The sequence below is a fragment of the Gymnodraco acuticeps genome, unplaced genomic scaffold (genome assembly GCF_902827175.1).
Source record: "Gymnodraco acuticeps unplaced genomic scaffold, fGymAcu1.1, whole genome shotgun sequence".
NCBI classification, from domain to species: domain Eukaryota; kingdom Metazoa; phylum Chordata; class Actinopteri; order Perciformes; family Bathydraconidae; genus Gymnodraco; species Gymnodraco acuticeps.
In genome coordinates, this window is record NW_022990567.1 from 479,209 (window position 1) to 551,297 (window position 72,089).

At 41.8% G+C, this 72,089-nt stretch overlaps 2 protein-coding genes and 2 pseudogenes across 2 annotated transcripts; all 4 read right to left on the reverse strand.

Annotated features, from left to right (window-relative positions):
* Positions 1-14,227: 14,227 nt before the first annotated feature.
* On the reverse strand, positions 14,228-23,442 carry LOC117553777 (extracellular calcium-sensing receptor-like). The gene is made up of 8 exons (XM_034227848.1): positions 23,399-23,442; positions 22,641-22,935; positions 22,264-22,553; positions 21,719-22,014; positions 20,209-20,414; positions 19,855-20,076; positions 15,206-15,329; positions 14,228-15,129 (listed from the first exon to the last, which is right to left on the reverse strand). Exons 1-8 carry the CDS (start codon positions 23,425-23,427, stop codon positions 14,228-14,230), a joined length of 2,364 nt encoding a protein of 787 aa, XP_034083739.1. The 5' UTR covers positions 23,428-23,442.
* Positions 23,443-31,532: 8,090 nt separating this feature from the next.
* Positions 31,533-36,476, reverse strand: LOC117553778 (extracellular calcium-sensing receptor-like). Its single transcript, XM_034227849.1, has 8 exons — positions 36,355-36,476; positions 35,604-35,898; positions 35,228-35,517; positions 34,683-34,978; positions 33,288-33,493; positions 32,949-33,170; positions 32,512-32,635; positions 31,533-32,434 (listed from the first exon to the last, which is right to left on the reverse strand). Exons 1-8 carry the CDS (start codon positions 36,459-36,461, stop codon positions 31,533-31,535), a joined length of 2,442 nt encoding a protein of 813 aa, XP_034083740.1. The 5' UTR covers positions 36,462-36,476.
* Positions 36,477-50,985: 14,509 nt separating this feature from the next.
* Positions 50,986-59,629, reverse strand: LOC117553779 (annotated as a pseudogene).
* An 8,649-nt stretch (positions 59,630-68,278) lies between these two features.
* The window catches only part of LOC117553780, a 5,005-nt pseudogene continuing 1,194 nt past the window's right edge, over positions 68,279-72,089 (reverse strand).

Here is a 72,089-nt window from a genome sequence, read left to right on the forward strand (position 1 = left end):
ATCAACTGTCGCCAAGTGGGCAAACTGTACTATGTGTTCTCACTGGTTTATAATGTTTTTCAGATGCTTCCCTCCTTCTACCATACGTCACTTTGCTATTAGAGAGAGAGCATGCCCATGCCCAGCGCTGACAAGATGTATTTATATTATTCTATATTTTATATGTAACTTTCCTTCAAATAATCATCATTGACAAAGTCATGCTGTTTGGATGGATGCCCAAATACCCTAATCTAAAGCCATCACAGCAGAACTTGCCCTGAAAAGCCAGACATGTCCTTAAATTGCCAATATACTGTACATGTTTTATGTTTTTCTAGGATCAGATTTTCAGAAAAGGAGGTGGGTGGATGATTAGAAATAATCTTGTTTTGGGGGTTATTTGCTCATTGTTCCCCATCTTTTGAAGCTTTATGGTTTTGTTTTTTTAAAGCTAAAATATTGGCTGTGATTCTTGTGACTATTGCTTAGTGGTTTCAGAAAAATGCTGTTTGTTGTGCTCTGCAGATCCTCTGAACCAGTGAAGGCTTTTCATTAGCACATTTATAGTTTTCATAACTTGCCCCTTTAACAGAGGTTGTCTTACCTAAAACAGGCCTGAACAAGGACAAATAATTGTTTTTAGAGTCTGATTTGTAACCAAAAGCATCAACAGATGCCTGTATAAGATATCATCAGTATCCTCAAACTTACCCCCTAGGTGTGAGCTGGGGTTTGCTGTGGTACCTGTTCTGCGGCTTAGAAGCCACAAAATGCAGAGGGAACAGCCCTCCAATCACAACATCCCCTCCCGACTGCAGGGCCAAAGGCTCACTGTCCGCCAGTTTCACACACTGAGGTAAGATAGATGCAACACCTCTCACTTGATCTACAGTATTCCCAAACTCCTTTGTTTCTTCGCTATAGTCTCTCCTTAATTCGACACACCTCTCTCTTAATATAGTTCTTTACTTCCTATCACACTTTTGGGAACATTAACAATAACTGGAAAATCCAGGCTAAATAAGGAACAAATAAGCAGCCAGGCAGGAGGCAAGGACAAATTGTAGTGTACATACTGACCCCAAGGCCAATACATTACATTACATTACATTACATACTGCAGCATTTTGCTTTTATCCAAAGCGACTTACAATAAGTGCGTTCGACCAACAAAATACAAAATTGAAGAAAACAGAAATCAGGTTTCATAGAGCAAAAACATTTCAAGTGCTACTCAACTGGCTTTAGGTAAGTCCTTTATTAGTATATAAGTGCTTTGTTAATAGTTATATCGCTCGAAGTGGAGTCAAAAGAGATGAGTTTTCAGTCTACGCCGGAAGGTGTGTAAGCTATCTGCTGTCCTGATGTCAATGGGGAGCTCATTCCACCATTTTGGAGCCGGGACAGCAAACCCACGTGTTTTTGCTGATGGGAACTTGGGTCCCCTTCGCAGCGAGGGTGCAGCGAGTCGTTTGGTTGATGCAGAACGGAGTGCACGTGCTGGGGTGTACGGTTTAACCATGTCCTGGATGTAGGAAGGGCCAGATCCATTCGCAGCATGGTACGCAAGTACAATTGTCTTGAAGTGGATTCTAGCAGTTACCGGAAGCCAGTGGAGGGAGCGGAGGAGCGGCGTGTTGTGGGAGAATTTAGGAAGGTTGAAGACCAGACGAGCCGCTGCATTCTAGATGAGCTGCAGAGGTCGGATGGCACATGCAGGTAGACCATCCAGGAGGGAGTTGCAGTAGTCTAGGCGTGTGATGACGAGAGTCTGGACCACAACTTGCGTCGCTTTCTGGGTCAGCTGGGGACGTATCCTCCTGATGTTGTAAAGCGCGTATCTGCAGCAGCGGGTTGTAGCAGCTATGTTTGCAGTGAAGGACAGGTTGTTATCTAGGATCACACCCAGATTCCTTGCAGTCTGAGTCGGGGAAACAACAGAGGTGCCGATGTTGATTGTTAGGTCAAGAGTGGGACAATCTTTTCCCGGAAGTAAAAGCAGTTCAGTCTTGTCAAGGTTGAGCTTGAGGTGGTGAGCAGACATCCACTGAGAGATGTCAGCTAGACAAGCAGACATGCGTGCGACGACCTGGGTCTCTGAGCAGGGAAAGGACAGAATTAATTGGGTGTCGTCAGCGTAGCAGTGGTATGAAAAACCATGCGGACTAATGACAGATCCGAGCGAGTTTGTGTACAAGGAGAAGACCAAGACCAAGAACAGAGCCCTGAGGGACCCCTGTAGTTAATTGACAAGGGTCGGACTCCGACCCTCTCCAAGTAACCCTGTAGGTGCGGTCTTTGAGGTATGAGGTGATGAGGGAAAGTGCAGAGCCTGAAACTCCAAGTTCTTGGAGAGTGCGAAGGAGGATCTGATGATTCACCGTGTCGAATAGGGGTGTTGAAAATAATCGTTTCTACGATGCATTGCGATGCGGACGTGGACGATTCGGTCTTGATGCAGTGACGGAAGATAATCGGTTATAGCGTAGTACCGTTGCTTCCTGATTTTCCGGCCGCGGCTTTACTATAACGTTTTTTTTTCTGTCACTTTAATATCAAATCGGTCGGTGACGCAGAGATCAGGGAACAGACGTGACAGCGGCACAGCAACACCAAACACGGAGTAGTCTGCTTTATCCACCAACACAAGAACACCAGTCCAGAACCAACAGCAGCAGGACCCGCTCTGAATCACTCCGTGTCGCTGCGGCACAGGGATTTATGTTTTTCAAAAATAATCGCGTTACAATCATGTCAGGTTTTTGGTGGATTTAATTAAGTCTTGGATTGCAAAGTATGAATGTCCTCTAGCAATTTTCAGACGATATACGTGTGTAAAGTTTGTGAAGGCAGGAGGAAAAAAGCTCCCGCGATCACCGTCTCCTCTGTTCCTCCAAACCCCGCCTCCCCCCTGAAAATAATGAGTGACAGGCTGATAGTGACCCGATAGAAACTTTATTATTCACTTAATCACTGAGATATAATGAAGCTAATTTAATCTCATACATTCATGGGATTTATGTAACAGTAAGACAGAGAATGTAAGTGTGCACCCACATGCAGTATTTTAGTTTGTATATGCTATTGTCAGTGCTGGAATTGGGCCGGTACTCACCGGTACGCAGTACCGGCACTTCTGGTTCTGACCCATGGAGTACCGGCACTTCTTGCTTAGTACCGGCATGCTGGCGGTACTCCGGTACTCATGCACCGTGCCAGTACTCAACACTCTCCCGCCGTTCTTATTATACATCCATATATATATATACAGCCGCCCGGTACTCAGTAGATGCGTCATGAGGTGCCGAACGGACATTCTCATCGCTCTAACCGCTGGAGTTTCACAGCGGCTGTCAGCTGTTTACTCCTGTCATTCAAACAGAACGTGCTGGAGAGGGGGCGGGGCTTATCTTCTCCATGTAAATACTGTGGTGGAAACGACTATGTCAAAATTAACCTATTTGACCGTGATTTAATAGTAATACACGTTTCAAAATAATAATAATAATAATGCCGAAGTAACAACATACTGAAAACTGTTAGTAAAACCATGTTTTAATGCTTTACAATTTACATACCTAGATGCACGTGTGTTGTGTTTATGCAGTGCAACTCCCACCCAGTGGGTGGCTATGTAGAGTGATAGAACAGAGCAGGCACGCCCCCGAGAGAAGGAAAGCAAGTCACGTCACAAATTAGCATTTCTAAAATGTTAGCGTGGATTAATAAAAGTGCAAAAAGACAGCGGTTGTCGCCGGAAGAAACTTCAAATACAGAGAATGCTGTGCCTGTGTTGGAAATTGTGTCTGATGGGGAGCTTTCTTTGGTTGATCCTCCTGCTCCAAGTTCTAGTGCATTAGCACTAGCTCCGCCGCCTCCTCCAGAGCCTCTAAAGTTAGCTGCTGCTGGCGCAACTGCCACCACCAACACCGGGCAAAGCGATGCACCTGACTGCTGGACAACGGACCAGGTGCAATATTTTTGCAAGACCAATGCATGGCTCCTTCTTAAAGATAAGAAGCTAGGATGTCGGATATGCAGAGATCATGTCAAATCTTTGGGAATACACACTGGACAAGGACTGAAACTGTCAACTGAATGGGGTGAGTGTGCAGTGTCTCATTTCGGTGTTGACAAGGGAAAACAACAAGCTAGCCTGAGAAAAAAAATCAAAGAACATAAAGAATCACAAGCCCATGTAAAAGCTGCTGACATCCTTACATCTGCTTCACGTGAAACTATTCAACATCAAGTGCAGGCTATGCATAAATCTGAATTAGACACCACTATCAGAGTTTTTCGAACGGCATATAAAATTGGCAAACATAGCCGGCCATTCACAGACATGCCAATTGATTTGAATGTACAGAAACTGAATGGGCTGAACGTGGGCAGGGTTTTGCACTCCAATAAAACCTGTGGCGAAATCATCGACCACATAGCTCATGAGCTGAAGAAAAAAATGGCAAAAGACATTACAGAAAACCAAAGAAAACTCTGTGTTTTGGTCGATGAATCTACCACTATTAGTGGTAAAACGGTGCTTGTTGTGTGTCTACGCTCAGCATTAGCTGATGCTGAGCCCGAAACGTTTTTTTGGGAGCTGATCGAGTTGGATGGAACAACGGCTGATGACATCACAAAGGCGTTAATGGAGTGTCTTGGAAGAGATTTTAACGAGGACTTTTTAGGTCAGTGTTTCGTTTCTTTTGCATGTGATGGGGCTTCAGTCATGCTAGGGAAGAGAACAGGCGTTGCTACCCAGTTGTGTAGTAAATTCCCAAGCCTGTTTGTGTGGCACTGCTCCAATCATCGTCTAGAGCTGGCAGTTGGGGATGTGGTCAAGGAGGTCTCAGGGCTCAATCATTTCCAGATCTTTTTTGACAAACTCTATTCCTTGTTCCATGCCTTCCCCAAAAATCAGAGGCAGTTAGCGCAGTGTGCGCAAGCAGTCGGACAGCGTCTCCTGGTGATAGGGCGTGTTTTGTCCATCCGCTGGGTGGCTTCAAGTGAAAGGAGCGTCAGAGCAGTCTGGGAAAACTACCGAGTGCTTCATGATCACTTCACAAATGCTGCAAACGACACGAGCAGGGATTCCAGAGACAGAGCAAAGTACAAGGGCCTGGATGATGTGCTCACATCTGCAACGTTTGTCAGCAATCTGGGACTGATGTACGATGCGCTCACAGAGCTCAGCGACCTCTCTCGGCAACTCCAAAAAAGAGAGATGACACTGCCTACAGCAGATAGGCTCTTAACTCGAGAAATACGAGTTTTTGAATCCATGGTCACCATGCCTGGCCCACACATGACTACAGTTCATACAGCTCTAGCTGAGAAGTCCTTCAAGGGTGTTGCCCTGCGTGAGAATTGCAGGCTTGTACAGATTCATGCAGGTCAGTTTTTCCGCAGTATGGTAGAGAATCTGAGACACAGAATGACTTCCACAACCTCCTCTCATGTCAGCACAAGAGAAATCCCATTACATGGCCGGGAGGCCCGGGACAATCAGCTAATCCAGGACATGAAAGTTATCCATCCTGGAAGTTGGCCTGAAGAGGAGTTAGACGTACAGTATAGGGACGTAGAGGTGCTACGTTTGTGCGAAGTGCTGAAAGTGGACAGAAGAGAGACTGTTCAGGGCTTTCGCGAATACAAGGAAACCAGGGCATCCCGTACACCTGCTGCCATGGAGCCTCTACTGAAAGCAGTCCGAACCATCGCTGTCTCCACTAGTGAGTGTGAGCGGGCATTCAGCTGCATGAACGATATCCTTACTGCAAAAAGGAATGCTCTCTCTGTCAGCCGACTGTCCAGCCTGGTTTTCATTCAATGTAATGGACCATCACTAGGACAGTTCAATCCGGAACAGTATGTGAGGTCCTGGCTGGCAAAGGGAAGGAGAAGTGCTGATGAAAGAGCCTGTCCAGCTCCAGCCCCTGATACTGATGTCCCCAAGGCCTTCTGGAGCCTTTTCTAACAATGTGAAGTATATTGCAAAGCAGCTCACCCAGTGAGAAGACTTTTGGCATAATGTGCCGATTTGTACAGATCCTGGAGATAGAAGGACTTCAGACCAACCAGGGAGTTATCTGATCAGCTTGGTGTTCAATGTAACTCTTTACCATGGCTCAGACTTTGTTACTTGCAGTTACAGTTTCTCATTTTAGATTGTGCAAATTTTGCATTTGTTTTTACATGTTCTTTGTTAATGCTCTTTATCATTTTTCTGAGTTGGAAAGTTAGATTGCATCATAGTTTACTTTATACATATTTGTATTCTTCAGTGGTGAAGTATATTGCAAAGCAGCTCAGCCATGTGAGAAGACTTTTGGCACTTTTTCGTTTTTCGTTTTCTGAGTTGGAAAGTTAGATTGCATTCAAAATGTACAGAAATACTTAATTTTGTTAAAGCTTTTTATAAAAAATGCTTCTGACCAGAGCTTTGTTTCCTTGTCATTAATGTTGAACACCACCAGAGGGGCTCTCACCTGAAAGGTCTCTGCTTCATGTGTCTTCAGCAGAAGATCTAGACTTTGATTGCTATATTTTCAGTTAATATTGACCTTACTGAGCTTTAGCCATATCCGCTGCCTATCATAAAAAATGTTAAGTACAGTGAACCTTTCTAAAATATACAGTAGTAAAGAGACAAACCCACCAGCATTATAGTAGCCAAATTCTTGTTTGTGGGCTGTATATATAAAATTGACTTGAAAAAGTTGCTGATTTTAGAGTACTGGCACCTTTTTCATTCCAATTCAAGCACTGGCTATTGTAAATACTCCTGTTGTCTGCTGTGTTCAGACTCAAGTCCTGTGTGTGATCAGTGGCGTTTTCTCCCGGAGGCCAAGGGAAGCCAGGCTTCCCCTGTTTTTTCGGATTGTAGTTAAAATTTAAATAAATACATAAAAACACTTTGTTTTGTTTCTGTAATTCTACTTTCCTGTGTGTTCCTGCCGGACCGTCTCTCCGTCTCTCCCCCATTCTCATTGAGTATTTTACAAAGAGTGAAACAGCGCCCCTCTAGATGTCATGGTGAAACAGTAGATTGCATTCACTGTTGCGAGAGGAGGCCAGCAGAATCTAGTTTCCCTTGGTGAAAAACAATTGAGGGATTAACCAATCAGATGAGGCCCACGTGATGCCCCTGCCAACCTGTGATTGGTCAGGGCCATGCCAGGGGAAGCCAGCCGCCTCTAGCTTCCCTTCAGGGGCGGCTGACGATTTGATTGGACACTGCTATCCAATCACATCAACATCAATTTTAATACTGTAACTGTCATCACCGCCGTTAGAAATTATCAAACAAATGAAGCATTATGGAGGGTGGAGATTTGGCGTACTTAATTAAGCATAACTTCACTAAACTTCTGCTACAGCAGCAACTAAAAATTAAAGCAGATGGCAGGACAACGCCCACACTCGAGCTGTGTACACAGAGGAATAAGGGATCTAATCGGACGTTCAATGAGGACAATTATGTCCGCACGGAGTGGCTAACTGGAAGCGCTAAACTTCAGCGTCTATTTTGCTGGCCATGTCTTCTTTTTGACAAGGGTTCGTGCTCCCTGAACAATCCTTGGGCAACTTCAGGATTCATCGACCTTGCCAACCTGTCACAGGCAATTGAGAGGCACGGTAAATCTAAAAATCATATAGATTGTGCTGTGAAATTAAAGCTTTTTGGACGCGTCAGGATTGACGAGGCTCTGGATGTAGCAAGAACCATTAGCACAAAGAAGCACAACGAACAAGTAAAAAAGAACCGGGATATTCTGAGGAAACTCATCATTGCTGTCCTGTACCTTGCACGCAGTGGTGTAGTGGGGATTTTTGTACTAGGGGGACGCTATTTTAATGAGGTAATCCCAAACAATGCCACACAAGTGCGCACGTGCGAAGTGCACTCACAACACGGGCAGACAGGCCCAAAGAAACTACCGGCATGCTTACGGCCCGTCCACACAGCAGCTTTTGGCGATTTGTCCACCGCTTCCAGCGCGTCTCCGCCCATTGACTTTGAATGGGGATGACGTCACTTTCCCTCGCTTGTCGCCGAATTGCATTGTGGGGGGGGGCGAGGCGAAGATTTCCAGGATTTCCAGGATGTTCAGGATTCCAAAGTTGAACAATGTTCAACTTTTGAGGCTGAGCTGGAAGCGACAGCCAATCAGATCCGTTTATGCAAATCTGACAGTTCAAGCGCTAGCCAATCAAACCGCGTGCAAGCTGGGAGAACGAGACCCGCAGTTCATTTCTATATTCCACAAAAATGGAGGAGAACTTAGTTATTGCGGTAGCAAATCACCCGGTTCTTTATGACCAGTCCCTATTTACTTACCGGGATACAAACCGGAGGAACCAGGCATGGGGGGAGGTGGCAGAGGCAGTGGGTGAAACTGGTAGGTTTTCGCTTGTTTGGGGATTTTATATCCAGTTTACTTAGTTGCTAGTTTACTTCGTTGCTAGCAAGCATAGACAGTATCATTAGCCAGCATGGAATGTAGCATAAAATAGCACCATAAACATTAATCTCATAAATGTTCAAAATGTTAAAAAAATAAATGTTCATCATAGCCCTTCCTATTTGACAATAGTGTAGAAGAACCGGGTTTTTTTGCTTTGTATGTCGGGGGCGGGATATTCATGTGATATTCATGTGATTGGTTGTTGGTCGCGAAATCCCCAAGCTGTCAGACACGCCCAGCTCCAGGATTTTCAAGATTTGGTCAAAGCTGCTGTGTGGACACACCGTTAGTCCTATAGTTGCTGTACTGCAAAAAGTAGACGGCGCTGCGCTCAACACACACACAGACTCAAAATCATGGACACACTGGCATATAAATTACATAAACAATTTATAGGCCTAAATTGCATAAACTACAGTATTGCAACTAAGCAGACGATGATCTGGACTTGAAATTATTCTGATTAGGTCTAGCCTACATTGCAAATAAGCAGACAGCGCTGCTTTTCTCACACACACACACACACACCTTGCGTTTTGAAGACTGATAAATCCGAAATGGATGAACAAACTTTGCAGCCCAGTTTCCCAGCTTTGCAGTGTATCCACGGGTAGCCTCTTGTTTCCTCCGCCACATCTCCTCCGTCCATACCTCTGGGAAAGGTGAGCTTGAGCTAGCCAGCGGAACGTTGCTAGCGCAGCTAACGTTGACGTTAGTGCTAGCATTATCCACGTCTTTAGGCGGCTCTTCTGGTGAATTAGGCCTATACTAGTAGCAACTTCACTTGTAGCTTCGGTGCTCTAGCCTCTTTCTTCTTGTGAATTATATTCTTTTTAGAAAAGAAGTCAAGTAAAAAATGTTAGCCTGCCATTATAGAGCTTTTTCGTTAGCATTCTTGAGGGAAAGAGCTACCGCAAAATCGGCGGGCAGTGAGCTGGCTCGCCGTGGGTGTGTCAGTGACACACCCCCAGCTCGCCGCGGAGTCATGAGCGTGATGATGAATCATAATTCTTTAAGGAAATCGTTTTTATTTTGTATTATAATTACTGTGAAATGTATTATGTTTTTGTCATTATTACAACAAATACACACTTGCAACTGATAACACTGGCAATGATTTTATATTTATTAGACTATTAAAAAAAAGATTGTGCTCCAAATAAGTGGGGGTACGGCGTACCCCCGCGTCCAACGCCCACTACACCACTGCTTGCACGTCAAGAGCAAGCATTCAGGGGACACAATGAGGCCGCTGGCAGCTCTAACAGGGGCAATTTTGTAGAGATGGTACGTGCATTTGCAGAGTTTGACACTGCACTCGCGGAGCACTTGGGATCGTCAACAGTCTTCAGCGGTATGTCAAACACCATACAAAATGACATAATTGAGAGCATAGCTCGTTGTATCCAGGATGAGACTGATAAAGAAATACACATTTCTCCTTTCATTGCTGTACAAGTGGATGACACATCAGACATCTCCAATAAGTGCCAACTCACTATCATAATCAGATATGTGAATGAAAAAGGCAGTGTGTGTGAACGTTTCCTCTGCTTTTTTGATGTCAGCTTAGAAAGAGATGCAAAAGCTGTAACATCAGTTGTCATGAGAGCCATCGGGAACTACAGCCCAACAAACAAACTGATTTGTCAGATGTATGACGGAGCAAGCTGCATGAGTGGACAGCACGGTGGCATTCAGGCTTTAGTGAAAGCACACTACCCCAATGCGCTATTCATCCACTGCTATGCTCACAAATTAAATTTGGTTTTAGCACAAGGCACAAACAACATCCAAGCAGCCAAACTGTTTTTTGCCAATCTCGATGCCTTCCACAATTTTTTCTCACGTTCATGTAAGAGATCAGCACTACTGTCTGAAGTTGATCGAGCTGTGCGTGTACCAGGGGGTTCTGCTGTGAGGTGGAATTTTAAAAGCCACGCAGTACACGCCATCCATGAAGGACGCGGGTCGCTCTGTATCGCTTTTGACAGGATAATGACAGAGCCGGGATGGGACATTTGAGAGACCATTGCACAGAGTGCTTCCTTGAAGCAAAAACTTGAGGATTTTGACTTCACCTTCCTGCTCGGGGTCTTTCAGTCCATTTTCGGCCTCACAGAACCACTCTTCCAGGTTCTGCAAAGCAAGACGGCGGACATCAAAAAATGCCAGGATCGGATCATGAGCACTCTCAGCGCTCTCAAAGCCACAAGAACAGATGAGACATTCAGTCGCATTTACGATGACACGGTCAAAGCAGTCGGCGATCCTGTGCCCCGACGTAAACGACGTCGCCGCGGCTGGGACGACCTGGAGCAAGGGTTTAACCAGCACCAAGAAGGAGACGAGGAAACGGTTGTGTCTTTCCGGCGTCTTTACTTCCAGATTGTTGACGGCATAGTGTTGCACATGACCCAAAGATTTGCAGATATGGAGCACCTGCACACATCATTCACATTGTTCTGCAACCCTGATGCATTTCCCAGCAGTGAGCTAGCTCAGCTGATCAACACGTATCCATTCTTTGATGAGCAGAAGTTAAGGAATGAGCTGCACACGCTGTACAACAACAGGTTGTTTCACAAGCCACCAGGAGAGCTGATACAGCTTCTTATTGAGGATGACCTACAGGGCACACTCTCCGAGGTCTACAAGCTGCTCCAGCTCATGCTCACGATACCAGCCACCAGCACATCAGCAGAGCGCTCCTTTTCCTGTCTAAAAAGGATCAAAACATATCTGAGAAACACGTGTGGACAGGACAGACTTGTCAACCTAGCCACAATATCCATTGACTCTGTTGTTGTGGAGGACCTAAAGGCCGCTGGGAAGTTCTATGACATTGTTATTGACCACTTCGCTACCATGAAAGACAGGAGAATGGCCTTCCTCTTCAAATAGGGTGAGTGAAATGCACACCCCTTTCTCTTTGTGCATACCTGTTGCCTGAACTGCCCGTGTAGCTATGTGTGCAATTTCTGATGTGGTTCTGTTGGTTATTGTGCATTGCTTGCCTGGATTTAGCTGCAGGTGTTCAGTCTGAAGTAGTTGTTTATTGCAGTTGTTTAATTAGCACAGGGTGCTGCTATCCGAAAATCAGCACCGCAGATAGCATGCCATATAGGGCCCGATCACCTGAATAGATGAGATTGTTTATATTTTGTGTTACTTTTGGACTACGGACTGAACTAATTACAGAGACGAGGACTGTTGCTGCACTTGCCGTGTGTGTTAGTGTAACAGATGTAAATATGCAGTGGGGTTTATTTAATTTAATTTTGTATAATCACACACATTCTGTGTTTTATATTATTTTATTCTGTGTTCTTCATTTTATTGAATGTTAAATACCTGGCAAGGTCGGAGAGCTGTGCTCAGGAGTTTATTGTTGTGAGGACTTTCATTTCCTTTCTTTGTGATTTTACTTTTTGTATATATTGTGTCCCTCACGTTTCCTCTTCCCTTTTTGTAAACGTTCCAAGCAATGAGAGGAGTCACTGAGGGAAATGTATGTAAAACTGATCATTTTATCTGTTATCAGATTCAGACATTAAACAGAGATCGTCTCAACTTTACGCTGACTCTGCGGGTCTCGTCCATTATCAACACAACGCATACTGATACTTTGATGTGAACGTAAAACTTTAAAGGTCTCCTGATTTAGTTTGTGAATGAATGCTTCTTATTTATTAATTACCGAATCTGCACTGCGCATTGAGCGGCTGGTATTGCATTGGTGGGGGGAGGTTGGCATAAATTAATAAGAAAATGCTTAAATTAATAAGACGAGAGAGTTTCAGCTGGAGAGTGCGTGCGGACCTGTCGCTTAGATAACAGGCGTGTACAAGTCCTGCATCTGTATGATACAAATGTGTGTAAAATGTTACCGGGCGCTGTAATCACTCATCTGGTTACGTTATTGACCACCCCCCCCCCTCCGACCCAAAAACATTGGCTTCCCCTACATTTTTCCCCACCCCACGCTACTGTGTGTGATGCCACCTTCAGGACATTCAGTGTCCTTTTTTTAACAGAAGACCGTTGCTAGAAGCTGCAGCTAGACTGCAGAAGCATTATTTTTTTGTTTTTGAGGATGGAACAATTTCACACACAGATATAGGGAGGCTAGACCTATACAATTCATTTATTTTAGTTTATAAATGAATGTCAAGACATTTATGTTATTGATTTCTGAAGCACTTTCTAAATAATAAAAATAGTTCATATGTATTTACTGCATGTATGCATTGATGAAAAATAAGCCATGTGCAGTAATATAGAAAATTGAGGATGCAACGCATTGGTATGAATCGTGATGCATCGGGATGCATCGGGATATCGAATTGAATCGAATCGTTGACAGGATAATCGTAATCGAATCGAATCGTGAGATCAGTGAAGATGCACAGCCCAGTGTCGAATGCAGCAGACAGGTCCAAAAGAATGATGACAGAGGAGAGGGAGGCTGCTTTAGCCGTGTGCAGTTCCTCAGTGACAGCAAGGAGGGCAGTTTCTGTGGAGTGACCTGCCTTGAAACCAGACTGGTGCGGATCGAGAAGGTTGTTCTGATGGAGATAACAGGAGAGTTGTTTAAAGACAGCGCGTTCTAGAGTGTTTTAGACAGGAACGGGAGGAGAGAGACAGGCCTTTATAACATCAGACGGGTTGAGAGTGGGTTTCTTTAGGAGAGGGTTTACTCTTGCCTTCTTGAGACTGTTTGGAAAGTGACCAGAAGTTAGAGAAGTGTTGATGAAATGGGTGAGAAATGGTAGAATATCAGGAGCGATAGTCTGAAGGAGGTTTGAAGGGATAGGGTCCAGAGGACAGGTGGTAGGGCGGGCAGAGGTAATGAGGGTAAGATCCTCACTTGGAGAGAGAGGGGAAAAGGTGGTCAGTGTGTGGGTGAAAGGAGGGTCTGGTGACCCAGCGATGAACATATTTAGTTTAATCAATCACAACGAAAAACAATTGCATAGGTGAAAACTACGGACGGCTCGTGTGAAATGTGTTTGGAGATTGACTAATAAAGTGATTAATTATTTAATTAATTTCAAACTATAGTATTAAAAGGTTGTTAAGTGTCTATTACTAAGACTGGAACAATTCCAGGTTACTTTTGAGAATATACATTAAAGGATGATACAAAATGTACTTAATGAAATTCCATTTGAACAATTGCATTTTATTTTGAATAGTTGCCTTTTAAGTCTCAGATGATTCAGTAACATCAGATTTATTTTAGACCAAACAAACCCAGATCTACCACCTACGGGTGGCTACATCATATTGTAAAGGTAATGTGCATTTTTATAAGCATACGCATGGTGCGTATGCTTATGTGTCCAAAAATATGCAATCTATGAAAATTGTTATATTTGAAATATAATAATAAGAATATTCAAAACACATTTTAAGAACTTGTTGAAGGATTTGTGGACTATGGGATGTTGTATTTTCCTCTTTGGCAATAATGTTATAGCAATTCAGCCAGCTTTTCTTACGATTATGCAGTATTTCATATTTTTTTTGGAAATGTTTATCAAGAACCACACACGGTCTGAATGTTGACTTTATTTATTCACTTTATTTAATTTTTTCAGTAACTGATCAAAATGTATTGTAAAATAGGGTATTATTATTAAATTCACAAAATGACATTACAATTAGTAAAATATTGAGCATAAAATAAACTCCAATATGAATATTTAAATCAACAATGAAAGCATATTTCAATGTATACAGTATAAGCTTTATAAAGCCATCTACATTTTTTACAAACCCCTGCTCATTAAATGTTTCTTGGTGTTTTTCTCTGGCTTAAATAAAATAATAAAACATTTTGGAGCGAATATACACGTAATTAGTCCAAAACTGGAGGCCAGAATGGCAAATATCTCCACAGCCACAGTATATTTCCCAGGAGAGCTGACATATGCTGGGATAAATGTGATCCAGACTGCACAGAATATCAACATGCTGAATGTGATAAGCTTGGCTTCATTAAAGTTATTAGGTAGTTTCCGAGCTAGGACAGCTAACACAAAGCAAAAGACAGCCAGTAAGCCTATATACCCAAGTACAGCCCAGAACCCCAAAGCTGATCCTAATGCACACTCCAGGATGATTCTCTCCTTGTATGTCGTGAGGTTTTTCATTGGAAAGGGGGGACTAAGAACTAACCAAATAGTACATATCAAAACTTGAATAAATGTGAAAGACACTACAGTCAATCTTTGCTGTGAAGGCCCAAACCATTTCATCAAATTACTACCTGGTAATGTAGCTCTGAAGGCCGTCAGAACTACTATAGTTTTTCCAAGAACACAAGACATGCAGAGGACGAATGTGATCCCAAACGCTGTGTGGCGCAGCATGCAGGACCACTCCGAGGGTGCTCCAATGAACGTTAATGAACATAAGAAACATAGAGTCAGGGAGAAGAGCAGCAAGAAGCTCAGCTCAGAGTTGTTGGCCCTGACAATTGGTGAGCTCCTGTGACGATAGAACACAGCCGCTGTTATAATGGTGAGACAGGCACCACCGATTGAAAAAGCAGCCAAGACGATTCCAAGGGCCTCGTTGAAGGAAAAAAACTCTACAGGTTTGGGAAGACATGTATCTCTCTCTGCATTAGGCCAGAATTCCTTGGGGCAAGGGAAACAATCAAAGGAATCTGAAAAAAAGAAAAGAGCTTTAAGCAGTTGGAATTTATATTTTATGTTGTAGACATACATTAGAAAAACAAATACCTGTAGCATTGCTAATCTCTCCCTCGGGACACGGTGTACAGTCATAACAGCAGATGGGTTTTCCTTTCTGAAGCACTTTACGAGTTCCTGAAGGACAGCTGTCAGTGCACACTGACACAGGCACCTGTCACATACAAATTAACTCACATGTAGACAGGTGTGCTCTGAAGCTAAAATTATAAAAGGATAGATTCATGTTTTTTTCTTCACAATGTTTTTCTTTGTATCTTTTACATGTTTGTATTGTCAACTGCACTGCCAAGGCGATACAATCCAGTTTTTGTGTAAAAATAATCAGCTAAAGTAAGTTTCAGCAGTCTGAAAGTGATTATCTTTAATTGTGTCACTTTTCTCCACTCCATAAAAAGTAAGTAAACGTGTATTTGAAATAATAAACGTAACTTTCATACTAAAAATACTCTCTTATTATTTGTAACATTGGAATTTGTATGAGGTACCCTCGTAATATTTATCAGAATAAACAATTTCAGAGACCTTAAACTCTTTATAAAAATTAAAGACTCTATACCCTTTAAAATGATATTGTGATGCCCCTGTGGGTTCATCAGTAGAGAGGAGATGGCTGTCCTGTCTGTGCTGTGGTGATTGCAGTGATTGCAGTAACTCAGGGCACCTGGGTCTGGTGCCCTGCAGCTATTTAAAGCCTCTCTGCTTCTACCTGCAGGCACCCCAGTTTTGTTGAGTATATTATGAGTTTCTTCAGTTGTTTTACTTTGTGCACTTCAACACTCTCACACACATACATGTCCATACAATCCTCACCCTGCATTTACATTACTGATACCACTGACATCCACACGTCATACTTTACTGTTTTTGATTTGATTTGTTTGTCCTAAATAAACATATTTAGTTAACCATCGACATGGTGTGTCTCCTCTTTGTTGTGGCCTTTTGAGCCGGGTCATAAAAAATGGGGTCTCGTCCGACGGGTTATTTCTAGAAATGTTGTGTAGTGCTCAGAGCCCATGGCATCATTTGAGCAGCTGATTAGTTGATGTGGTCCAGCTGTGTGCTGGCTTGGCACTGCTATTTGGGGGACACATCATGTTTTTTGGGTTTCAGGAAGCTTTAGTGTCGTCAGGTTTTGTGTGCCAATCAGAAGGTAAGATGTTGCTGCTTGTTACGCTTTTGTAAAGAGTTTTCCCCACTAGGCTTAAGTGGCGTTTCCCCTTGGGTTGCATCTGTTTGTTTTTTTCATAGTGTTGTGGCGACATCGTTAGTGTCAGCTGTTTTCGGACAGCTGTCTCGGGGGAACATCAGCGTGATTTCTTGGTGTTACCTGCGTGCAGGTCGCTCCATAACTCCGACGGGTTCCAGTGCGTAATTACCTGCCGCAAACCACATGAAGACTAGAGATTAGTACGATTTTGGTTAGGCAGTTAGGGGGGAAATTCTCTGTTGGGTTTTGTTTTTTGCCCATGCGTGTTGACAGTTTAATACTTTGCTTTCTGATTGGGTATAGACAATATATTATGGCTTCTTTGTCGGCGTCTGTGGATGCGCCCTCAGTGTCTTTCTTAGATGATTGCCAGAAGGCGCAGTTGGTCGAAATAGCAGAGCATTATGAAATTGCTAGTGAGCAAGCAGAAACATGAGATTAAAGCTGTCATCTTTGTTTGAGCAGGGGGTGTTGCAGAAGAGTGAGTCTGGTGCGGCAGGGGTCGTGCCGGTAGTGGTTCAGACAGCTGGTTTGACGCTCGAGCAGCAAAAGTAGCTTTTGGCCATGCAGTTTAATCAGAAGGGGTTGCAGTTGGAGTTGAGGTTGGAGCAGGAGAAGTTGAGGGGTCAGCAGCAGGAGGTAGATAAGCGTTTAGAGGTGGAGAAGGTGGAGAAGGTTCTGGAGGTGGAAAAGATGAAATGTGAGATGGAATATGCTAGATTACGGCTGATTGGAGAGGGCAAGATTGCTCCGGTGGAGGATGGTTCTGATAGGTCGGCATCAGGTAATGGCGATATTATTTCTTACTTGCGGTTAGTGCCAAAGTTTAATGAGCGTGACCCTGCATTTTTTTTTACTCTATTTGAACGCATAGCAGAGGCAAGGAACTGGTCAGATTCGGACAGAGTGCTGTTACTTCAGTGTGTACTCACAGAAGGCCTATTCAGCTGTTTGTGGCGAAAATGCTTTGGACTATGCTAGAGTAAAATCAGCAGTGTTAAAATCATACAAACTGGTTCCTGAAGCGTATCGTCAAAAGTTCAGAAGTTGGGTCAAGGGGGATAAGCAGACACATGTGGAGTTTATCCGTGATTTGACTTCTCATTTTCAGCGGTGGTGCGCGGCAGCAAAGGTTGCCAGTTTTTACGGTCTTTGTGAACTCATTGTATTGGAACAATTTAAAGATGTTATCCCTCAGCGTGTGGCCACTTATGTAAATGAGCAGAAACCTTCCACCGCGCTTAGAGCTGCTGAACTAGCGGACGATTTTGTGTTGACACATAAGGGCAGTTTTCAGTTTTACAGAGAAGTGGTCGAGGGGTGATTGGAGACGTGGAGAAGATGGTGGCTATTTCCGCGGTGGTGCAAAGTGTTCACCAGGCTCCTCCCGTAGATTTGCAGGTCCGGGGCGATCCGAGGGCGCCAGAGTGGGCCAATGTCATTATTGCCGAGCAGAGGGTCATTGGAAGGAGCAGTCCGTTGCTGGAACCTGAGGGGAAGCCTCGTTCTTCATCGCATGCTCCAGCCATGTGTTGTTCGGCCGTTTTGGTTAAAAAGCCGCAGGGTGTAGGATCGGGCATGGTGCCTGATAAGAAGCTGGTTTGTGCCGACTTGGATGTGAGTTCTGTTTTTGAGCCGTTCATAACGGAAGCCGTTGTATCAATGGTCGGTAGCAGCGACGTGCAGTCAGGGGAGGCAGGGGAGGCAGAGCCTCAACTGTCATACTCCAATGTAACGGAAAAACAACTAAAGAAAAACTAAATAATAATAAAATGTCTCCACTGATCTGTGTTGTAAATGTGATTTATGTATGATTCCAATCGCTTTTTATAGTCAAAATCAGCAAATTTGCCGAGCTCCGCTACAACTACGGGTAGCGATGAGAAGTGAGGCAGGGACGAGCTCTGCCTCTCGTAAGCCCACAGTAACTGGCTGGAGCGCGGGCACTAATTTAACGCGGGCACTGTGAGCGCGCTCAAGCCAGTTACTGTGGGGTAAGGTGAGGCACAGATGAGCTCTGCCTCATCTCAGAATTCGTCACCCCACATAAACTGGCTGGAAAGCGGGCCCTAAGCGCATGCCTGCACCATCTCACTTTATGTCACCAATGAAATGTTTGTAGATCCCTTTATTACATGTATCCTCGCCATCGCCAGTGTCTCTAAATAACTTATTTCATATATATATATTATATTTAGGCTCGCTGGTCTCATCATACAACGGCAATGAACAAAGCACCAGGGGAGGCAGCCATAACCTCTGGGCGCAAGTGAGCCCACAGGTTCTTGTTGCTACTGTTATTCTACGCAGAGACAGTAGCAACAAACTAGACTTTTGAAACTAGAGGAAGATAAGGAGGACTTTTACAAAGAAGTAATAGAGATTGTTGTCCAGAAGGATAGGATGGACTTCATCTTCAAGTCAAGGTAAGACCACAATTGTAATGAAAATGGGATCTTACTAAGAAAGAACAATCCAATATTTAGATTTTGGGTATCCTTTTGTTGAACGGTCTGTTTAAAATGAATCGAAGCATCAGACTAAAAAAGCTTTTGAAAATAACCGAATATTTCGATTAAGGTCAACATATAATATTTGTAAATCTGACTCTGAAAGAGTCAGTGCCTCACCAGCCATGAACCTCACCGCACGTCACTGGTTCGTAGTGACAAGTATGTTCCGATTAAGGTGTTGCGTGACACAGCACCTAGATACTCATTTATTGTTGAGTCAGTGTTGCCTTTTTCGTCAGACAGAGACTGGGGATTTTGTGCTGATGAGGGGCATGGAGATGGGCTTGATTCCTGTGTGACGTCATACAGTAGTGCTGGAATGTGAGCCGGTACAGGGAGTTGTGTCCTTCGGCGTGCGTCCCGTGTTGCCACTTGATGGGGTATAGATGGTTTTGGGCAACGATCTTGCTGATAGTGCTGTGTAGGCGGGTGTGCCACCGCCTGTGGTGGTTTCCAGGCCGTTGGCATCTGTAGAGCCAGATCCCTTTGGGGCCCCGTCTTAAGGGGGGGGCTGTGATGCCCCTGTGGGTTCATCAGTAGAGAGGAGGTGGCTGTCCTTTCTGTGCTGTGGTTATTGCACTGATTGCAGTAACTCAGGGCACCTGGGTCCGGTGCCCTATAGCTATGTAAATCCTCTATGCTCCTCTCTGTGCTCTCTCTGCTTCTCCCTGCAGGCATCCCGTTTTTGTTGAGTGTATATTATGAGTTTCTTCAGTTGTTTTACTTTGTGCACTTCAACACTCTCACACACATATATGTCCATACAATCCTCACCCTGCATTTACATTACTGATACCACTGACATCCACACGTCATACTTTACTGTTTTTGATTTGATTTGTTTGTCCTAAATAAACATATTTTGCTAACCATCGACATGGTGTGTCTCCTCTTTGTTTGTCATAACAATATGAAAATGTAATATGTTAAACTATTGCTTTGGGGCTCCTCACCTTTGTGCCACCCTCCACCCAGGTGAGGTTCCTGTTGATAAGGAACTCCTGGCCCACCGGCAGTGATGAATCGTATTGCCCCACAGTCACCAACTCAATGCTGCCACTCTCATTTCTTTGCCAGTTTACCAGCTCATATGTGGCCACAGGATCCCCGTTGGCATCAAATGACACATCATAACCATTTTGGGAAAAATTTACTTTTTTCAGCTGATTAAGAACCTAGGGATGAAGTAAAGGAAGACAGTGAAGGGGATAAAGAGATAATTTAAAATAAAAGGAGCATTAAAATGTATAAAAGAGATGTGCAGCTGAAAAAAACATTGGGGAGTTCAAAACATTATTTGTATTGACCTCTTTGGCCTCTAGCTTAGTGAACTTATCACACTGTGTAGTAGAATCAGTTTTCTGACACACTGCGTTATGAATGGCATGCGCTATTGCATAGACAGCCTTGTACGCCATGTTAGTGACTCGAAGTTGAGATGTGTCAGTGTATGAGTTCTGGAGCATCTTTATATCTTCAGTTCCATCACACACACTCCTGTCTGTGGCTTCACCTAAAAACACAGAGACAGAGGGAGGTGTTTTTAGCCATGACGATTACATTCATTCATTGTTATCTTTGTATTGTGTTATTTAACCTGCCAAACAAGCATTGCATAAAAACAAATCTTTAGTGTTGAGATTTATTCTTACTTTACATCAAATTTCATGCAAGCCGACATGTCTATCTGTTTTTTACGTTATTTATTTATTTTCAAATGTCAGCAGCTCACATTTACACAAATGAGTCATCGGACAAATACTTACAATTGAATTAGGCAAAACATGTATTCCTTGTATTTAATACTGACTTGCCCTGTTATAATGATGCATGATGGACACTAGAACCAGCAGTACAGGATCATCAGAAACCCTTATCACACTAGAAATAAACTTTCTGCCCTCTGCTGTCTGGTAGACGGTAACACACTAATAGGCCGACACAGCTTGATTCAACTCGCAATAAGACTGCTGAACTCTTGAAGTCAGGACTTTTATACTGTCACTTTATATTTAAATTATTGTACTTACTTTTTAACTCATCTACATTATGTATGTACATATACCGTGTATATATTACTTCTCATAAAGCATACATTTACTACATTCCTGTTTACAGTTCATCTTCTTTATTTTACAATTACTGAAAACCTGTCAACAAATATATTGCACATTTTATATGTGTTTTATTTTACATATATTTTAACTCTGCACTATATGTTTTAGATAAGCAGGATTAGCAAACAGGGTTTTGTCTTTAAGAGGCTGATCATTTTGGGCAACACAATCAAGACAGTACTCTCAGTGTCATGAATGTTTCAAATTGGCACAACTTTCTCACTTTCTACCAGCCTGCAGTTGAATGCTTCCTCCCAGAACATGGTGAGCAATGGGGAGTCAGCCACTATTTTTTTTAGCATTTATTTTATGACCATTTTTAAAGGGAGACTTTCCCTAAATTGTTGTGCATAGAGGAATAAATAGCTTTCAACTAAACAAATAAACAGTCTGGAATCACTGCATAATAGCCTAAGTAGAATAATGTACATGTATGTTGTTTACAATATATTAGACAGCATTGTTAATAAACATGACCTGAACATCACAATGTAAGATCATTCACCGAGATGCACCTTATGTCCGCCTCATGTATGTCATTACAAATATTAGATTTCCCTTTCAGTCCAAATCTGGGGTTTGGTCTTTAACAGGCTGATAAATTCAGGGAGATACACTTTGACAGAAAATAAAAAACCGAACACAATCAAGACACTACCGTGAGTGTCATGTATGTTTAAAATTGGCACAACTTTCTCACTTTTTACCAGCCTGCAGTTGAATGCTTCCTCCCAGAACATGGTAAGCAATGGGGATTCAGCCACTTTAGACGGAGAGAGATCCAGCAGGAAGTCCCTCAGACCTGGGATGACAGATTTTTCAATGCCAAATCCGATGGCTCCAGCAAGGAAGCTGAACCTCAGCAAGTCTGGGTCGGTCACCCAGGACTCACTACCTATCCACTGGCGAGGTGGAGAAGGCTTGCGTGACAGCTCCTCCAGCAGAATTCTCATATCTCCGATGGAAGTAAATGCCACAACAACCTTAGCCGTTGACCTGGAGGGACGTTCAATGACATATAAAAACAATAGTTATAATATATGAGTATAATTGTATTTTATACATTACAAGTCATACTGTAAGTATGAAGAAAAACAAAACATAAGAGATGAGCAACAGATATATTGACACATTTCCTGTTGTAATAAAAACATGTTCCATCACTTTTAGAACTTGTTTTGTTTTGTCTGTGCAGAAGGTCAGTATCAGCACAGGGAACTAAAGGAGAATTAGTGATATAGAAACCTGCGGATAACGTCAGCTACTCTCTGGATCCGGCTACGTGGGTGGGTCCGATAGAAAGACTCTGAGTATTCCACACAGATCCCCTCTTTACGTGCTGCATGCAGGAAAGACGCCATGCCATTGTTGCCATAGTCAGAATCCGACCGGACAGCACCTATCCAAGTCCAGCCAAAGTGTTTTACCAGCTTGGCCAGCGCGTCAGCCTGGAATTGATCACTCGGGATTGTTCTGAAGAAACTTGGGTACTGCTGCTTATCAGACAGGCATGCACACGTGGCAAAGTGGCTCACCTAAAGAAAACAACAGTTATTTAACGGGACAGAGGCAAAACAAGTAATCGACTCAAACACAGTTTGCAATAAATTCTAAATATTTACTTGAGGTATGTTGAAGGGCCCGATGATGCGCGACATACTGATGGAAGACGTGGACGCAGACGCACCAACAACGGCCATCACCATACCAGACTCTGAGCATTTGTCGCCGGTGTTGAACACCGGGTCCAGTCCTCCAGAAAGCTGAAATGCAACATGCACCGCCACGGACACAGAGGCACATGAGTCATAGATCTCATAACCAAGCTTGATCCCCGGAAGCAGCTCCGTGCTGTTGTTAATCTGCTCGATGGCGAAGACCATTGCACGTGAGAAGCGCAGTCCACGGGAGTTGATGCTGCACACAGACATCGTTGTTAATGTTAAAACTTTAAGATTTAAAAATAATTTGTGATAGGCTACAAGATGACTGAAATTCAAATATATGGTCTAGATAATAACGAATAGCATCTCTGTAGGCAAATGGGAATGTCATCCGTCAAAAACCCAAACACATGATTAGATATTAATATGTCCAATTTTCACAATAACTTTGCTGAATTGATTCAATGGTCCAATAAATCCTAACTTTAACTTCTGTCCATTCAACGAATGGTTAAGTATGTATACCAGTTAAACTATTAACTTTTATGAAATAGAAAAAATAAATCCACATTATGTAAAAAACTGAAAGATTTATAAATGATTATTATTTTTAAAAGTTTGTACATACAACACAGTACATTGCAACACACATTTACAATATACACATCAATATACTGTATATTCCCACATTCTAGCCAAAATCTCCCTGTACTAACCTCCCTGCGCAGCTTAGTGGCTCGGGCATGGTGGTGTAGTTATGCTTCACTGTGTGCAAGTTGGAGTGTATGGAGAAAACACCCCCAATAACATAGTCACCGTCCAGAGAGAATGCAGGTTGACGAGTGGTACCTTGTAGCTTACATGTCACATATGAAGCATTAGTGCTAAGCACAGCAGCAGTCCTATCCCCTGTAAGCCCAGCTGCTTGTTTCACACCATCCCCAAAACTATTCAGAACAAGAACTGACTTCAGCTCACACAAAGCTATAGACAGTATCAGACCAATAAGAGACATCTCCATCATCAACTGTCACCAAGTGGGCAAACTGTACTGTGTGTTCTCACTGGTTTATAACGTTTTTCAGATGCTTCCCTCCTTCTACCATACGTCACTTTACTATTAGAGAGAGCCCATGCCCAGCGCTGACAAGATGTATTTATTTTATTCTGTATTTTATATGTAACTTTTATTCAAATAATCATCATTGACAAAGTCATGCTGTTTGGATGGATGCCCAAATACCCTAATCTAAACCCAACACAGCAGAACTTGCCCTGACAAGCCAGACATGTCCTTAAATGGCCAATATGCTTTACCTGTTTTATGTTTTTCTAGGATCAGTATATGATTTTCAGAGAAGGAGGTGGGTGGATGATTTAGTGGGAATGCTGTTAACAGCATTCCAACTATCTGTTCTTCTACGAACAAAATTATTTATTATTCCGCCTGTTACGCTTTGAAATTTCACCGATATCCGATATCAGCTCTATGTCAATTATGGGTGTCATCATATGCCGTTTCCATGGAAACGCACGCATCCTTCGCAATAAAAGACGATGTCGCTTTACATGAACTCCTATGAAAATGTTCAAAAAGTGCTCAAACTTCACATGTGTGCTAACAGTCCAGCCGTGAAGACATCTACGGGACAGTTTTGAGATTTCTACAAATGCCGTTGCCATGGCAACACAATGCTCACCATGAAACACGGTTTTCTCATAACTTTAGTGAAAATGCTCCAAACGGCCCAAAACTTCACAGGTTTGGTAACGATGCAGCCATCAACGCATCTAAGCGTATTATGGGATGTCATCAAATGCTGTTGTCATGGCGACAGATCATTCGCCATCAACTTAATTCAAAAGTTTGCAGTCAAATATTCTGCTGCTTTTCCAAACCTTTTTACTTTATTTTCTTCTCTCATCACACATTCAAGCCCCCAGTGTTCATCAATCATTTCAATCTAAATTCTTCACTTTCTTCTTACACATTACATTTCAGCATAGCAATTCAGTGTCAGCTTTTCAGCATAAAGCATTCCCACTAGCAATTTCTTCAGGAATTGCATTCTCTAGTTAGAAATAATCTTGTTTTGCTCATTGTTCCCCATCTTTTTAAGCTTTATGGTTTTTTTTTTTTTTTAAAGCAAACATCTTGACTGAGATTCTTGTGACTATTGCTTAGTCGTTTCAGAACAACGCTGTTTGTTGTGCTGTGCAGATCCTCTGAACCAGTGAAGGCTTTTCAGCAGCACCTTTATAGTTTTCATATGTTGCCCCTTTAACAGAGGTTGTTTTACCTAAAACAGGCCTGAACAAGGACAAATACAGTTGCAAGAAAAAGTATGTGAACCCTTTGGAATTACCTGGATTTCTGCATAAGTTGGTCATAAAATGTGTTCTGATCTTCATCTAAGTCACAACAATAGACAAACACAGTCTGCTTAAACTAATACCACTCAAACAATTATATGTTTTCATGTTTTTATTGAACACACCATGTAAACATTCACAGTGCAGGGTGGAAAAAGTATGTGAACCCCTAGGCTAAAGACTTATTCAAGAGCTAATTGGAGTCAGGAGTCAGCCAACCTGGAGTCCAATCAATGAGACGAGATTGGAGGTGTTGGTTAAAGCTGCCCTGCCCTATAAAAAATACACACCAGTTTTGAATTTGCTATTCTTAAGAAGCATTGCCAGATGTGAACCATGCCTCGCACAAAAGAGCTCTCAGAAGACCTACGATTAAGAATTGTTGACTTGCATAAAGCTGGAAAGGGTTACAAAAGTATCTCTAAAAGCCTTGATGTTCATCAGTCCACGGTAAGACAAAGTGTCTATAAATGGAGAAAGTTCAGCACTGTTACTACTCTCCCTAGGAGTGGCCGTCCTGTAAAGATGACTACAAGAGCACAGCGCAGAATGCTCAATGAGGTGAAGAAGCATCCTAGAGTGTCAGCTAGAGACTTAAAGAAATCTCTGGCACATGCTAACATCTCTGTTGACGAATCTACGATATGTAAAACACTGAACAAGAATGGAGTTCATGGGAGGACACCACGGAGGAAGCCACTGCTGTCCAGAAAAAACATTGCTGCACGTTTGAAGTTTGCAAAAGAGCACCTGGATGTTCCACAGCACTACTGGCAAAATATTCTGTGTGTTAGGGAAATAATTGTCCTAGACTCCTAGATATGACGTACAGGACCAACCCTGACGTCTGTTTATCTCCTTTAAGGACATAGGCTGCTTGAGCCATAATGTTATTGTTCCCATTCTGTGACCGGTCAACACTAGGTCACAGATGGTCTGTTGTTGTGGGTGCACTGGGACACTTCCTTCTTTGTTGCTTATGGACTCCAAGGTATGACATCTTCGAGGCCATAAGTGACGGACGCAAGTAACTCAGTGTGCCCAACTGTCTAAAGCTATCTTATCAAAATATGTTGATTACTCTCTGTGAAACCAGTTAAATGGGCTAACAAGAGAGAGGCGCTCCAGAATATACGTGGCAAACCACCCGTGCAGTCAGACCGTGGCTGCTGTGACTTGTGATGTGAATCTCTCCGGCCGTAACTCCAAATAAACATCCAGTGTTTGACATCAAAGCTCCTGCTCTACCGTGTCTCCTTCCTGAGTCGGTGACTCCCAATGCATTGCTACACAGAAGTTTCCCTTACAATTTGGCGTTGTCGGCAGGATACCAACAAATCTTCAGAGCTGGTAAATGTGATTTTCAAATCTACATTTGGACATTGCCTTACCAGAATCTGTGATTGACGGTATCCTAAAAATTACCTGTGAAACTGAGTGGCTGCGTTTCGTTTTTGGTTAATGAACATTTGGGGATAATAAACCCAGGGGATCAGTGTCTGGGGACTCAGTCCTGGCTGATTTCCTCTGTGTGTGCTGCTCGGGACGGAAGTGCCATACAAGCATACACAGTTACTTTGGAACCCTCAGAATGCAAACCTGTTTTCAAATGTAAGGTTTTGAATTTGTTTGACATTTCTCAGTAGTGACACCCTCAGGCACCCAATATCATTCATGCTATGCCTTCAGTGGTAACACAGATGTTAAGGGGATGAAGTTTTTACTCCCAAATCAGATATGCTTTGTTCTTCAACAAAAGTATACATTTCCGGCATAATATATGTTTCTCACAATAGTTTTTGTAAGCTGCACACAGGTGATACTGAGTCTTCTCGAGTAATAGATTATACCATGCTTAAATAGACTCCTAAGTTATTATTTCATATGTGACATATGTAAGAAAAGGGAGGGAAGAGTCAATTATATTGAGTAATTGATTTTATATTGGAACATTTATTTCTCAAACCTGTTTTATGGAAGAGGAAAATATTTCTGATAAACTAATATGTTATCAAACGGTAAATGGTGAATTAATATAACATTTAGAATCATTGAGAAGGGGTGATATCCACAGGGACTAGCTCACCTTTAAATTACAATAACATTTCTCTGCTTTGGACTGATGAGTATATGATTCTTGCATGTTAAATGACTAACACAAACCTTACATTTATGCATGTGCATGTGTCAGGAAGGCTCCCAAATAATTCTGAGTGGCCTATCCTATTTTTGTAATTAAATTATAATGTGCTAATCCATTACTTTGAGTTGTCTGCACTCAGGAAAACATCCCTATCAAGTGTTAACCCAATAACTAGGACAGCTCTGAAGGCCAAGGGTCAGAGAGAGAGGGTCACACTCTCCGGCTGCAGAGGGCACCCCCAGCCACGGGCAAGGAGGCACGAGGTCGTTCGAGATGAGAGGATTCTAATCTTCAACTATCTGAGGAGATGGGATGCTTCTTCACCATTCTGCTCGGTGGGCTCAGGCAGACAACCCTGCGGGACGAGCGAGGACTTCAGAGGCTTCATACAAGGTTCCTTGTTTCTTGGAGGAGCAGATGTCTTCCTAACCTCTCCCATCACGGGGGGAGACCTGGATGCGCCACTTGGAATACGCAGGGGCACTGCTCTCAAGCAGATAGCAGAAGGAATGCAGGCAGATGAGCCTCCATTTCACTGGGGGGGATCAACTACAGTGCTCACTGAATGAGCCACACAAAAGCAGAGCAATTGGGGAGTTGAAATATGGCGCTCTGATGAAGAAGAGTTTTGAGCCAATCAGCACCTCAGTGCTAATCTACAGTATCAGGATGCCTTTACACACACCAGACACTCGTCATAAAGAAAGGAGGAGAACGAGTCAGAAAGACTGAAGGACATGTTCTTCCAGCTCTCGTACAAAGATGAACTTTTAATTGATTTTATATCTTTGATGTTTACAGATGTACAATTAATGACTGTCTTTATATTTCCAATGACCAGACATGTGTTGAATAGTGGTGATTCATATATTTTTGCCAGATCAGATTACACTTTCGCACTAAACAAAAGTAATTAATTAATATGTTCAGATTATAAAGTATTGAATAATAAGATATTTCTACTATTATCACAGATAATGTTAATATCCTTAATCGTCCAGCAATCAGGCTTAACAACACTACTCTTTAATGTATTATCCATGCACAGAAATACCTACAATGATGTTTCAAGTACTGGATTCATTTCAGTTTTGGCCCAAAACAAATATTTATAATATTTCATATAACAATTATGTAGCATATTTGATCCTCAAATTAGAGAAGTATAATTTAAAGAAATTGATATTATACATTCAACATTAGATAAATACAGAATAATCCTTTCCAAGTACCATAAGTAGATGCTCAGGTAATTATGGCTAATAGGAATAATTGATAGACTTAATTTGGTACAGATCAGTGGTAGCATTCACAAATGTAATAATTCAAGTTTTAAGAATGTTTAATCCTTCCTTTCCAGGTTTTTACAAAAGTCTTTGAATATTTGCCTAACTTTTCCTTTTCAGATTTTGAACAATGTACTTGACTAAAATGAATGTATTGATTTGACCAAGTGCCTTACTCTTGACTAAAGCATATTTAAGTAAACGTAAAAGTAATCCTAAAATTGAGGACACTGCACTTTTGCAGATTACAGATTGATAAAATCACAACTGTGAATTGTATACCTTAGCTGGATCTCTTAGGATCCTACGTTTTAAAATGCTTTTTGACTAGTGATTGCCTTGAAGTAAATCTTTAAAGCGGCAAGCTGGTTTTGATTTTATAGTTTGATAAGTGAAATTGACTAATGGTAAATGATAAAAGATATTAGTTTAAAACAAATATTTAGCTATTTATGCATCTGTGTTTTATGTGTGTTCATTATTGTGCTTTTGACGAAAGATGATCAAACACTGATGAGAGATGATTTTTCCTATTATGATTGGCTGTATCAATCATTGTGAATAAATGTTTCAATCTTATTCTACTTTGTGATGTAATTAATGTAAGGTGAGACCACACTCAAATCTAGAGACGCCTATTGAGTTAAGTATTGACCAAATTATTATTAGACTAATATTTTTAGGTTATCATAAATGATAAAAAGAGAAGACTGTTAGGGAAATAATTGTCCTAGACTCCTAGATATGACGTACAGGACCAACCCTGACGTCTGTTTATCTCCTTTAAGGACATAGGCTGCTTGAGCCATAATGTTATTGTTCCCATTCTGTGACCGGTCAACACTAGGTCACAGATGGTCTGTTGTTGTGGGTGCACTGGGACACTTCCTTCTTTGTTGCTTATGGACTCCAAGGTATGACATCTTCGAGGCCATAAGTGACGGATGCAAGTAACTCAGTGTGCCCAACTGTCTAAAGCTATCTTATCAAAATATGTTGATTACTCTCTGTGAAACCAGTTAAATGGGCTAACAAGAGAGAGGCGCTCCAGAATTGACGTGGCAAACCACCCGTGCAGTCAGATCGTGGCTGCTGTGACTTGTGATGTGAATCTCTCCGGCCGTAACTCCAAATAAACCTCCAGTGTTTGACATCAAAGCTCCTGCTCTACCGTGTCTCCTTCCTGAGTCTGTGATTCCCAATGCATTGCTACACAGAAGTTTCCCTTACACTGTGGACAGATGAAACCAAAGTGCAGTTGTTTGGAAGGAACACACAACGCTATGTGTGGAGAATCCAAAGGGTTCACATACTTTTTCTTGCAACTGTAATTGTTTTTAGAGTCTGATTTGTAACCAAAAGCATCAACAGGGGCCTGTATGAGATATCATCAGTATCCTCACACTTACCCACTAGGTGTGAGCTGGGGTTTGCCGTGGTAGCTGTTCTGCTGCTTAGGAGCTACAAAATGCAGAGGGAACAGCCCTCCATTCACAACATCCCCCCCCCCCCCCCCCCGACAGCAGGGCCAAAGAATCACTGACCGCCAGTTTCACACACTGAGGTAAGCTAGATGCAACACCTCTCACTTGATCTAAGTATTCCCAAACTCCTTTGTTTCTCCGCTACAGTCTCTTCTTAATTCAACACACCTCTCTCTTAATATAGTTCTTTGCTTCCCATCACACTTTTGGGAACATTCAAAACAACTGGAAAAACCAGGCTAAATATGGAACAAATAAGCAGCCAGGCAGGACCTCCGGCAAGGACAAATTGTAGTCTACATACTGACCCCATAAAGGCCAATAAATATTTGGTTTAATCAATCACAACGAAAAACAATTGCATAGGTGAAGACTACAGACGGCTCGTGTGAAATGTGTTTGGATATTGACTAATAATGTGATTCATTATTAAATTCATTTCAAACAATAGTATTAAAAGGTTTTTAAGTGTCTATTACTAAGACTGGAACAATTCCAGGTTACTTTTGAGAATATACATTAAAGGATGATACAAAATGTACTTAATGAAATTCCATTTGAACAATTGCATTTTATTTTAATTGTTGCCTTTTAAGACTCAGATGATTCAGAAATATCAGATGTATTTTAGACCAAACAAACCCAGTGTCAGGGTTGGGGAAAAATAGGACCCAAATGCAGATTGAGGAGGGAAGCGGGTTTCAAAATGAAAAAAAAGGCAAGCTTTATTTACAAAAGCTGAAAAACACGAATCCATGAACAGGTACTGTAGCACGAGGTAGCATCCAAACAAAAGGTGACTGTGACCAACATGAAAGACAAACAATGAACCAACACCGAACACAGGAAGAGACAACACTAAATACAGGGAGGGGTAATCACGAGACGATAAACAGCCGGGCAGGGAAGGAGAAACACAAGGGCAACAGGTGAACACAATCAGACAATCAGACACAATAGGGAAACTAACTACAGGGAGGAATGAACAGCAAAACAAAACCCATTACCAGAAACACAAAACTAAAACCGTGACATGACATAAGAATTGTGACACCCAGACCTACCACCTATGGGTGGCTACATCATATTGTAAAGCTAATGTGTATTTTATAATGGTGCGTATGCTTATGTGTCCCAAAAGATGCAATCTATGAAAATTGTTATATTTTAAATATAATAATAAGAATATCCAAAACACATTTTAAGAACTTGTTGAAGGATTTGTGGACTATGGGATGTTGTATTTTCCTCTTTGGCAATAATGTTATAGCAATTCAGCCAGCTTTTCTTATGATTATGCAGTATTTAATATTTTTTTGGAAATGTTAATCAAGTACCAAACACGGTCTGAATGTTGACTTTATTTATTCACTTTATTTTATATTTTCAGTAATTGATCAAAATGTATTGTAAAATAGGGTATTATTATTAAATTCACAAAATGACATTACAATTAGTAAAATATTGAGCATAAAAGAAACTCCAATCTGAATATTTAAATCAACAAGGAAAGCATATTTGAATGTGCACAGTATATAAGCTTTATAAAGCCATCTACAGTTTTCTACAAACCCCTGCTCATTAAATGTTTCTTGGTGTTTTTCTCTGGCTTAAATAAAATAATAAAACATTTTGGAGCGAATATACACGTAATTAGTCCAAAACTGGAGGCCAGAATGGCAAATATCTCCACAGCCACAGTAAATTTCCCAGGAGAGCTGACATATGCTGGGATAAATGTGATCCAGACTGCACAGAATATCAACATGCTGAATGTGATAAGCTTGGCTTCATTAAAGTTATTAGGTAGTTTCCGAGCTAGGACAGCTAACACAAAGCAAAAGACAGCCAGTAAGCCTATATACCCAAGTACAGCCCAGAACCCCAAAGCTGATCCTAATGCACACTCAAGGATGATTCTCTCCTTGTATGTCGTGAGGTTTTTCATCGGAAAGGGGGGACTAAGAACTAACCAAATAGTACATATCAAAACTTGAATAAACGTGAAAGACACTGCAGTCAATCTTTGCTGTGAAGGCCCAAACCATTTCATCAAATTACTACCTGGTAGTGTAGCTTTGAAGGCCGTCAAAACTACTATAGTTTTTCCAAGAACACAAGACATACAGAGGACGAATGTGATCCCAAACGCTGTGTGGCGCAGCATGCAGGACCATTCCGAGGGTGCTCCAATGAACGTTAATGAACATAAGAAACATAGAGTCAGGGAGAAGAGAAGCAAGAAGCTCAGCTCAGAGTTGTTGGCCCTGACAATTGGTGAGCTCCTGTGACGATAGAACACAGCCGCTGTTATAATGGTGAGACAGGCACCACCGATTGAAAAAGCAGCCAAGACGATTCCAAGGGGCTCGTTGAAGGAAAGAAACTCTACAGGTTTGGGAAGACATGTATCTCTCTCTGCATTAGGCCAGAATTCCTTGGGGCAAGGGAAACAATCAAAGGAATCTGAAAAAAAGGAAAAGAGCTTTAAGCAGTTAGAATTTATACTTTCTGTTGTAAACATACATTAGAAAAACAACTACCTGTAGCATTGCTAATCTCTCCCTCGGGACACGATGTACAGTCATAACAGCAGATGGGTTTTCCTTTCTGAAGCACTTTACGAGTTCCTGAAGGACAGCTGTCAGTGCACACTGACACAGGCACCTGTCACATATATACAAATTAACTCACATGTCGACAGGTGTGCTCTGAAACTAAAATTATAAAAGGATAGATTCATGTTTTTTTCTTCACAATGTTTTTCTTTGTGTCTTTTACATTTCTCTTTAGTTAAATAAAAAAAAAAAAAGTAAGTAAACATGTATTTTAAACAATAAAACGTAAATGTCATGTTAAAAATACTCTCTCATTATTCGTAACTTTGGAATTCTAATGAGGTACCGAGGTATGAGACATCATACCCTTTGAGATGATATGAAAATGTAGCATGTTAAACTATTGCTTTGGGGCTCCTCACCTGTGTGCCACCCTCCACCCAGGTGAGGTTCCTGTTGATAAGGAACTCCTGGCCCACCGGCAGTGATGAATCGTATTTCCCCACAGTCACCAACTCAATGCTGCCACTCTCATTTCTTTGCCAGTTTACCAGCTCATATGTGGCCACAGGATCCCCGTTGGCATCAAATGACACATCATAACCATTTTGGGAAAAATTTACTTTTTTCAGCTGATTAAGAACCTAGGGATGAAGTAAAGGAAGACAGTGAAGGGGAAAAAGAGATCATTTAAAATAAAATGAGCATTCATTTGATAACATAGACGTGGAGCTTAAAATAACTTCATTATTTGTACTGACCTCTTTGGCCTCTAGCTTAGTGAACCTAACACACTGTGTAGTAGAATCAGTTTTCTGACACACTGCGTTATGAATGGCATGCGCTATTGCATAGACAGCCTTGTACGCCATATTAGTGATTCGAAGTTGAGATGTGTCAGTGTATGAGCTCTGGAGCGTCTTTATATCTTCAGTTCCATCACACACACTCCTGTCTGTGGCTTCACCTAAAAACACAGAGACAGAGGGAGGTGTTTTTAGCCATGATGATTACATTCATTCATTCTTTGTGTGTATTGTGTTATTCAACCTGCCAAACAAGCATTGCAGGATTTACATCACATTTCAAATCACTGTTTTGTGGACATGTCTGTTTTTTACGTTATTAGTTTATTTTAGCAGCTCATATTTACACAAATCAGTCATCAGACAAATACTTATTGTATTAGGCCAAATATGTATTCATTTTATTTAATACTGACTTGCCCTGTTATAATGATGCATGATGGACACTAGAACCAGCAGTAAAGGATCATCAGAAACCCTTATCACATTAGAAATAAACTGTCTGCCCTCTGCTGTCTAGTAGACGGTAACACACTAACAGGCCTACACAGCTTGATTCAACACACAATAAGACTGCTGAACTCTTGAAGTCAGGATTTTGATACTGTCCCTCTACATTTAAATACTTGTACTTTAACTCACCTACATTATGTATGTACATATACCGTATGTAAGTCGCTTTGGATAAAAGCGTCTAACAAGTAACATGTAATGTAATACCGTGTATATATTACTTTTCATAAAGCATACATTTACTACATTCCTTTTAAAGTTCATCTTCTTTATTTTACAATGACTGTAACCTGTCAACAAATATATTCCACAATTTATATATTTATATTTTTTACATATATTTTGACTCTGCACTATATGTTTTGGATAAACATATTCTAGAGCGTGATTCTTTTTTTCAGCATTTATTTTATGACTATTTTTTAAGGGAGACTTTCCCTAAATTGTTGTGCATTGAGGAATAAATAGCTTTCGACTAAACAAATAAACAGTCTAAAATCACTGCATAATAGCCTAATAATGTATATAATATATAATAATATAGTATATAATAGTATATATATATGTACCTGTATGTTATTTACAATATATTAGACAGCATTGTTAATAAACATGATCTGAAAATCACATTTTGAGATCATTCACAGAGATGCACCTTATGTCCGCCTCATGTATTTCATTACAAATATTAGATTTTCCTTTCAGTCAAAATCTGGAGTTTTTAACAGGCTGATCAATTCAGGGAGCTACACTTAGACAGAAAAAATAAAAAAACTAACACAATCAAGACACTACCGTGAGTATCATATATGTTTAAAATTGGCACAACTTTCTCACTTTTTACCAGCCTGCAGTTGAATGCTTCCTCCCAGAACATGGTAAGCAATGGGGATTCAGCCACTTTAGACGGAGAGAGATCCAGCAAGAAGTCCCTCAGACCTGGGATGACAGATTTTTCAATGCCAAATCCGATGGCTCCAGCACAGAAGCTGAACCTCAGCATGTATCGGTCAGTTACCCAGGCCTCACTACCTATCCACTGTCGAGGTGGAGAAGGCTTGCGTGACAGCTCCTCCAGCAGAATTCTCATATCTCCAGTGGCAATAAATCCCACAACAACCTTAGCCGTTGACCTGGAGGGACGTTCAATGACATATAAAAACAATAGTTATAATATATGAGTATAATTGTATTTTATACATTACAAGTCATACTGTAAGTCTGAAGAAAAACAAAACATGAGAGATGATAAACAGATATATTGGCACATTTCCTGTTGTAATAAAAACATGTTCCATCACTTTTAGCACTTGTTTTGGTTTTTCTGTACAGAAGGTCAGTGTCAGCACAGTGAACTAAAGGAGAATCAGTGATATAGAAACCTGCGGATAACGTCAGCTACTCTCTGGATCCGGCTACGTGGGTCGGTCCGAGAGAAAGACTCTGAGTATTCCACACAGATCCCCTCTTTACGTGCTGCATGCAGGAAAGAGGCCATGCCATTGTTGCCATAGTCAGAATCCGACCGGACAGCACCTATCCAAGTCCAGCCAAAGTGTTTTACCAGCTTGGCCAGCGCGTCAGTCTGGAATTGATCACTCGGGATTGTTCTGAAGAAACTTGGGTACTGCTGTTTATCAGACAGGCATGCACACGTGGCAAAGTGGCTCACCTAAAGAAAACAACAGTTATTTAACCGGACAGAGGCAAAAAAGTAATGGACTCAAACACAGTTTGCAATTAATTCTTAATATTTACTTGAGGTATGTTGAAGGGCCCGATGATGCGCGACATACTGATGGTAGACGTGGACCCAGACACACCAACGACGCCCATCACCATACCAGACTTTGAGCATTTGTCGCCGGTGTTAAACACCGGGTCTAGTCCCCCTGAAAGCTGAAATGCAACATGCACCGCCACGGACACCGAGGCACATGAGTCATAGATCTCATAACCAAGCTTGATCCCCGGAAGCAGCTCTGTGCTGTTGTTAATCTGCTCAATGGCGAAGACCATTGCACGTGAGAAGCGCAGTCCACGGGAGTTGATGCTGCACACAGACATCGGTGTTAATGTTAAAACTTTAAGATTTTAAAATAATACGTGATAGACTATAAGATGACTGAAATTCAAAGATATGGTCTGGATAATAACTAATAGCATCTCTGTAGGCTTTATGGGAATTTCATCTGTCAAAAACCCAAACACTTGATTATATATCCAATATTCACAATAACTTTGATGAATTGTTCCAATGGTCCAATAAATCATAAGTTTCACATCTCTCCATTCAACAAATGGTTAAGTATGTATACATCAGTTAAACTATTGTCTTTTATGAAATAGAAAATAAATCCACCTTATGTAAAAAAACTAAAATATTTATAAATGATTATTATTTGTACAGTTTGTACATACAACACAGTACATTGCAACACAACTTCACAATATACACATCACTATACTGTATATGCCCACATTCTAGGCTAAATCTCCCTGTACTAACCTCCCTGCGCAGCTTAGTGGCTCGGGCATGGTGGTGTAGTTATGCTTCGCAGTGTGCATGTTGGAGTGTATGGAGAAAACACCCCCAATGACATAGTCACCGTCCATAGAGAATGCAGGTTGACGAGTGGTACCTTGTAGCTTACATGTCACAGATGAAGCATTAGTGCTAAGCACAGCAGCAGTCCTATCCCCTGTAAGCCCAGCCGCTTGTTTCACACCATCCCAAAAACTATTCAAAACAAGAACTGACTTCAGCTCACACAAAGCTATAGACAGTATCAGACCAATAAGAGACATCTCCATCATCAACTGTCGCCAAGTGGGCAAACTGTACTATGTGTTCTCACTGGTTTATAATGTTTTTCAGACGCTCAACTCCTTCTACCATACGTCACTTTGCTATTAGAGAGAGAGCATGCCCATGCCCAGCGCTGACAAGATGTATTTATATTATTCTATATTTTATATGTAACTTTCCTTCAAATAATCATCATTGACAAAGTCATGCTGTTTGGATGGATGCCCAAATACCCTAATCTAAAGCCATCACAGCAGAACTTGCCCTGAAAAGCCAGACATGTCCTTAAATTGCCAATATACTGTACGTGTTTTATGTTTTTCTAGGATCAGATTTTCAGAAAAGGAGGTGGGTGGATGATTAGAAATAATCTTGTTTTGGGGGTTATTTGCTCATTGTTCCCCATCTTTTGAAGCTTTATAGTTTTGTTTTTTTAAAGCTAAAATATTGGCTGAGATTCTTGTGACTATTGCTTAGTGGTTTCAGAAAAATGCTGTTTGTTGTGCTCTGCAGATCCTCTGAACCAGTGAAGGCTTTTCATTAGCACATTTATAGTTTTCATAACTTGCCTCTTTAACAGAGGTTGTCTTACCTAAAACAGGCCTGAACAAGGACAAATAATTGTTTTTAGAGTCTGATTTGTAACCAAAAGCATCAACAGATGCCTGTATAAGATATCATCAGTATCCTCAAACTTACCCCCCTAGGTATGAGCTGGGGTTTGCTGTGGTACCTGTTCTGCGGCTTAGAAGCCACAAAATGCAGAGGGAACAGCCCTCCAATCACAACATCCCCTCCCGACTGCAGGGCCAAAGGCTCACTGTCCGCCAGTTTCACACACTGAGGTAAGATAGATGCAACACCTCTCACTTGATCTACAGTATTCCCAAACTCCTTTGTTTCTTCGCTATAGTCTCTCCTTAATTCGACACACCTCTCTCTTAATATAGTTCTTTACTTCCTATCACACTTTTGGGAACATTAACAATAACTGGAAAATCCAGGCTAAATAAGGAACAAATAAGCAGCCAGGCAGGAGGCAAGGACAAATTGTAGTGTACATACTGACCTAGGGCTGTGCGATTATGGCAAAAATCATAATCACGATTATTTGGGTCAATAATTGATATCACGATTATTTTGACGATTATTCATTGACCATTTATTGAACTTTAAAACAAATAATATTTTACCAATAAACAAGATCAACAAATATGTTGAGCGCACTTCCAAAACCATACTAAACATATGTTATTAATATGATAAATAAAAATAAATTAGACCAAAATAAATGAAATCAAACATGTTGCAGTGCACTGTCACAACCTACTGAAAACTCCTTAACATATAGCCAACATTTTGGTAAAACATATTCAACATATTCCACTCAGTTAAACGTTGAAGGCTGGCCAACCGTCATGGTCCAGAAGTAACAGGAAATAAATGCAATAAATACAATTTAAGACCAAATAAAAATGTTTAGGCCACCATGGCAAATGCTGGTAGGGCTGCTCATGTCATCTCTTAAAGATTGTTCGCAAGAAACACCAGCCTGTTTACATGGTCTGGTTTCAGAGATGAGCGCAGGGCAGGTGACAATATTGCCACCTGTACTGAAGACCCTCAGCCACGCCCCCGACACATGGGGTGACCCCAGCCAATCACAAAGCTTTGATGCGTTCAAGTGCATTATTCTGGCACAGGAAGATTATGTTACAGGACATTAACGATAAAACAGAGTATTGTTGTTCTATTTTTAGACACATCTCGCGATCGACTGGTTGGGCACCCCTGGGCTAGACCATAGGTCTGTTGTGGTAGCAAAGTAGTCAGCTGAAGCCACATCTCTCTCAACTTCCCCACGGCATTTGTCATATAGCGCAGGCAGCGCAGACCTGCTGAAATAATACCGAGACGGCATCGCGTAACGCTTGTCCAACGTGTTGACAAGTTGCTTAAAGCCCTGGTTGCTAACAGTGCACATATCTTTAGTGATGTGAAATGTAATGGCACCTGTAATATCTCTGTGTCTCTGCGAGCTCGTCGCGTAGGCCGTTGCTCTGTACAATGCGTCCTGAATCGATGACTGTGATGATGTGGTGGATGAAGTCGAGCGGGCATCTGCTTTTTGTTGTATTATTGCCTGGTCGTATTGCACTTTGTGGTTGTATTTCAGACGATTAAAGAGATTGGTTGTGTTAGCGTGTGGTGCCAACACAACCTGGTAACAAATCCTGCACTGTACTTTGTTTTGCTCCACGTCGGACTCCTGAAAGCCAAAGTACTTCCAAATAGTGGAAATAGTTGTACCCTTCTTTTTAACGAGTTGCTGCTCTTGTTCTGACATCTTCGCTCGCGCTGAACACTCACAACACATGTCACTCCCACGTGGCCGAGTGGGCTTTTAGGGAGGGGCGAAAGCGCACCCAGCAAAAATAATCGTATTTTGTCAATTATGCTATTTTCATAATCGTCGCAAACCATAATCGTAATCGCGATTAAAATACGATTAATTGCACAGCCCTATACTGACCCCAAGGCCAATACATTACATTACATTACATACTGTAGCATTTTGCTTTTATCCAAAGCGACTTACAATAAGTGCGTTCGACCAACAAAATACAAAATTGAAGAAAACAGAAATCAGGTTTCATAAAGCAAAAACATTTCAAGTGCTACTCAACTGGCTTTAGGTAAGCCAGTCCTTTATTAGTATATAAGTGCTTTGTTAATAGTTCTATCGCTCGAAGTGGAGTCAAAAGAGATGCGTTTTCAGTCTGCGCCGGAAGGTGTGTAAGCTATCTGCTGTCCTGATGTCAATGGGGAGCTCATTCCACCATTTTGGAGCCGGGATAGCAAACCCACGTGTTTTTGCTGATGGGAACTTGGGTCCCCTTCGCAGCGAGGGTGCAGCGAGTCGTTTGGTTGATGCAGAGCGGAGTGCACGTGCTGGGGTGTACGGTTTAACCATGTCCTGGATGTAGGAAGGGCCAGATCCATTCGCAGCATGGTACGCAAGTACCATTGTCTTGAAGTGGATTCTAGCAGTTACCGGAAGCCAGTGGAGGGGAGCGGAGGAGCGGCGTGTTGTGGGAGAATTAAGGAAGGTTGAAGACCAGACGAGCCGCTGCATTCTGGATGAGCTGCAGAGGTCGGATGGCACATGCAGGTAGACCAGCCAGGAGGGAGTTGCAGTAGTCTAGGCGTGTGATGACGAGAGTCTGGACCACAACTTGCATCGCTTTCTGGGTCAGCTGGGGACGTATCCTCCTGATGTTGTAAAGCGCGTATCTGCAGCAGCGGGTTGTAGCAGCTATGTTTGCAGTGAAGGACAGGTTGTTATCTAGGATCACACCCAGATTCCTTGCAGTCTGAGTCGGGGAAACAACAGAGGTGCCGATGTTGATTGTTAGGTCAAGAGTGGGACAATCTTTTCCCGGAAGGAAAAGCAGTTCAGTCTTGTCAAGGTTGAGCTTGAGGTGGTGAGCAGACATCCACTGAGAGATGTCAGCTAGACAAGCAGAGATGCGTGCGACGACCTGGGTCTCTGAGCGGGGAAAGGACAGAATTAATTGGGTGTCGTCAGCGTAGCAGTGGTATGAAAAACCATGCGGACTAATGACAGATCCGAGCGAGTTTGTGTACAAGGAGAAGACCAAGACCAAGAACAGAGCCCTGAGGGACCCCTGTAGTTAATTGACAAGGGTCGGACTCCGACCCTCTCCAAGTAACCCTGTAGGTGCGGTCTTTGAGGTATGAGGTGATGAGGGAAAGTGCAGAGCCTGAAACTCCAAGTTCTTGGAGAGTGCGAAGGAGGATCTGATGATTCACTGTGTCGAATAGGGGTGTTGAAAATAATCGTTTATACGATGCATTGCGATGCGGACGTGGACGATTCGGTCTCGATGCAGTGACGGAAGATAATCGGTTATAGCGTAGTAACGTTGCTTCCTGATTTTCCGGCCGCGGCTTTACTATAACGTTTTTTTTTCTGTCACTTTAATATCAAATCGGTCGGTGACGCAGAGATCAGGGAACAGAACGTGACAGCGGCACAGCAACACCAAACACGGAGTAGTCTGCTTTATCCACCAACACAAGAACACCAGTCCAGAACCAACAGCAGCAGGACCCGCTCTGAATCACTCCGTGTCGCTGCGGCACAGGGATTTATGTTTTTCAAAAATAATCGCGTTACAATCATGTCAGGTTTTTGGTGGATTTAATTAAGTCTTGGATTGCAAAGTATGAATGTCCTCTAGCAATTTTCAGACGATATACGTGTGTAAAGTTTGTGAAGGCAGGAGGAAAAAAGCTCCCGCGATCACCGTCTCCTCTGTTCCTCCAAAACCCCGCCTCCTCCCTGAAAATAATGAGTGACAGGCTGATAGTGACCCGATAGAAACTTTATTATTCACTTAATCACTGAGATATAATGAAGCTAATTTAATCTCATACATTCATGGGATTTATGTAACAGTAAGACAGAGAATGTAAGTGTGCACCCACATGCAGTATTTTAGTTTGTATATGCTATTGTAAATACTCCTGTTGTCTGCTGTGTTCAGACTCAAGTCCTGTGTGTGATCAGTGGCGTTTTCTCCCGGAGGCCAAGGGAAGCCAAGCTTCCCCTGTTTTTTCGGATTGTAGTTAAAATTTAAATAAATAAATAAAAACACTTTGTTTTGTTTCTGTAATTCTCAGTGGCGTTTCTAGGTGTACACAACTGGGGGGGCAGAAAGAGGTCGGGGGAGAGAGAGAGAGAGAGGGGGGGGGGACAGAGAGAGGGAGGAGAGAGAGAGGGGGGACAGAGAGAGGGGGGGAGGAGAGAGAGAGGGGGAGTGTCAAATTACATACTGAAGACCACAGGAGCAACACTGTGAGCGCATACATTTACGTACACAGCGTGGGGATGTCATAGTAATGCACCTTCATACATGGAGTAAAGGTCACCATGACAAAGTAATTCTTAACAATAACAACAACCGTAATGCTTTAGCATTAAAACACCATAGACTGTAAATATAAGGAAAACACAGACACTCATCATCGAGGTCACAATATCAATCGATCCAGCAGAGGCAAAACACAGAAGATCAACAAAATATATGACATAAATGAACTTACCAAAGCTGAAGGCTCACTTGAAAAGAAAAGCGGCACGGCGGTCCTTCCTCTGACAGAATGTGTCTATCACTTTGGGGATGAAGTCCTGTAGTTGCTGGATCAACTGGCTTTCAATTGAAAGCATGGCCAATGCGTTAAGTCGCGGCTGTCCCATGGTGTTGCGAGTGAAAGTCTTTATCCTTTTGAGGGTGGAAAAGTTCCTCTCTGACTCGGATGTCGTCATCGGAGTTGTCACTATTATTTTGACCAAAATAACAGTCTCAGCAAACGTTTCCTCCAAGTTGTTCTCGTGAATGGATTTCAACAGAGACAGGGCAGTGTTTCCAGTGTGAAGCTCACTGTGGCGGTAGAGCGTGGTCAGCTCAGACTTCAACTTCTCCTTGTTTCCCAACGCAGGCCACAGTTTCACGGCGCAGTCAAGCTCAGGTGTAGGAAATGACAGGACATGCTGTGGGAAGAATGAGCTGTCAACAAGCTTTGCAGCGATCAAATGGTCACTCTGTGAGAACCTCTGTTCCACCTGTGAGATGACTGTGTCACAAGCCTCCTTCATCACCGGCGCTGTGCTGCTGACTCGTCGGCCTGGCTCGTCTGTTCCATCATGAGCAGTGGCGGCCAATGCATCAGTTTTCTGCCTCATTTTCTGAACATTTTCCTTGAAACGGCAGAGCGCGCTGTTGATCCCAGGTGCATTGATGCTTCGTTTTTGCAGAGTGTTGTATAGAACATCCACTTCTGGCATAAGCAACGAAAAAAACTCCAGGAGCTGCATAAATGCTCGGTCCCGCAGTTTCTTTGACAGGCCGTATGCCTCACTATGGTGACCGCATCCCATCCTGGTTGTGCGCGTATATGCTTCATACACTGAAGTAGTGCATCTCGGGTCTCCCAAACCGCGTTCACAGTTCTGCTTTTAAAGTTCCATCTCACAGCCGGTGGCCGTGGGATGCGTCTCTGTGTTGCCTCTGCAAGAGCTGCAACACGTTTTGGAGCACCGGAGAAAAAAGTGGAAAAAGCAGTTAGATCTGCAAAAAACACCTTCAGGATGCTCATCCTTGCTGAACACAGTTGCTGCAGGGTCAGGTTCAGTTGGTGGGGCGTAGCAGTGAACAAACTGAGCGTTTGGGTACGTCTCCTTCATCACCGTCTGTACCCCGCGCACGTTACCCGCTCATGACGGCCGCCCCGTCATAGGTCTGAGCGATTAGCTTTTCTTTCAGCTTCAGGGGTTCCAGAACAGCCTTGATGCTGTTAGAGAGACCTAAACCAGTTTTGTCCTTTACTTCCACAACTCCCAAAACACGCTCTGTAACTGTGAGGTCAGGCATAATGTATCGCAGCACAATCACCATTTGCGATTTACAGGAGACATCGGTTGTCTCGTCGGCCTGAACGGCAACAAATGATGTGTTGTCCACTTGCTTGGCTATTTCCTCCCTGTACACATCATACATGCAGTCCAAGAGTTCATTCTGTATGGTGCTTGATGTCCCTTTGAAAACAAGCTGAGCTTCGTAGTGCCGTTGAAGCCTGGAATCGCCCTCACACATTGTCTCGAAAATTGACCTGAATATCCCTGGATTCAGAGAGTCCGCCGACTCGTTGTGGCCCCGCAGTGCTGTCTCACATTTCCCACACAGTTTAATACAGGTGATGATCCGACCAAGCACGTACCTGTTTTCTTCCACCTTCCTATTATGATAATCAATGCCGCGTCTGTAGGCGCTGTCAATCTGAGCTGCAACATTCACCCTTCCAAGTAATCCCAATTTTACGGCATTTTCCAAATGACTGTTGCTGCTCTCATGCTTCATTGTCCTCTCCGAAAGATGCTTTAAGTCCTTGTAACCTGTCCTCGACCAAGTACCTTGATCTTCACCAAAAAAGCAGGCAAGGAAAGCCAAAAGAGGGAATTCTTCTGGATGCTTGCCGTTAGCCATTTATTTTTAGCAAACCACTCAGCGTTAAACCCACGTTTAACTTTGCCCGCAGTCTGGACCATTTGGAAATCCGGTGGATGGTGGGCACCGAGGCGCTTTACCTCCAGTTTCTCTCAGAGACCTAAGTGTCTCAAATGTGTGCTCCAGTAAATGGTCAACTTCATTCATTTCTTTCAGTTTTTTACTTCTTTTAATCGCTGGTGATGTTAGCTATATGCTGCTCTCTCGTCTCTCTTCAAACTACACGTGACGTTTCGCAGCACTGCACACGTGAGTACTTACAGCCAATCAATTCTGAATTATGTGAGATGACGTATGGTGGGGATGGGAGCACTATGCCCTACGGTCATTATTTTTTTGCCACACACATTCAATAGAAAAATAATCTGAGGCATGCGCAGTGTAGTTTTTACAATCACCGTTCACTTAGACTGTGAGAGGGAGGGGCAGGATCGGGTTTTGTCCCCACATGGCTCTAAACAGCTCAAAACGGCACTCTAGACACTAATTAGAAGAACACAGACTAAAACAGAAATGTACAGACGAATCAGATTATTAAACATGACCTTAAAATATATTTTATATGTTTTTTTATTTATTTTTTAGTATTTTTTTGTAATCATTATTTGTAATACTTTCTTCTGACACTAGGTGGGGCTGTGCCCCACCTGCCCCCTAATGACCCGCCGCCACTGGTAATTCTACTTTCCTGTGTGTTTCCTGCCGGACCGTCTTCTCCGTCTCTCCGTCTCTCCCCCATTCTCATTGGGTATTTTACAAAGAGTGAAACAGCGCCCCTCTAGATTTCATGGTGAAACAGTAGATTGCATTCACTGTTGCGAGAGGAGGCCAGCAGAATCTAGTTTCCCTTGGTGAAAAACAATTGAGGGATTAACCAATCAGATGAGGCCCACGTGATGCCCCTGCAACCTGTGATTGGTCAGGGCCATGCCAGGGAAGCCAGCGCCTCTAGCTTCCATTCAGGGGCGGCTGGCGGCTGGCGATTTGATTGGACACTGCCATCCAATCACATCAACATCAATTTTAATACTGTAACTGTCATCACCGCCGTTAGAAATTATCAACAAATGAAGCATTATGGAGGGTGGAGATTTGGCGTACTTAATTAAGGCATAACTTCACTAAACTTCTGCTACAGCAGCAACTAAAAATGAAAGCAGATGGCAGGACAACGCCCACACTCGAGCTGTGTACACAGAGGAATAAGGGATCTAATCGGACGTTCAATGAGGACAATTATGTCCGCACGGAGTGGCTAACTGGAAGCGCTAAACTTCAGCGTCTATTTTGCTGGCCATGTCTTCTTTTTGACAAGGGTTCGTGCTCCCTGAACAATCCTTGGGCAACTTCAGGATTCATCGACCTTGCCAACCTGTCACAGGCAATTGAGAGGCACGGTAAATCTAAAAATCATATAGATTGTGCTGTGAAATTAAAGCTTTTTGGACGCGTCAGGATTGACGAGGCTCTGGATGTAGCAAGAACCATTAGCACAAAGAAGCACAACGAACAAGTAAAAAATAACCGGGATATTCTGAGGAAACTCATCATTGCTGCCTGTACCTTGCACGCAGTGGTGTAGTGGGGATTTTTTTTACTAGGGGGACGCTATTTAATTAGGTAATCCCAAACAATGCCACACAAGTGCGCACGTGCGAAGTGCACTCACAACACGGGCAGACAGGCCCAAAGAAACTACCGGCATGCTAGTCCTATAGTTGCTGTACTGCAAAAAGTAGACGGCGCTGCGCTCAACACACACACAGACTCAAAATCATGGACACACTGGCATATACAATTACATAAACAATTTATAGGCCTAAATTGCATAAACTACAGTATTGCAACTAAGCGACGATGATCTGGACTTGAAATTATTCTGATTAGGTCTAGCCTACATTGCAAATAAGCAGACAGCGCTGCTTTTCTCACACACACACACACACACACACCTTGCGTTTTGAAGACTGATAAATCCGAAATGGATGAACAAACTTTGCAGCCCAGTTTCCCAGCTTTGCAGTGTATCCACGGGGTAGCCTCTTGTTTCCTCCGCCACATCTCCTCCGTCCATACCTCTGGGAAAGGTGAGCTTGAGCTAGCCAGCGGAACGTTGCTAGCGCAGCTAACGTTGACGTTAGTGCTAGCATTATCCACGTCTTTAGGCGGCTCTTCTGGTGAATTAGGCCTATACTAGTAGCAACTTCACTTGTAGCTTCGGTGCTGCTAGCCTCTTTCTTCTTGTGAATTATATTCTTTTTAGAAAAGAAGTCAAGTAAAAAATGTTAGCCTGCCATTATAGAGCTTTTTCGTTAGCATTCTTGAGGGAAAGAGCTACCGCAAAATCGGCGGGCAGTGAGCTGGCTCGCCGTGGGTGTGTCAGTGACACACCCCCAGCTCGCCGCGGAGTCATGAGCGTGATGATGAATCATAATTCTTTAAGGAAATCGTTTTTATTTTGTATTATAATTACTGTGAAATGTATTATGTTTTTGTCATTATTACAACAAATACACACTTGCAACTGATAACACTGGCAATGATTTTATATTTATTAGACTATTAAAAAAAAGATTGTGCTCCAAATAAGTGGGGGTACGGCGTACCCCCGCGTCCAACGCCCACATACACCACTGCTTGCACGTCAGAGCAAGCATCAGGGGACACAATGAGGCCGCTGGCACTCTAACAGGGTCAATTTTGTAGAGATGGTACGTGCATTTGCAGAGTTTGACACTGCACTCGCGGAGCACTTGGGATCGTCAACAGTCTTCAGCGGTATGTCAAACACCATACAAATGACATAATTGAGAGCATAGCTCGTTGTATCCAGGATGAGACTGATAAGAAATACACATTTCCTCCTTTCATTGCTGTACAAGTGGATGACACATCAGACATCTCCAATAAGTGCCAACTCACTATCATAATCAATATGTGAATGAAAAAGGCAGTGTGTGTGAACGTTTCCTCTGCTTTTTTGATGTCAGCTTAGAAAGAGATGCAAAAGCTGTAACCATCAGTTGTCATGAGAGCCATCGGGAACTACAGCCCAACAAACAAACTGATTTGTCAGATTTATGACGGAGCAAGCTGGCATGAGTTGGACAGCACGGTGGCATTCAGGCTTTAGTGAAAGCATACTACCCCAATGCGCTATTCATCCACTGCTATGCTCACAAATTAAATTTGGTTTTAGCACAAGGCACAAACAACATCCAAGCAAGCCAAAACTGTTGTTTTTGCCCAATCTCGATGCCTTCCACAATTTTTTCTCACGTTCATGTAAGAGATCAGCACTACTGTCTGAAGTGATCCGAGCTGTGCGTGTACCAGGGGGTTCTGCTGTGAGGTGGAATTTTAAAAGCCACGCAGTACACGCCATCCATGAAGGACGCGGGTCGCTCTGTATCGCTTTTGACAGGATAATGACAGAGCCGGGATGGGACATTAGAGACCATTGCACAGAGTGCTTCCTTGAAGCAAAAACTTGAGGATTTTGACTTCACCTTCCTGCTCGGGGTCTTTCAGTCCATTTTCGGCCTCACAGACCACTCTTCCAGGTTCTGCAAAGCAAGACGGCGGACATCAAAAAATGCAAGGAAATCGGATCATGAGCACTCTCAGCGCTCTCAAAGCCACAAGAACAGATGAGACATTCAGTCGCATTTCGATGACACGGTCAAAGCAGTCGGCGATCCTGTGCCCCGACTTAAACGACGTCGCCGCGGCTGGGACGACCTGGAGCAAGGGTTAACCAGCACCAAGAAGGAGACGAGGAAACGGTTTGTGTCTTTTCCGGCGTCTTTACTTCCAGATTGTTGACGGCATAGTGTTGCACATGACCCAAAGATTTGCAGATATGGAGCACCTGCACTTTTTTCGGATACTGGAACACACATCATTCACATTGTTCTGCAACCCTGATGCATTTCCCAGCAGTGAGCTAGCTCAGCTGATCAACACGTATCCATTCTTTGATGAGCAGAAGTTAAGGAATGAGCTGCACACGCTGTACAACAACAGGTTGTTTCACAAGCCACCAGGAGAGCTGATACAGCTTCTTATTGAGGATGACCTACAGGGCACACTCTCCGAGGTCTACAAGCTGCTCCAGCTCATGCTCACGATACCAGCCACCAGCACATCAGCAGAGCGCTCCTTTTCCTGTCTAAAAAGGATCAAACATATCTGAGAAACACGTGTGGACAGGACAGACTTGTCAACCTAGCCACAATATCCATTGACTCTGTTGTTGTGGAGGACCTAAAGGCCGCTGGGAAGTTCTATGACATTGTTATTGACCACTTCGCTACCATGAAAGACAGGAGATGGCCTTCCTCTTCAAATAGGGTGAGTGAAATGCACACCCCTTTCTCTCTGTGCATACCTGTTGCCTGAACTGCCCGTGTAGCTATGTGTGCAATTTCTGATGTGGTTCTGTTGGTTATTGTGCATTGCTTGCCTGGATTTAGCTGCAGGTGTTCAGTCTGAAGTAGTTGTTTTATTGCAGTTGTTTAATTAGCACAGGGTGCTGCTATCCGAAAATCAGCACCGCAGATAGCATGCCATATAGGGCCCGATCACCTGAATAGATGAGATTGTTTATATTTTTGTGTTACTTTTGGACTACGGACTGAACTAATTACAGAGACGAGGACTGTTGCTGCACTTGCCGTGTGTGTTAGTGTAACAGATGTAAATATGCAGTGGGGTTTATTTAATTTAATTTTGTATAATCACACACATTCTGTGTTTTATATTATTTTATTCTGTGTTCTTCATTTTATTGAATGTTAAATACCTGGCAAGGTCGGAGAGCTGTGCTCAGGAGTTTATTGTTGTGAGGACTTTCATTTCCTTTCTTTGTGATTTTACTTTTTGTATATATTGTGTCCCTCACGTTTCCTCTTCCCTTTTTGTAAACGTTCCAAGCAATGAGAGGAGTCACTGAGGGAAATGTATGTAAAACTGATCATTTTATCTGTTATCAGATTCAGACATTAAACAGAGATCGTCTCAACTTTACGCTGACTCTGCGGGTCTCGTCCATTATCAACACAACGCATACTGATACTTTGATGTGAACGTAAAACTTTAAAGGTCTCCTGATTTAGTTTGTGAATGAATGCTTCTTATTTATTAATTACCGAATCTGCACTGCGCATTGAGCGGCTGGTATTGCATTGGTGGGGGGAGGTTGGCATAAATTAATAAGAAAATGCTTAAATTAATAAGACGAGAGAGTTTCAGCTGGAGAGTGCGTGCGGACCTGTCGCTTAGATAACAGGCGTGTACAAGTCCTGCATCTGTATGATACAAATGTGTGTAAAAATGTTACCCTGGGCGCTGTAATCACTCATCTGGTTACGTTATTGACCACCCCCCCCCCCCCCCCCGACCCAAAAACATTGGCTTCCCCTACATTTTTCCCCACCCCACGCTACTGTGTGTGATGCCACCTTCAGTGTCCTTTTTTAACAGAAGACCGTTGCTAGAAGCTGCAAGCTAGACTGCAGAAGCATTATTTTTTAGTTTTTGAGGATGGAACAATTTCCACACACAGATATATAGGGAGGCTAGACCTATACAATTCATTTATTTTAGTTTTATAAATGAATGTCAAGACATTTATGTTATTGATTTCTGAAGCACTTTCTAAATAATAAAAATAGTTCATATGTATTTACTGCATGTATGCATTGATGAAAAATAAGCCATGTGCAGTAATATAGAAAATTGAGGATGCAACGCATTGGGTATGAATCGTGGATGCATCGGGATGCATCGGGATATCGAATTGAATCGAATCGTTGACAGGATAATCGTAATCGAATCGAATCGTGAGACCAGTGAAGATGCACAGCCCTAGTGTCGAATGCAGCAGGCAGGTCCAAAAGAATGATGACAGAGGAGAGGGAGGCTGCTTTAGCCGGTTGGCAGTTCCTCAGTGACAGCAAGGAGGGCAGCTTCTGTGGAGTGACCTGCCTTGAAACCAGACTGGTGCGGATCGAGGAAGGTTGTTCTGAATGGAGATAACAGGAGAGTTGGTTTAAAGACAGCGCGTTCTAGAGTGTTTTAGACAGGAACGGGAGGAGAGAGACAGGCCTGTAGTTTATAACATCAGACGGGTTGAGAGTGGGTTTCTTTAGGAGAGGGTTTACTCTTGCCTCCTTGAGACTGTTTTGGAAAGTGACCAGAAGTTAGAGAAGTGTTGATGAAATGGGTGAGAAATGGTAGAATATCAGGAGCGATAGTCTGAAGGAGGTTGAAGGGATAGGGTCCAGAGGACAGGTGGTAGGGCGGGCAGAGGTAATGAGGGTAAGAACCCTCACTTGGAGAGAGAGGGGGAAAAGGAGGTCAGTGTGTGGGTGAAAGGAGGGTCTGGTGACCCAGCGGTGAACATATTTGGTTTAAATCAATCACAACGAAAAACAATTGCATAGGTGAAAACTACGGACGGCTCGTGTGAAATGTGTTTGGAGATTGATTAATAAAGTGATTAATTATTTAATTAATTTCAAACTATAGTATTAAAAGGTTGTTAAGTGTCTATTACTAAGACTGGAACAATTCCAGGTTACTTTTGAAAATATACATTAAAGGATGATACAAAATGTACTTAATGAAATTCCATTTGAACAATTGCATTTTATTTTGAATAGTTGCCTTTTAAGTCTCAGATGATTCAGTAACATCAGATTTATTTAGACCACACAAACCCCAGACCTACCACCTACGGGTGGCTACATCATATTGTAAAGGTAATGTGCATTTTATAAGCATACGCATGGTGCGTATGCTTATGTGTCCACAAAGATGCAATCTATGAAAATTGTTATATTTGAAATATAATAATAAGAATATTCAAAAAACATTTTAAGAACTTGTTGAAGGATTTGTGGACTATGGGATGGTTGTATTTTCGTCTTTGGCAATAATGTTATAGCAATTCAGCCAGCTTTTCTTATGATTATGCAGTATTTATATTTTTTTGGAAATGTTAATCAAGTACCACACACGGTCTGAATGTTGACTTTATTATTCACTTTATGTTATATTTTCAGTACTGATCAAAATGTATTGTAAAATAGGGTATTATTATTACATTCACAAAATGACATTACAATTAGTAAAATATTGAGCATAAAAGAAACTCCAATATGAATATTTAAATCAACAAGGAAAGCATATATGAATGTGCACAGTATATAAGCTTTATAAAGCCATCTACAGTTTTCTACAAACCCCTGCTCATTAAATGTTTTCTGGTGTTTTTCTCTGGCTTAAATAAAATAATAAAACATTTTGGAGCGAATATACACGTAATTAGTCCAAAACTGGAGGCCAGAATGGCAAATATCTCCACAGCCACAGTAAATTTCCCAGGAGAGCTGACATAGCTGGGATAAATGTGATCCAGACTGCACAGAATATCAACATGCTGAATGTGATAAGCTTGGCTTCATTAAAGTTATTAGGTAGTTTCCGAGCTAGGACAGCTAACACAAAGCAAAGACAGCCAGTAAGCCTATATACCCAAGTACAGCCCAGAACCCCAAAGCTGATCCTAATGCACACTCAAGGATGATTCTCTCCTTGTATGTCGTGAGGTTTTTCATCGGAAAGGGGGGACTAAGAACTAACCAAATAGTACATATCAAAACTTGAATAAATGTGAAAGACACTGCAGTCAATCTTTGCTGTGAAGGCCCAAACCATTTCATCAAATTACTACCTGGTAGTGTAGCTTTGAAGGCCGTCAAAACTATAGTTTTTCCAAGAACACAAGACATACAGAGGAGAATGTGATCCCCAAACGCTGTGTGGCGCAGCATGCAGGACCACTCCGAGGGTGCTCCAATGAACGTTAATGAACATAAGAAACATAGAGTCAGGGAGAAGAGCAGCAAGAAGCTCAGCTCAGAGTTGTTGGCCCTGACAATTGGTGAGCTCCTGTGACGATAGAACACAGCCGCTGTTATAATGGTGAGACAGGCACCACCGATTGAAAAAGCAGCCAAGACGATTCCAAGGGCCTCGTTGAAGGAAAAAAACTCTACAGGTTTGGGAAGACATGTATCTCTCTCTGCATTAGGCCAGAATTCCTTGGGGCAAGGGAAACAATCAAAGGAATCTGAAAAAAAGAAAAGAGCTTTAAGCAGTTGGAATTTATATTTTATGTTGTAGACATACATTAGAAAAACAAATACCTGTAGCATTGCTAATCTCTCCCTCGGGACACGGTGTACAGTCATAACAGCAGATGGGTTTTCCTTTCTGAAGCACTTTACGAGTTCCTGAAGGACAGCTGTCAGTGCACACTGACACAGGCACCTGTCACATACAAATTAACTCACATGTAGACAGGTGTGCTCTGAAGCTAAAATTATAAAAGGATAGATTCATGTTTTTTTCTTCACAATGTTTTTCTTTGTATCTTTTACATGTTTGTATTGTCAACTGCACTGCCAAGGCGATACAATCCAGTTTTTGTGTAAAAATAATCAGCTAAAGTAAGTTTCAGCAGTCTGAAAGTGATTATCTTTAATTGTGTCACTTTTCTCCACTCCATAAAAAGTAAGTAAACGTGTATTTGAAATAATAAACGTAACTTTCATACTAAAAATACTCTCTTATTATTTGTAACATTGGAATTTGTATGAGGTACCCTCGTAATATTTATCAGAATAAACAATTTCAGAGACCTTAAACTCTTTATAAAAATTAAAGACTCTATACCCTTTAAAATGATATTGTGATGCCCCTGTGGGTTCATCAGTAGAGAGGAGATGGCTGTCCTGTCTGTGCTGTGGTGATTGCAGTAACTCAGGGCACCTGGGTCTGGTGCCCTGCAGCTATTTAAAGCCTCTCTGCTTCTACCTGCAGGCACCCCAGTTTTGTTGAGTATATTATGAGTTTCTTCAGTTGTTTTACTTTGTGCACTTCAACACTCTCACACACATACATGTCCATACAATCCTCACCCTGCATTTACATTACTGATACCACTGACATCCACACCTCATACTTTACTGTTTTTGATTTGATTTGTTTGTCCTAAATAAACATATTTAGTTAACCATCGACATGGTGTCTCTCTTTGTTGTGGCCTTTTGAGCCGGGTCATAAAAAATGGGGTCTCGTCCGACGGGTTATTTCTAGAAATGTTGTGTAGTGCTCAGAGCCCATGGCATCATTTGAGCAGCTGATTAGTTGATGTGGTCCAGCTGTGTGCTGGCTTGGCACTGCTATTTGGGGGACACATCATGTTTTTTGGGTTTCAGGAAGCTTTAGTGTCGTCAGGTTTTGTGTGCCAATCAGAAGGTAAGATGTTGCTGCTTGTTACGCTTTTGTAAAGAGTTTTCCCCACTAGGCTTAAGTGGCGTTTCCCCTTGGGTTGCATCTGTTTGTTTTTTTCATAGTGTTGTGGCGACATCGTTAGTGTCAGCTGTTTTCGGACAGCTGTCTCGGGGGAACATCAGCGTGATTTCTTGGTGTTACCTGCGTGCAGGTCGCTCCATAACTCCGACGGGTTCCAGTGCGTAATTACCTGCCGCAAACCACATGAAGACTAGAGATTAGTACGATTTTGGTTAGGCAGTTAGGGGGGAAATTCTCTGTTGGGTTTTGTTTTTTGCCCATGCGTGTTGACAGTTTAATACTTTGCTTTCTGATTGGGTATAGACAATATATTATGGCTTCTTTGTCGGCGTCTGTGGATGCGCCCTCAGTGTCTTTCTTAGATGATTGCCAGAAGGCGCAGTTGGTCGAAATAGCAGAGCATTATGAAATTGCTAGTGAGCAAGCAGAAACATGAGATTAAAGCTGTCATCTTTGTTTGAGCAGGGGGTGTTGCAGAAGAGTGAGTCTGGTGCGGCAGGGGTCGTGCCGGTAGTGGTTCAGACAGCTGGTTTGACGCTCGAGCAGCAAAAGTAGCTTTTGGCCATGCAGTTTAATCAGAAGGGGTTGCAGTTGGAGTTGAGGTTGGAGCAGGAGAAGTTGAGGGGTCAGCAGCAGGAGGTAGATAAGCGTTTAGAGGTGGAGAAGGTGGAGAAGGTTCTGGAGGTGGAAAAGATGAAATGTGAGATGGAATATGCTAGATTACGGCTGATTGGAGAGGGCAAGATTGCTCCGGTGGAGGATGGTTCTGATAGGTCGGCATCAGGTAATGGCGATATTATTTCTTACTTGCGGTTAGTGCCAAAGTTTAATGAGCGTGACCCTGCATTTTTTTTTACTCTATTTGAACGCATAGCAGAGGCAAGGAACTGGTCAGATTCGGACAGAGTGCTGTTACTTCAGTGTGTACTCACAGAAGGCCTATTCAGCTGTTTGTGGCGAAAATGCTTTGGACTATGCTAGAGTAAAATCAGCAGTGTTAAAATCATACAAACTGGTTCCTGAAGCGTATCGTCAAAAGTTCAGAAGTTGGGTCAAGGGGGATAAGCAGACACATGTGGAGTTTATCCGTGATTTGACTTCTCATTTTCAGCGGTGGTGCGCGGCAGCAAAGGTTGCCAGTTTTTACGGTCTTTGTGAACTCATTGTATTGGAACAATTTAAAGATGTTATCCCTCAGCGTGTGGCCACTTATGTAAATGAGCAGAAACCTTCCACCGCGCTTAGAGCTGCTGAACTAGCGGACGATTTTGTGTTGACACATAAGGGCAGTTTTCAGTTTTACAGAGAAGTGGTCGAGGGGTGATTGGAGACGTGGAGAAGATGGTGGCTATTTCCGCGGTGGTGCAAAGTGTTCACCAGGCTCCTCCCGTAGATTTGCAGGTCCGGGGCGATCCGAGGGCGCCAGAGTGGGCCAATGTCATTATTGCCGAGCAGAGGGTCATTGGAAGGAGCAGTCCGTTGCTGGAACCTGAGGGGAAGCCTCGTTCTTCATCGCATGCTCCAGCCATGTGTTGTTCGGCCGTTTTGGTTAAAAAGCCGCAGGGTGTAGGATCGGGCATGGTGCCTGATAAGAAGCTGGTTTGTGCCGACTTGGATGTGAGTTCTGTTTTTGAGCCGTTCATAACGGAGCCGTTGTATCAATGGTCGGTAGCAGCGACGTGCAGTCAGGGGAGGCAGAGCCTCAACTGTCATACTCCAATGTAACGGAAAAACAACTAAAGAAAAACTAAATATAATAAAATGTCTCCACTGATCTGTGTTGTAAATGTGATTTATGTATGATTCCAATCGCTTTTTATAGTCAAAATCAGCAAATTTGCCGAGCTCCGCTACAACTACGGGTAGCGATGAGAAGTGAGGCAGGGACGAGCTCTGCCTCTCGTAAGCCCACAGTAACTGGCTGGAGCGCGGGCACTAATTTAACGCGGGCACTGTGAGCGCGCTCAAGCCAGTTACTGTGGGGTAAGGTGAGGCACAGATGAGCTCTGCCTCATCTCAGAATTCGTCACCCCACATAAACTGGCTGGAAAGCGGGCCCTAAGCGCATGCCTGCACCATCTCACTTTATGTCACCAATGAAATGTTTGTAGGTCCCTTTATTACATGTATCCTCGCCATCGCCAGTGTCTCTAAATAACTTATTTCATATATATATTATATTTAGGCTCGCTGGTCTCATCATACAACGGCAATGAACAAAGCACCAGGGGAGGCAGCCATAACCTCTGGGCGCAAGTGAGCCCACAGGTTCTTGTTGCTACTGTTATTCTACGCAGAGACAGTAGCAACAAACTAGACTTTTGAAACTAGAGGAAGATAAGGAGGACTTTTACAAAGAAGTAATAGAGATTGTTGTCCAGAAGGATAGGATGGACTTCATCTTCAAGTCAAGGTAAGACCACAATTGTAATGAAAATGGGATCTTACTAAGAAGAACAATCCAATATTTAGATTTTGGGTATCCTTTTGTTGAACGGTCTGTTTAAAATGAATCGAAGCATCAGACTAAAAAAGCTTTTGAAAATAACCGAATATTTCGATTAAGGTCAACATATAATATTTGTAAATCTGACTCTGAAAGAGTCAGTGCCTCACCAGCCATGAACCTCACCGCACGTCACTGGTTCGTAGTGACAAGTATGTTCCGATTAAGGTGTTGCGTGACACAGCACCTAGATACTCATTTATTGTTGAGTCAGTGTTGCCTTTTTCGTCAGACAGAGACTGGGGATTTTGTGCTGATGAGGGGCATGGAGATGGGCTTGATTCCTGTGTGACGTCATACAGTAGTGCTGGAATGTGAGCCGGTACAGGGAGTTGTGTCCTTCGGCGTGCGTCCCGTGTTGCCACTTGATGGGGTATAGATGGTTTTGGGCAACGATCTTGCTGATAGTGCTGTGTAGGCGGTGGTGTCGCCACCGCCTGTGGTGGTTTCCAGGCCGTTGGCAATCTGTAGAGCCAGATCCTTTGGGGCCCCGTCTTAAGGGGGGGTAGGCTGTGATGCCCCTGTGGTTCATCAGTAGAGAGGAGGTGGCTGTCCTTTCTGTGCTGTGGTTATTGCACTGATTGCAGTAACTCAGGGCACCTGGGTCCGGTGCCCTATAGCTATGTAATCCTCTATGCTCCTCTCTGTGCTCTCTCTCTGCTTCTCCCTGCAGGCTCATCCGTTTTTGTTGAGATGTATATTATGAGTTTCTTCAGTTGTTTACTTTGTGCACTTCAACACTCTCACCACATAATGTCCATCAATCCTCACCCTGCATTTACATTACTGATACCACTGACATCCACACGTCATACTTTACTGTTTTGATTTGATTTGTTTGTCTAAATAAACATATTTTGCTAACCATCGACATGGTGTGTCTCCTCTTTGTTGTCATAACAATATGAAAATGTAATATGTTAAACTATTGCTTTGGGGCTCCTCACCTTTGTGCCACCCTCCACCCAGGTGAGGTTCCTGTTGATAAGGAACTCCTGGCCCACCGGCAGTGATGAATCGTATTGCCCACAGTCACCAACTCAATGCTGCCACTCTCATTTCTTTGCCAGTTTACCAGCTCATATGTGGCCACAGGATCCCCGTTGGCATCAATATGACACATCATAACCATTTTGGGAAAAATTTACTTTTTTTCAGCTGATTAAGAACCTAGGGATGAAGTAAAGGAAGACAGTGAAGGGGATAAAGAGATAATTTAAAATAAAAGGAGCATTAAAATGTATAAAAGAGATGTGCAGCTGAAAAAACATTGGGGAGTTCAAAACATTATTTGTATTGACCTCTTTGGCCTCTAGCTTAGTGAACTTATCACACTGTGTAGATAGAATCAGTTTCTGACACACTGCGTTATGAATGGCATGCGCTATTGCATAGACAGCCTTGTACGCCAATGTTAGTGACTCGAAGTTGAGATGTGTCAGTGTATGAGTTCTGGAGCATCTTTATATCTTCAGTTCCATCACACACCTCCTGTCTGTGGCTTCACCTAAAAACACAGAGACAGAGGGAGGTGTTTTTAGCCATGACGATTACATTCATCATTGTTATCTTTGTATTGTGTTATTTAACCTGCCAAACAAAGCATGGCATAAAAAACAAATCTGTAGTGTTGAGATTTATTCTTACTTTACATCAAATTTCATGCAAGCCGACATGTCTATCTGTTTTTACGTTATTTATTTATTTTCAAATGTCAGCAGCTCACATTTACACAAATGAGTCATCGGACAAATACTTACAATTGAATTAGGCAAACATGTATTCCTTGTATTTAATACTGACTTGCCCTGTTTATAATGATCATGATGGACACTAGAACCAGCAGTACAGGATCATCAGAAACCCTTAATCACACTAGAAATAAAACTTTCTGCCTCTGCTGTCTGGTAGACGGTACACACATAGGCCGCACGCTTGATTCACTACGGCAATAAGACTGCTGACCTTGAAGTCAGGACTTTTATACTGTCACTTATTTTAAATTATTGTACTTACTTTTTAACTCATCTACATTATGTATGTACATATACCGTGTATATATTACTTCTCATAAAGCATACATTTACTACATTTCCCTGTTTACAGTTCATCTTCTTTATTTTACAATTACTGAAAACCTGTCAACAAATATTGACATTTTATATGTGTTTTATTTTACATATATTTTAACTCTGCACTATATGTTTTAGATAAGCAGGATAGCAAACAGGGTTTTGTCTTTAAGAGGCTGATCATTTGGGCAACACAATCAAGACATACTCTCAGTGTCATGAATGTTTCAAAATTGGCACCAACTTTCTCACTTTCTACCAGCCTGCAGTTGAATGCTTCCTCCCAGAACATGGTTAGGCAATGGGGATTCAGCCACTATTTTTTTTAGCAGTTATTTTATGACCATTTTTAAAGGGAGACTTTCCCTAAATTGTTGTGCATAGAGGAATAAATAGCTTTCAACTAAACAAATAAACAGTCTGGAATCACTGCATAATAGCCTAAGTAGAATAATGTACATGTATGTTGTTTTACAATATATTAGACAGCATTGTTAATAAACATGACCTGAACATCACAATGTAAGATCATTCACCGAGATGCACCTTATGTCCGCCTCATGTATGTCATTACAAATATTAGATTCCCTTTCAGTCCAAATCTGGGGTTTGGTCTTTAACAGGCTGATAAATTCAGGGAGATACACTTTGACAGAAAATAAAAACCGAACACAATCAAGACACTACCGTGAGTGTCATGTATGTTTAAAATTGGCACAACTTTCTCACTTTTTACCAGCCTGCAGTTGAATGCTTCCTCCCAGAACATGGTAAGCAATGGGGATTCAGCCACTTTAGACGGAGAGAGATCCAGCAGGAAGTCCCTCAGACCTGGATGACAGATTTTTCAATGCCAAATCCGATGGCCTCCCAGCAAGGAAGCTGAACCTCAGCAAGTCTGGGTCGGTCACCCAGGACTCACTACCTATCCACTGGCGAGGTGGAGAAGGCTTGCGTGACAGCTCCTCCAGCAGAATTCTCATATCTTCCGATGGAAGTAAATGCCACAACAACCTTAGCCGTTGACCTGGAGGGACGTTCAATGACATATAAAAACATAGTTATAATATATGAGTATAATGTATTTTATACATTACAAGTCATACTGTAAGTATGAAGAAAAACAAAACATAAGAGATGAGCAACAGATATATTGACACATTCCTGTTGTAATAAAAACATTTTCCATCACTTTAGAACTTGTTTTGTTTTGTCTGTGCAGAAGGTCAGTAATCAGCACAGGGAACTAAAGGAGAATTAGTGATATAGAAACCTGCGGAGAACGTCAGCTACTCTCTGGATCCGGCTACGTGGGTGGGTCCGATAGAAGACTCTGAGTATTCCACACAGATCCCCTCTTACGTGCTGCATGCAGGAAAGACGCCATGCCATTGTTGCCATAAGTCAGAATCCGACCGGACAGCACCTATCCAAGTCCCAGCCAAAGTGTTTTACCAGCTTGTGCCAGCGCGTCAGCCTGGACTTGATCATCGCGGGATTGTTCTGAAGAAACTTGGGTAACTGCTGCTTATCAGACAGGACATGGCACACGTGGCAAAGTGCCTCACCTAAAGAAAACGACAGTTATTAACGGGAACAGAGGCAAAACAAGTAATCGACTCAAACACAGTTTGCAAATAAATTCTCAATATTTACGTTGAGGTATGTTGAAGGGGCCCGATGATTCGCGACATACTGATGGAAGAAACGACTGGACCGCAGACGCACCAACAACGGCCATCACCATACCAGCTCTGCGCATTGTCGCCGGTGTTGAACCCGGGTCCAGTCCTCCAGAAAGCTGAAATGCAACATGCAACCGCCACGGACACAGAGGCACATGAGTCATAGATCTCATAACCAAGCTTGATCCCCGGAAGCAGCTCCGTGCTGTTGTTAATCTGCTCGATGGCGAAGACCATTGCACGTGAGAAGCGCAGTCCACGGGAGTTGATGCTGCACACAGACATCGTTGTTAATGTTTAAAACTTTAAGATTTAAAAATAATTTGTGATAGGCTACAAGATGACTGAAATTCAAATATATTGGTCTAGATAATAAACGAATAGCATCTCTGTAGGCAAATGGGAATGTCATCCGTCAAAAACCCAAACACATGATTAGATATAATATGTCCAATTTTCACAATAACTTTGCTGCTGAATTGATTCAATGGTCCAATAAATCCTAACTTTAACTTCTGTCCATTCAACGAATGGTTAAGTATGTATACCAGTTAAACTATTAACTTTTATGAAATAGAAAAAATAAATCCACATTATGTAAAAAACTGAAAGATTTATAAATGATTATTATTTTTAAAAGTTTGTACATACACAACAGTAATTGCAACACACATTTACAATATACACATCAATATACTGTATATTCCCACATTCTAGCCAAAATCTCCCTGTACTAACCTCCCCTGCGCAGCTTAGTGGCTCGGGCATGGTGGTGTAGTTATGCTTCACTGTGTGCAAGTTGGAGTGTATGGAGAAAACACCCCCAATAACATAGTCACCGTCCAGAGAGAATGCAGGTTGACGAGTTGGTACCTTGTAGCTTACATGTCACATATGAAGCATTAGTGCAAGCACAGCAGCAGTCCTATCCCCGTAAGCCCAGCTGCTTGTTTCACACCATCCCCAAAACTATTCAGAACAAGAACTGACTTCAGCTCACACAAAGCTATAGACAGTATCAGACCAATAAGAGACATCTCCATCATCAACTGTCACCAAGTGGGCAAAACTGTACTGTGTGTTCTCACTGGTTTATAACGTTTTTCAGATGCTTCCCTCCTTCTACCATACGTCACTTTACTATTAGAGAGAGCCCATGCCCAGCGCTGACAAGATGTATTTATTTTATTCTGTATTTATATGTAACTTTTATTCAAATAATCATCATTGACAAAGTCATGCTGGTTTGGAGGATGCCCAAATACCCTAATCTAAACCCAACACAGCAGAACTTGCCCTGACAAGCCAGACATGTCCTTAAATGGCCAATATGCTTTACCTGTTTTATGTTTTTCTAGGATCAGTATATGATTTTCAGAGAAGGAGGTGGGTGGATGATTTAGTGGGAATGCTGTTAACAGCATTCCAACTATCTGTTCTTCTACGAACAAAATTCTTTATTATTCCGCCTGTTACGCTTTGAATATTCACCGATATCCGATATCAGCTTCTATGTCAATTATGGGTGTCATCATATGCCGTTTCCATGGAAACGCACGCATCCTTCGCAATAAAAGACGATGTCGCTTTACATGAACTCCTATGAAAATGTTCAAAAAGTGCTCAAACTTCACATGTGTGCTAACAGTCCAGCCGTGAAGACATCTACGGGACAGTTTTGAGATTTCTACAAATGCCGTTGCCATGGCAACACAATGCTCACCATGAAACACGGTTTTTCTCATAACTTTAGTGAAAATGCTCCAAACGGCCCAAAACTTCACAGGTTTGGTAACGATGCAGCCATCAACGCATCTAAGCGTATTATGGGATGTCATCAAATGCTGTTGTCATGGCGACAAGATCATTCGCCATCAACTTAATTCAAAAGTTTGCAGTCAAATATTCTGCCTGCTTTTCCAAACCTTTTTACTTTATTTTCTTCTCTCATCACACATTCAAGCCCCCAGTGTTCATCAATCATTTCAATCTAAATTCTTCACTTCTTCTTACACATTACATTTCAGCATAGCAATTTCAGTGTCAGCTTTTTCAGCATAAAGCATTCCCACTAGCAATTTCTTCAGGAATTGCATTCTCTAGTTAGAAATAATCTTGTTTTGCTCATTTGTTCCCCATCTTTTTAAGCTTTATGGTTTTTTTTTTTTTTTTAATAGCAAACATCTTGACTGAGATTCTGTGTGACTATGCTTAGTCGTTTCAGAACAACGCTGTTTGTTGTGCTGTGCAGATCCTCTGAACCAGTGAAGGCTTTTCAGCAGCACTTATAGTTTTCATATGTTGCCCTTTAACAGAGGTTGTTTTACCTAAACAGGCCTGAACAAGGACAAATACAGTTGCAAGAAAAAGTATGTGAACCCTTTGGAATTACCTGGATTTCTGCATAAGTGGTCATTAAAATGTGTTCTGATCTTCATCTAAGTCACAACAATAGACAAACACAGTCTGCCTTAAACTAATACCACTCAAACAATTATATGTTTTCATGTTTTTATTGAACACACCATGTAAACATTCACAGTGCAGGGTGGAAAAAGTATGTGAACCCCTAGGCTAAAGACTTATTCAAGAGCTAATTGGAGTCAGGAGTCAGCCAACCTGGAGTCCAATCAATGAGACGAGATTGGAGGTGTTGGTTAATAGCTGCCCTGCCCTATAAAAAATAACACCAGTTTTTGAATTTGCTATTCTTAAGAAGCATTGCCAGATGTGAACCATGCCTCGCACAAAAGAGCTCTCAGAAGACCTACGATTAAGAATTGTTGACTTGCATAAAGCTGGAAAGGGTTACAAAAGTATCTCTAAAAGCCTTGATGTTCATCAGTCCACGGTAAGACAAAGTGTCTATAAATGGAGAAAGTTCAGCACTGTTACTACTCTCCCTAGGAGTGGCCGTCCTGTAAAGATGACTACAAGAGCACAGCGCAGAATGCTCAATGAGGTGAAGAAGCATCCTAGAGTGTCAGCTAGAGACTTAAAGAAATCTCTGGCACATGCTAACATCTCTGTTGACGAATCTACGATATGTAAAACACTGAACAAGAATGGAGTTCATGGGAGGACACCACGGAGGAAGCAACTGCTGTCCAGAAAAACATTGCTGCACGTTTGAAGTTTGCAAAAGAGCACCTGGATGTTCCACAGCACTACTGGCAAAATATTCTGTGTGTTAGGGAAATAATTGTCCTAGACTCCTAGATATGACGTACAGGACCAACCCTGACGTCTGTTTATCTCCTTTAAGGACATAGGCTGCTTGAGCCATAATGTTATTGTTCCCATTCTGTGACCGGTCAACACTAGGTCACAGATGGTCTGTTGTTGTGGGTGCACTGGGACACTTCCTTCTTTGTTGCTTATGGACTCCAAGGTATGACATCTTCGAGGCCATAAGTGACGGACGCAAGTAACTCAGTGTGCCCAACTGTCTAAAGCTATCTTATCAAAATATGTTGATTACTCTCTGTGAAACCAGTTAAATGGGCTAACAAGAGAGAGGCGCTCCAGAATATACGTGGCAAACCACCCGTGCAGTCAGACCGTGGCTGCTGTGACTTGTGATGTGAATCTCTCGGCCGTAACTCCAAATAAACATCCAGTGTTTGACATCAAAGCTCCTGCTCTACCGTGTCTCCTTCCTGAGTCGGTGACTCCCAATGCATTGCTACACAGAAGTTTCCCTTACAATTTGGCGTTGTCGCAGGATACCAACAAATCTTCAGAGCTGGTAATGTGATTTTCAAATCTACATTTGGACATTGCCTTACCAGAATCTGTGATTGACGGTATCCTAAAAATTACCTGTGAAACTGAGTGGCTGCGTTTCGTTTTGGTTAATGAACATTTGGGGATAATAAACCCAGGGGATCAGTGTCTGGGGACTCAGTCCTGGCTGATTTCCTCTGTGTGTGCTGCTCGGGACGGAAGTGCCATACAAGCATACACAGTTACTTTGGAACCCTCAGAATGCAAACCTGTTTTCAAATGTAAGGTTTTGAATTTGTTTGACATTTCTCAGTAGTGACACCCTCAGGCACCCAATATCATTCATGCTATGCCTTCAGTGGTAACACAGATGTTAAGGGGATGAAGTTTTTACTCCAAATCAGATATGCTTTGTTCTTCAACAAAAGTATACATTTCCGGCATAATATATGTTCTCACAATAGTTTTTGTAAGCTGCACACAGGTGATACTGAGTCTTCCTCGAGTAATAAGATCTATACCATGCTTAAATAGACTCTAAGTTATTATTTCATATGTGACATATGTAAGAAAAGGGAGGGAAGAGTCAATTATATTGGTAATTGATTTTATATTGGAACATTTATTTCTCAAACCTGTTTTATGGAAGAGGAAAATATTTCTGATAACTAATATGTTATCAAACGGTAAATGGTGAACTTAATATAACATTTAGAATCATTGAGAAGGGGTGATATCCACAGGGACTAGCTCACCTTTAAATTACAATAACATTTCTCTGCTTTGGACTGATGAGTATATGATTCTTGCATGTTAAATGACTAACACAAACCTTACATTTATGCATGTGCATGTGTCAAGGAAGGCTCCCAAATAATTCTGAGTGGCCTATCCTATTTTTGTAATTAAATTATAATGTGCTAATTCCATTACTTTGAGTTGTCTGCACTCAGGAAAACATCCCTATCAAGTGTTAAACCAATAACTAGGACAGCTCTGAAGGCCAAGGGTCAGAGAGAGAGGGTCACACTCTCCGGCTGCAGAGGGCACCCCCAGCCACGGGCAAGGAGGCACGAGGTCGTTCGAGATGAGAGGATTCTAATCTTCAACTATCTGAGGAGATGGGATGCTTCTTCACCATTCTGCTCGGTGGGCTCAGGCAGACAACCCTGCGGGCGAGCGAGGACTTCAGAGGCTTCATACAAGGTTCCTTGTTTCTTGGAGGAGCAGATGTCTTCCTAACCTCTCCCATCACGGGGGAGACCTGGATGCGCCACTTGGAATACGCAGGGGCACTGCTCTCAAGCAGATAGCAGAAGGAATGCAGGCAGATGAGCCTCCATTTCACTGGGGGGGATCAACTACAGTGCTCACTGAATGAGCCACACAAAAGCAGAGCAATTGGGGAGTTGAAATATGGCGCTCTGATGAAGAAGAGTTTTGAGCCAATCAGCACCTCAGTGCCTAATCTACAGTATCAGGATGCCTTTACACACACCAGACACTCGTCATAAAGAAAGGAGGAGAACGAGTCAGAAAGACTGAAGGACATGTTCTTCCAGCTCTCGTACAAAGATGAACTTTTAATTGATTTATATCTTGATGTTTACAGATGTACAATTAATGACTGTCTTTATATTTCCAATGACCAGACATGTGTTGAATAGTGGTGATTCATATATTTTTGCCAGATCAGATTAACACTTTCGCACTAAACAAAAGTAATTAATTAATATGTTCAGATTATAAAGTATTGAATAATAAGATATTTCTACTATTATCACAGATAATGTTAATATCCTTATCGTCCAGCAATCAGGCTTAACAACACTACTCTTTAATGTATTATCCATGCACAGAAATACCTACAATGATGTTTCAAGTACTGGATTCATTTCAGTTTTGGCCCAAAACAAATATTTATAATATTTCATATAACAATTATGTAGCATATTTGATCCTCAAATTAGAGAAGTATAATTTAAAGAAATTGATATTATACATTCAACATTAGATAAATACAGAATAATCTTTCCAAGTACCATAAGTAGATGCTCAGGTAATTATGGCTAATAGGAATAATTGATAGACTTAATTTTGGTACAGATCAGTGGTAGCATTCACAAATGTAATAATTCAAGTTTTAAGAATGTTTAATCCTTCCTTTCCAGGTTTTTACAAAAGTCTTTGAATATTTGCCTAACTTTTCCTTTTCAGATTTTGAACAATGTACTTGACTAAATGAATGTATTGATTTGACCAAGTGCCTTACTCTTGACTAAGCATATTTAAGTAAACGTAAAAGTAATCCTAAAATTGAGGACACTGCACTTTTGCAGATTACAGATTGATAAAATCACAACTGTGAATTGTATACCTTAGCTGGATCTCTTAGGATCCTACGTTTTAAAATGCTTTTTGACTAGTGATTGCCCTTGAAGTAAATCTTTAAAGCGGCAAGCTGGTTTTGATTTTATAGTTTGATAAGTGAAATTGACTAATGGTAAATGATAAAAGATATTAGTTTTAAAACAAATATTTAGCTATTTATGCATCTGTGTTTATGTGTGTTCATTATTGTGCTTTTGACGAAAGATGATCAAACACTGATGAGAGATGATTTTTTCCTATTATGATTGGCTGTATCAATCATTGTGAATAAATGTTTCAATCTTATTCTACTTTGTGATGTAATTAATGTAAGGTGAGACCACACTCAAATCTAGAGACGCCTATTGAGTTAAGTATTGACCAAATTATTATTAGACTAATATTTTTAGGTATCATAAATGATAAAAAGAGAAGACTGTTAGGGAAATAATTGTCCTAGACTCCTAGATATGACGTACAGGACCAACCCTGACGTCTGGTTTATCTCCTTTAAGGACATAGGCTGCTTGAGCCATAATGTTATTGTTCCCATTCTGTGACCGGTCAACCACTAGGTCACAGATGGTCTGTTGTTGTGGGTGCACTGGGACACTTCCTTCTTTGTTGCTTATGGACTCCAAGGTATGACATCTTCGAGGCCATAAGTGACGGATGCAAGTAACTCAGTGTGCCCAACTGTCTAAAGCCTATCTTATCAAAATATGTTGATTACTCTCTGTGAAACCAGTTAAATGGGCTAACAAGAGAGAGGCGCTCCAGAATTGACGTGGCAAACCACCCGTGCAGTCAGATCGTGGCTGCTGTGACTTGTGATGTGAATCTCTCCGGCCGTAACTCCCAATAAACCTCCAGTGTTTGACATCAAAGCTCCTGCTCTAACCGTGTCTCCTTCCTGAGTCTGTGATTCCCAATGCATTGCTACACAGAAGTTTCCCTTACACTGTGGACAGATGAAACCAAAGTGCAGTTGTTTGGAAGGAACACACAACGCTATGTGTGGAGAATCCAAAGGGTTCACATACTTTTTCTTGCAACTGTAATTGTTTTTTAGAGTCTGATTTGTAACCAAAAGCATCAACAGGGGCCTGTATGAGATATCATCAGTATCCTCACACTTACCCACTAGGTGTGAGCTGGGGTTTGCCGTGGTAGCTGTTCTGCTGCTTAGGAGCTACAAAATGCAGAGGGAACAGCCCTCCATTCACAACATCCCCCCCCCCCCCCCCCCCCCCGACAGCAGGGCCAAAGAATCACTGACCGCCAGTTTCACACCACTGAGGTAAGCTAGATGCAACACCTCTCACTTGATCTAAGTATTCCCAAAACTCCTTTGTTTCTCCGCTACAGTCTCTTCTTAATTCAACCACACCTCTCTCTTAATATAGTTCTTTTGCTTCCCATCACACTTTTGGGAACATTCAAAACAACTGGAAAAACCAGGCTAAATATGGAACAATAAGCAGCCAGGCAGGACCTCCGGCAAGGACAAATTGTAGTCTACATTACTGACCCCATAAAGGCCAATAAATATTTGGTTTAATCAATCACAACGAAAAACAATTGCATAGGTGAAGACTACAGACGGCTCGTGTGAAATGTGTTTGGATATTGACTAATAATGTGATTCATTATTAAATTCATTTCAAACAATAGTATTAAAAGGTTTTTAAGTGTCTATTACTAAGACTGGAACAATTCCAGGTACTTTTGAGAATATACATTAAAGGATGATACAAAAATGTACTTAATGAAATTCCATTTGAACAATTGCATTTTATTTTAATTGTTGCCTTTTAAGACTCAGATGATTCAGAAATATCAGATGTATTTTAGACCAAACAAACCCAGTGTCAGGGTTGGGGAAAAATAGGACCCAAATGCAGATTGAGGAGGGAAGCGGGTTTCAAAATGAAAAAAAAGGCAAGCTTTATTTACAAAAGCTGAATGAAAAACACGAATCCATGAACAGGTACTGTAGCACGAGGTAGCATCCAAACAAAAGGTGACTGTGACCAACATGAAAGACAAACAATGAACCAACACCGAACACAGAAGAGACAACACTAAATACAGGGAGGGGTAATCACGAGACGATAAACAGCCGGGCAGGGAAGGAGAAACACAAGGGCAACAGGTGAACACAATCAGACAATCAGACACAATAGGGAAACTAACTACAGGGAGGAATGAACAGCAAAACAAAACCCATTACCAGAAACACAAAACTAAAACCGTGACATGACATAAGAATTGTGACACCCAGACCTACCACCTATGGGTGGCTACATCATATTGTAAAGCTAATGTGTATTTTATAATGGTGCGTATGCTTATGTGTCCCAAAAGATGCAATCTATGAAAATTGTTATATTTTAAATATAATAATAAGAATATCCAAAACACATTTTAAGAACTTGTTGAAGGATTTGTGGACTATGGGATGTTGTATTTTCCTCTTTGGCAATAATGTTATAGCAATTCAGCCAGCTTTTCTTATGATTATGCAGTATTTAATATTTTTTTGGAAATGTTAATCAAGTACCAAACACGGTCTGAATGTTGACTTTATTTATTCACTTTATTTTATATTTTCAGTAATTGATCAAAATGTATTGTAAAATAGGGTATTATTATTAAATTCCACAAAATGACATTACAATTAGTAAAATATTGAGCATTAAAAGAAACTCCAATCTGAATATTTAAATCAACAAGGAAAGCATATTTGAATGTGCACAGTATAAGCTTTATAAAGCCATCTACAGTTTTCTACAAACCCCTGCTCATTAAATGTTTCTTGGGTTTTTCTCTGGCTTAAATAAAATAATAAAACATTTTGGAGCGGAATATACACGTAATTAGTCCAAAACTGGAGGCCAGAATGGCAAATATCTCCACAGCCACAGTAAATTTCCCAGGAGAGCTGACATATGCTGGGATAATGTGATCCAGACTGCACAGAATATCAACATGCTGAATGTGATAAGCTTGGCTTCATAAAGTTTTAGGTAGTTTCCGAGCTAGGACAGCTAACACAAAAGCAAAAGACAGCCAGTAAGCCTATATACCCAAGTACAGCCCAGAACCCCAAAGCTGATCCTAATGCACACTCAAGGATGATTCTCTCCTTGTATGTCGTGAGGTTTTTCATCGGAAAGGGGGGGACTAAGAACTAACCAAATAGTACATATCAAAACTTGAATAAACGTGAAAGACACTGCAGTCAATCTTTGCTGTGAAGGCCCAAACCATTTCATCAAATTACTACCTGGTAGTGTAGCTTTGAAGGCCGTCAAAACTACTATAGTTTTTTCCAAGAACACAAGACATACAGAGGACGGAATGTGATCCCAAACGCTGTGTGGCGCAGCATGCAGGACCACTCCGAGGGTGCTCCAATGAACGTTAATGAACATAAGAAACATAGAGTCAGGGAGAAGAGAAGCAAGAAGCTCAGCTCAGAGTTGTTGGCCCTGACAATTGGTGAGCTCCTGTGACGATAGAACACAGCCGCTGTTATAATGGTGAGACAGGCAACCACCGATTGAAAAAGCAGCCAAGACGATTCCAAGGGGCTCGTTGAAGGAAAGAAACTCTACAGGTTTGGGAAGACATGTACTCTCTCTGTATTAGGCCAGAATTCCTTGGGGCAAGGGAAACAATCAAAGGAATCTGAAAAAAAGGAAAAGAGCTTTAAGCAGTTAGAATTTATACTTTCTGTTGTAAACATACATTAGAAAAACAACTACCTGTAGCATTGCTAATCTCTCCCTCGGGACACGATGTACAGTCATAACAGCAGATGGGTTTTCCTTTCTGAAGCACTTTACGAGTTCCTGAAGGACAGCTGTCAGTGCACACTGACACAGGCACCTGTCACATATATACAAATTAACTCACATGTCGACAGGTGTGCTCTGAAACTAAAATTATAAAAGGATAGATTCATGTTTTTTTCTTCACAATGTTTTTCTTTGTGTCTTTTACATTTCTCTTTAGTTAAATAAAAAAAAAAAAGTAAGTAAACATGTATTTTAAACAATAAAACGTAAATGTCATGTTAAAAATACTCTCTCATTATTCGTAACTTTGGAATTCTAATGAGGTACCGAGGTATGAGACATCATACCCTTTGAGATGATATGAAAATGTAGCATGTTAAACTATTGCTTTGGGGCTCCTCACCTGTGTGCCACCCTCCACCCAGGTGAGGTTCCTGTTGATAAGGAACTCCTGGCCCCACCGGCAGTGATGAATCGTATTTCCCCACAGTCACCAACTCAATGCTGCCACTCTCATTTCTTTGCCAGTTTACCAGCTCATATGTGGCCACAGGATCCCCGTTGGCATCAAATGACACATCATAACCATTTTGGGAAAAATTTACTTTTTTTCAGCTGATTAAGAACCTAGGGATGAAGTAAAGGGAAGACAGTGAAGGGGAAAAAGAGATCATTTAAAATAAAATGAGCATTCATTTGATAACATAGACGTGGAGCTTAAAATAACTTCATTATTTGTACTGACCTCTTTGGCCTCTAGCTTAGTGAACCTAACACACTGTGTAGTAGAATCAGTTTTCTGACACACGGCGTTATGAATGGCATGCGCTATTGCATAGACAGCCTTGTACGCCATATTAGTGATTCGAAGTTGAGATGTGTCATGTATGAGCTCTGGAGCGTCTTTATATCTTCAGTTCCATCACACACACTCCTGTCTGTGGCTTCACCTAAAAACACAGAGACAGAGGGAGGTGTTTTTAGCCATTGATGATTACATTCATTCATTCTTTGTGTGTATTGTGTTATTCAACCTGCCAAAAAGCATTGCAGGAATTACATCACATTTCAAATCACTGTTTGTGGGACATGTCTGTTTTTACGTTATTAGTTTATTTTAGCAGCTCATATTTACACAAATCAGTCATCAGACAAATACTTATTGTATTAGGCCAAATATGTATTCATTTTATTTAATACTGACTTGCCCTGTTATAATGATGCATGATGGACACTAGAACCAGCAGTAAAGGATCATCAGAAACCCTTATCACATTAGAAATAAACTGTCTGCCCTCTGCTGTCTAGTAGACGGTAACACACTAACAGGCCTACACAGCTTGATTCAACACACAATAAGACTGCTGAACTCTTGAAGTCAGGACTTTGATACTGTCCCTCTACATTTAAATACTTGTACTTTAACTCACCTACATTATGTATGTACATATACCGTATGTAAGTCGCTTTGGATAAAAGCGTCTAACAAGTAACATGTAATGTAATACCGTGTATATATTACTTTTCATAAAGCATACATTTACTACATTCCTTTTTAAAGTTCATCTTCTTTATTTTACAATGACTGTAACCTGTCAACAAATATATTCCACAATTTATATATTTATATTTTTTACATATATTTTGACTCTGCACTATATGTTTTGGATAAACATATTCTAGAGCGTGATTCTTTTTTTCAGCATTTATTTTATGACTATTTTTTAAGGGAGACTTTCCCTAAATTGTTGTGCATTGAGGAATAAATAGCTTTCGACTAAACAAATAAACAGTCTAAAATCACTGCATAATAGCCTAATAATGTATATAATATATAATAATATAGTATATAATAGTATATATATATGTACCTGTATGTTATTTACAATATATTAGACAGCATTGTTAATAAACATGATCTGAAAATCACATTTTGAGATCATTCACAGAGATGCACCTTATGTCCGCCTCATGTATTTCATTACAAATATTAGATTTTCCTTTCAGTCAAAATCTGGAGTTTTTAACAGGCTGATCAATTCAGGGAGCTACACTTAGACAGAAAAAATAAAAAAACTAACACAATCAAGACACTACCGTGAGTATCATATATGTTTAAAATTGGCACAACTTTCTCACTTTTTTACCAGCCTGCAGTTGAATGCTTCCTCCCAGAACATGGTAAGCAATGGGGATTCAGCCACTTTAGACGAGAGAGATCCAGCAAGAAGTCCCTCAGACCTGGGATGACAGATTTTTCAATGCCAAATCCGATGGCTCCAGCACAGAAGCTGAACCTCAGCATGTATCGGTCAGTTACCCAGGCCTCACTACCTATCCCACTGTCGAGGTGGAGAAGGCTTGCGTGACAGCTCCTCCAGCAGAATTCTCATATCTCCAGTGGCAATAAATCCCACAACAACCTTAGCCGTTGACCTGGAGGGACGTTCAATGACATATAAAAACAATAGTTATAATATATGAGTATAATTGTATTTTATACATTACAAGTCATACTGTAAGTCTGAAGAAAAACAAAACATGAGAGATGAATAACAGATATATTGGCACATTTCCTGTTGTAATAAAAACATGTTCCATCACTTTTAGCACTTGTTTTGGTTTTTCTGTACAGAAGGTCAGTGTCAGCACAGTGAACTAAAGGAGAATCAGTGATATAGAAACCTGCGGATAACGTCAGCTACTCTCTGGATCCGGCTACGTGGGTCGGTCCGAGAGAAAGACTCTGAGTATTCCACACAGATCCCCTCTTTACGTGCTGCATGCAGGAAAGAGGC

Coding starts and splice junctions, on each gene's coding strand:
- LOC117553777 (XM_034227848.1), bottom strand. CDS start 23,427: ATGCCCGAGCCACTAAGCTGCGCAGGGAG. Junction 22,015..22,263: donor GTAGCTGACGTTATCCGCAG/GTTTCTATATCA, acceptor ACGTCCCTCCAG/GTCAACGGCTAAGGTTGTTG. Junction 20,077..20,208: donor CTAAGCTAGAGGCCAAAGAG/GTCAATACAAAT, acceptor CTTCATCCCTAG/GTTCTTAATCAGCTGAAAAA.
- LOC117553778 (XM_034227849.1), bottom strand. CDS start 36,461: ATGGACGGTGACTATGTCATTGGGGGTGTTTTCTCCATACACTCCAAC. Junction 33,494..34,682: donor CAACTGCAGGCTGGTAAAAA/GTGAGAAAGTTG, acceptor CTGTGTTTTTAG/GTGAAGCCACAGACAGGAGT. Junction 32,435..32,511: donor AGAGATTAGCAATGCTACAG/GTAGTTGTTTTT, acceptor CCTTTTTTTCAG/ATTCCTTTGATTGTTTCCCT.